This window comes from Helianthus annuus, chromosome 16, assembly GCF_002127325.2.
Source record: "Helianthus annuus cultivar XRQ/B chromosome 16, HanXRQr2.0-SUNRISE, whole genome shotgun sequence".
Lineage (NCBI taxonomy): Eukaryota > Viridiplantae > Streptophyta > Magnoliopsida > Asterales > Asteraceae > Helianthus > Helianthus annuus.
The window spans coordinates 65,283,507-65,355,595 of NC_035448.2; the positions used below are offsets into that span (position 1 = coordinate 65,283,507).

Genomic DNA, 72,089 nt, shown 5'->3' on the forward strand with positions numbered 1-72,089 from the left:
GACTCGCAACGACGGCATTACGACTCGAAACCACACGGTTGCGACTCGCAACCAAAGCATGACAAGTCGAAACCATGAGATTGCGACTCGAGACCACGCCGTTGCGACTCGCAACCAAAACGTGATAACTCGAGACCACGGTTGCGACTCGCAACCACAGCTTGACAAGCCGAGACCACCTGGTTGCGACTCGAGACCAGCTGGTTGCGAGTGGGCTGTCCATTTTAGTTATTGGGCCATTCTGTGTTAACTTGGGCTATCTGTTAAATGGTCTATGTGTTGCTGTGTTCTGTTTGACTGTGTTACTGTTAGGGCCGGCCCAATAACCCCATGACTATTACTTGTATGAATGTTACGTGCCTGTATATGTTCTTGCGTGTGATTACTTGTACACCGAACCTGACCTATACCGGTAACCATGTTAGGACGTGGTGACCAACGTGATTGACAAGTAACCTAAACCTACCGAGCAACCCAAGGTGAGTTCACAACTTAAAAGCATGCGTCCCGGTGGTTTGGGACACGAGACTAACAACCCTATCCCCTGGTAAAAGGGGATACCATTTACATACCTTCCCTAGTTATTGGGAACAAAACTTACTTTTCCTTCCCGGGTATTGGGAAACCTTTTGGTTAATTACTGTTTATACGGATTGCAACTAACAGCACTAAACGAAACTCTATCACTCAAGTCCCTACTACAAATACCGATTAGTCGCCGGGTTAGGCGAGCGGGTTATTAGTTGATAGCGCTATTTAGGTGTTTACCAGCCTCACACCGTGCCCTGGTTTGGGACGGTCGTGAACTAATGTACTCAGAAATCCGTCAATGATGATAGAACATTGACATCGGGGCATCCTGCGGATACGCAACGGTTACCTAGTGTTCGGTATTGGAAAAACAGTTTAGTCGCTAACTTTTGGGGTAGCTCCCCAGGGCATGTATAAACGGATAAGTTAACCGGTGAAACAAAGTTTTTGGAAATTAAAACTGGACAACTAGTGGACTCACTCAGCATTATTGTTGACCCCTTACTGCATGCTTTGCAGGTAACCAGTGACGAAGGAGCTTGCAGCTTGGGAACGTGTAGTGTCTGTTCACCCTTGTGTTGGGTGTTACCTTATTTTGAATCATGAACTTTGTTTTAAACTACCGTACTTATGCTTCCGCTACTTGTTGCTATTTTGGAACTTAAAACTTTAAACTCTGAACTTAATATTTACTAAGCTTATGAATAGTAAGTATTACTTTTGTTATCAACTTAAGTATTCGGTATAATTGGTGGCTGGATCCTGGTCGGTCACGCCCTCGAAGCGGGTGTTATCCGCAGGTGGATTTTGGGGGTGTGACACTTAAGCACTTTAACGGATTACTATCCAACCGAACAACCGGACTATACCCGGAACATAAAAATATTGCCAGAAATATTATTAGTCTTTTTCTGAGCCAGTTAGGGTCCCTGATTACCCTAACACCCGCTTTATAACGCATCATGCAACTAACGGGGTTAATCCCTAAAGTTAACCGACTTAACGTAACTAAATCCTAACTAAACCATTGAAATCGAACCAAGTGACCCCCCCCCCCTTTGGGCCGGTTTGGTCACCATGTAACTAGCTAGTACTCTTTTTTGATTATTTTAATTGATTTCGTGGATATCTAGAGAACTAGTAACCAAGGGTTATGGCACCATAATCTTTCTATAAATACCCCACTCACACACATTAGAGATTATCATCCATCACATTCACCAAACAACTCTCTCTCCCTCTTGTCCATTCTCGTCCGAACACCCACACTTGTCCACCACCATTTTCGAGTTCTTGTCTAGCCATTCCAAGCTTATACAAGGTGTTCGGGTCACGTATAAGGAAGCTTGAAGCAAGCGGAAGTTGAAGGACCTCACCCATTTGCTTTTATCCACGCCATTTTCGCCAAAGATCTTCCCTAGCCCCGAGCTAGAGGTATAACGTTTAAAACTCGCTCTTGATCGTATCTAAAGTGGTTAATATGATTTTTAACGGTTAAAAGTCGGAATCATGCGTTTTGAATCTTTAAAGGCTACTAAAACTCGAATATTGTTGGTTAAAAGCTTATAACGCGTGTAAAAATCGTAGTATTCGAATATGTTGGTTATTGAGGCCCGATCTACGATGTGGTGGCTCTTATCATCGTTTAACCCGACTTTGTTAAGATCACGAATCTTGACATACGCTTGTTTCTATCGGTACAAGGGTTAAAAGGTGAAACTCCACCACACGAGAAACATGAACTTGTGTAAAAGTATTTTGACTTGTAAAATAGTATTTAAAACGAGCCAATCTACGTATGTACAAGTGGTATATTCGTAGAACCAAGTGTCGAGAAAATCATGTTTTATAAAAGTTGGATGACATGTTAACAAATATGATTTTTACAAACTACAAGTGTATAAACACTTGTGAAACGAAAGATCCGACAAAATAACAATTTTTATAAAAGTTGTCGGGAAGTTGTAAAGGATAATTTGTTCCAAAAACGGGGTTTTTACAAGACTAAACTATTTTATACATAGATCCACTAAATATAAGGTGATCTACATTACGACTTTCGGAAAAATTACAAGTTCATGTAACAATGCAACTTTACATACTAGTCTACAAGATCGATGTGTTAAAACTGGTTTGAAGTATCGGAACTTGATTGGTTGATTAAAGAAATTGTTGAAGTGATTTTGTAAAAGAAAATGATACGCTTGAAAGCGTGGCCACCTCCAGTTACAGGGGAAACTCTGGCGAAATTTTTCTAAAATCTAGCACTTAGAATTATTTGCAAGTGTTAAACTATCTTGAGATGTTTTCAAAATACATCTCGCCATGACTTTATTTATTAAATAATCGGAGGTGGGATTTTCACAAAAACTAAACGTGATAAATATTTATTCGATAAATATATTTTTCACCACACTGTTTATGATTATTTTGTGAAAATATATAAATATTATTTTTAGAGTAAAAATAATATTTACAAACTGTAACGAACCCAAAATAATACCAACGCCTACACGACAAACATATAAGTTAAACGGTAAATATTATTACCACTAAATCGCCAAAACGTAACTTACACCTTATCCGGAAATATTCATAAATGCGGATATTGTCAACGTATTATTTTGGAAAGTATTATACGAAGAGAAAATATATTATTTTTGAGAAAAATAATTATATTTTGGAATGAGAAATAAAATATATTAAGTGAGACTTAATATCATAAACGCACATGTATTAATTCCCCCACCCTTGGGAAGGAGATTAACTACCAAATATATACAAGGAACGGTTGTCTAACTGTTTCCCGAAAATTAAACTATGAAGCTAAAGCACGGCCATCCGTCTAATGGAATTAGCACATGTAGGTCGTTGCACAGCTTTCGGACTTTTGGAGTGCTTGATCTAGCGACGCACTGACTGTGAGTTCATGTCCCCCTTTTCTCTTAACTGTTTTCAGTTTTCTAAACTGCGGGGGTGAAATACATGTTACAATGATTATGAATATGTTTATACATGGTATGATTAGCGTAAGGAGGTTTGTTACTTAGATCATGTGAGTGGGTAGGCGGAAACTTGAGGCCATTAATCCTCATAGTAGGACCGAGGGACAGGAGCGGTAGATCTATCTGGGTGTAGCGAGCCCAGCCCCAGGTCCAGCTGAACGGACCTCGGGGTGACTTAGTGCCCGACGCATAAATCCGCTAGGTTTGAGTCTTCCTACTTGCACTTCACACATATCAATGGCCTTGCAAACCATTGGTGATCTCTTTTTCCTTATTTGCTACATACCAGGTTTTTGACAAAGATAAAGGTTTATATACTCACTTTCGCATGAACTCGCTCAACATTATTATTGATTTTTCAACTTACATGTATTTCAGGAAACTAACGATCTGGCGCGGTATGGCTTGTTTTCCGCTGCATTAGGCCCGAGGTCATCCAGGGTTCGAGACTTGTGACTCTTTCCTGGACAAGTCACAGTCCCTGAACCATGTTTACTTTACGTTTGCATTTGTAATGTTTAGACAAAGTTATGGTTGTTGGGTGTTAACCCGTTAAGACAATGTTTAATATTTTTATTATCAATGGATGATCTTGCATATTTTTAATTCATATAGCTTGTTATGATTAAGCTATGGTATTAAGAAGTCACACCAAATTAACCACGCTTCCGCAAAGCCAGGGTGTGACAGCTTGGTATCAGAGCTCTGATCATAGCGAACTAGGATTCCTTCTCGAGTCTAGACTATGATCACTAGGGCTCTCACGAAAACATTTTTACTGCATACCACTTAAGTCCAGATCCAAAACGTTTTTATAAACAAATGTTGAGCATATTTTATTTATTATTTTTAGGCTCAGTCTGGGAGGCTGAGGCTCGGTCTGGGAGACTGAGGCTCGGTCTGGGAGGCCGAGGCTCGATCTAATGGATCGAGGTAGTTTGCTAGTGGGACTAGGGAGTCAGTCTGGGAGGCTGGGAAAGTTTGCTAGTGGGACTAGGGAGTCAGTCTGGGAGGCTGGGAAAGTTGGCTAGTGGGACTAGGAAGGACAGTCTGGGAGGCTGGGAGGCTAGTGGGACTAGGAGGATTATGTGATTATTACTTGGTAACTTGTGTGATTACCTGATTTACTGATTTTTGTGTATGATTGTGTTTATGTTACAGACCCATGGACTCACCAGCCACGGGTGATTCAGATACCACCGGACCTTTACCCATAGTATCGGACGACATTGTGTCTTCAGAGCAGGAGGTGCATACCTCCGACTTCACCAGCACCAATGATGATGACTCCTTGCCCTTCGCTCTACCCGAGGGTGCTTATGAGCCTATTGATGGCGATCCTGCTGAGTATCTTCCCTTGGTAGCGATTCCAGCTCCCATACCCCTTGCCTCTTATCCAGCATACGACTTGCTACCCGACGCCGAGGCTGAGGGCGACATTGATCTCTTGAGGACGAGCCTTACGAGGATGAGATTCCTGATGCAGCCCCTCTTCCCGCTGGCGATCTTTTGATGATTGCTGGTGCTCCTGTTGAGGACTCGCCCGCCCATTCGCCAGTCCCAGACTCCTTTGAGTCTGTGGCATCTGCACCGTCTCACGAGGTGAGCACGCAGCATTTTGTACATGACTCGGACCCCGATCAGGCATCTTCTGCCGCACCCATCCCGAGCTTTGTGTTCGAGCACGACGACATTGAGGATTCTGATCCCGTTTTTCCTCCAGGATTTGATCCTGACCGCGATATTGAGTATATTCCTATGGACCAGCATATGGAGGACCCTGTTGATCCCGTTGATCCTGTTGATCCCTTTGATCCAGAGTTTGATTTCGATATGGATTTTGATGACCCAGAGCCTGCCTTGGCCCCAGAGCAGGCAGTTGCTCTAGATCCTGTGCATGAGCATGACTTGGTACATGCTGACGTTCCTGTTGAGCCCGTTTTGGCTGACCCACCTGTTGGTGATGTTCCTTTGATAGCTGATGATCCTGTTGTTGATCCACCTTTTGTTGATCCCCCTTTTATTGCTGATATCCCTGTTGACCACCCAGTTGAGCATGTTGCACCCGTTGATCCTGTCATTGCTCCATTTGATCCTGTTCCCCTCGAGCCTGAGCACGCTCTATTTGCAGAGCATATGGATCCACCTGATGAGGAGGCTCAGCACGGTTGGATACCTGCTGACGAGGATGTTCCACCGTTTCCACCACATCACACTGATGCACATCATACTGATTTTTCATTTCAGATCCCACCGTTTGTACCTCCAGCGGGGCCTGGAGAGGGCTCTTCAGCCCACCCTTTTGGGCACATACCGATGCCTATGCCTTTCATGCCCCAGATGACATCTGTTCCATCTTCTGTTTCACCTGTTCATGTAGCACCATTCGATCCCACCAGCACGCCACTGCTTTGGTCATCTTCCTCTCCGATGCCACCCACTGATCCATATCATCCATTCCATATGGGGCATACCATAGAGGACGTCTTGATGTCCTTTGTCCATCAGCATGAGTCCCATACACAGCGACTCCAGGAGCTCGAGAGGGCTCAGCTATCACTAGGCCCATATCATGGTCAGACATCTTCACCTTTTCAGCCGTTTCGATCATTACCCCCGGACTTTGCTGCCCGACTTTCGACTTTGGAGCAGCAGATCGCTTCTGTTATTCACACTCAGCAGGCGATGGAGGAGGACTGGCTTCATCTACGCCGCTTACTCTACACTCACTTTCCCCCTCCTCCACCCCCATCCGCATAGAGCTCATCGGTGCTATAAGAGGTAGACGTTGGTGAGACGACAGCGATTGTGACTGCACAGCCTTTTGGAGACCATCTGATGATTTCTGACTTTTGTTGATACTTATTTGATGTACCGGATGTATGTGATACTGATATGATATAGTTTTGTACAGGGGTGATGTAGCCCCTATTTGATTGATGGTTGTATGACACACTTACTACACCTTATGGTCTCGATATATGTAGCAATCGCGGTATTCTCACCATATCTGATGCACTTGATTTCTTATTTATATTTTTGTGACATGGGATGTTGGGACATGGGATGTTGTATATATAATACTTGTGACATGGGATGTTGGGACATGGGATGTTGTGTGTATAATGATTATAACATGGGATGTTGTGTGTGATATATTGATAACATGAGATGTTATGTGCTATTTCTATTACTATAATCGTATGCTTACTATGGCCTGACCAACGTACACATCTTTAGAAGATGGCGCCAAGACGTCAGCCACAGCCGATGCCTACCACTCATGAAGAACTACAGCAAGTTATCGCTAATGCCATTGCTCAATATGCTACCTCTCAAGGAGGACCAAGCGGAAGTAGCTCAAACATTAACGGCAACCAAAATCCTCCTCATGGGTGCACCTACAAACAATTCTTGGACTGCAAGCCCATAAACTTCGATGGCACAGGTGGTGCTGTTGCTTTCGTCCGCTGGGCTGAGAAAACCGAGTCCGTACTTCGCATGAGCAAATGCGCGCTGGATCAACAAGTCACTTACATCTCAGGGCTATTTGTGGATGGAGCCCTATCCTGGTGGAATCTACAGGTCCAGACCCTTGGCGAAGCTGCGGCTTACGCACTGACGTGGACTTAGTTGAAAGAACTCATGCGCAAAAAGTACTGTTCTCGCGCTGAAATCCAGAGGTTAGAGACCGAATTCTGGCACCTGAAGATGGAAGGTCCCAAGATAGCTGAGTATGTTCAGAGGTTCCACGATTTGTCGCATGTGGTACCCTACATGGTTACACCGGAGTTCAAGAGAATTGAGCGCTTCATTTGGGGACTAGCTCCTCAAATAATCAGCATGGTGACCTCTTCCAAACCAGCGACAATCACTGAAGCCATTGATTTGAGTGTGGCTCTCACCGAAGAGGCAATTCGGTTGAACAAGTTTGATGAAGGCGAGCCGAAGAAGAAAGAGACTCACGTGGAGTCGTCAGGTGGAAACAAGCGAAAATTTTCGAATTTCAAGCAGGGCACCGGGATGGTGGTTAAGAAAGGAGAGCAGAACGCGCCAGCGCCAGATACAGCTGGTAGTAAAAAGAAAGGGAAGGGATACATGGGTGCACAACCCAAGTGCAACTCATGCCAACGACATCACTCTGGTCGTTGCAGCCTAAGAGTTTGTGAATCATGTGGGAAGACTGGTCATACGAAGGATTTTTGTTGGGCTAGTGCTGGCCGGGGAGGCCAGGGAGGATCTGGGAATAGGAATAACCTTGGTGGTAATGGGAACCGCCCACAAGGAAACCAGGGAGGTGATGGGAACCGTGCCAATAATGCTAACCAAGCGGGCGCCATGAATCGGAACCAGGGAAACCATCAAGCTGGAAACAATGGTGGAAACGGGCAGAGGCCCGGATGTTTCAACTGTGGAGATCAAGGGCATTACAAGAGGAATTGCCCAGAATTAAACCAGGCACGTGGAAGAGTTTTTAACATGGAAGCCAGGGAAGCGCGCCAGGATCCCAATGTTATCACTGGTACGTTCCCTGTAAACCAACGCTATGCATCCGTTTTGTTTGATACTGGTGCCGATTATAGCTTCGTATCGCTAGAATTTAGAAACATGCTTGGTTTAGCCGCTAGTAAGTTAGATATTCCATACTCGATCGAATTAGCGAATGGGAAGTTAGTAGAAGCTAACGAGGTGATTCGAGGTTGCGTAATCGAACTGGGAGAGCGTGAGTTTGCTCTCGATCTACTACCAGTCCAGTTGGGAAGCTTCGACGTGGTAGTAGGGATGGATTGGTTATCGAGTAACAAGGCAGAGATAGTTTGTCACGAGAAGGTTATTCGTATCCCGACCGATGATGGTAAGACCATTGTTGTTCATGGGGAGAAGCGTGAGACGCCGTTAAGGATGATTAGCTGCCTGAAAGCGAGAAAGTGTTTGCAGAAAGGATGTGTTGCTTTTCTGGCACACATTGTGGATAAAAAGGCTGCTGAGCCGAAGATCGAAGACATCCCTGTCATGAGGGAATACCCAGAAGTCTTTCCAGAAGACTTGCCTGGCTTGCCACCTCAAAGGCAAGTGGAGTTTCGCATCGACTTAGTTCCAGGCGCTACGCCTGTGGCTAAGGCACCTTACAAACTTGCTCCGTCAGAGATGCAAGAACTGTCGACACAACTTCAAGAGTTGTTAGACAAGGGTTTTATCCGACCAAGCTTCTCGCCTTGGGGAGCTCCAGTTTTGTTTGTGAAGAAGAAGGACGGTAGTTTCCGTATGTGCATTGACTACAGAGAGTTGAACAAGCTGACGATCAAGAATAGGTATCCCCTGCCAAGAATCGATGATCTGTTCGACCAGCTTCAAGGTTCAAGCTTCTATTCAAAGATCGATCTTCGATCTGGGTACCATCAACTACGGATACAGGAAGAGAGTATTCCGAAGACAGCTTTCAGAACTCGATATGGACACTACGAGTTCCTCGTTATGCCGTTTGGATTGACAAATGCACCTTCTGTATTCATGGATTTGATGAACCGAGTTTGTAAGCCATACCTGGATAAGTTCGTGATTGTATTCATCGACGACATCTTGATTTATTCGAAGACAAAGGCTGAGCACAAGCAGCATCTTAGAGCCATTCTGGAGCTGCTAAAGAAGAAACAGCTGTACGCCAAGTTCTCTAAGTGTGAGTTTTGGCTAAGAGAAGTGCAATTCCTTGGGCACGTGGTGAATGGAGATGGAATCCACGTGGATCCCACCAAGATCGAGGCAATCAAAGATTGGGAAACGCCAAAGACACCAACTGAGATTCAGCAATTCTTGGGTTTGGCTGGCTATTATCGAAGGTTCATCGAGAACTTTTCAAAGATCGCTCAACCGTTGACACTCCTCACGCAGAAGGATAAGAAGTTTGATTGGGGAATCAAACAGGATGAAGCGTTTCAGATATTGAAAGATAAGCTTTGCAACGCGCCAATCTTAGCTCTACCAGAAGGCACTGACGATTTCGTGGTATACTGCGACGCATCGCGTCAAGGATTGGGTTGTGTGTTGATGCAACGTCAAAAGGTTATCACCTACGCATCACGCCAACTGAAAGTGCACGAAAAGAACTATACCACTCATGATCTGGAGCTAGGCGCAGTGGTTTTTGCCTTGAAGATCTGGAGACACTACCTTTACGGTACAAAGTGCACAATCTTCACAGATCACAAGAGCCTCCAGCATATATTCAATCAGAAGGAGTTGAATATGAGGCAAAGGCGATGGGTCGAGTTGTTAAACAATTACGACTGCGAGATCAAGTATCATCCAGGGAAGGCGAATGTGGTCGCTGATGCCCTAAGTCGTAAAGAGAGAATCAAGCCCATAAGGGTTAGGGCTATGGAAATGATAATTCAAACCGACCTTTCCTCGCGCGTTCGTGCAGCACAGAAGGAAGCTCTCAAGGAGGGAAAACTTGAGGAAGAATATCTCCGTGGGATGGAGAAGATTTTGGTGCCAAACAGGGAAGGAACGTTGTGTTTTGAGAAAAGGGTTTGGGTTCCTCTGTTTGGTGGTTTAAGAGAGGTTATCTTTGATGAAGCTCACAAGTCGTGGTACTCTATCCACCCTGGAGCGGATAAGATGTACCAGGATCTTAAAGATTATTACTGGTGGCCTAGGATGAAAGGCGATGTTGCTATTTACGTGAGCAAATGTTTAACTTGCGCCAAAGTTAAGGAGGAATACCAGAAGCCTTCGGGACTTCTGCAGCAACCAAAAATTCCCCAGTGGAAGTGGGAAGAAATCTCCATGGATTTTATTACGAAGTTGCCAAGAACGCCAAAAGGCCATGACACTATCTGGGTGATAGTGGATCGCTTAACGAAGTCAGCACACTTCTTACCGATCCGCGAGAAGGATAATACAAGCAAATTGGCTGAAATCTACATGAGAGAGATTGTTGCACGCCATGGAGTACCTCTCTCGATTATCTCTGATAGAGACGGAAGGTTTGTGTCAAGAATATGGCAATCCTTCCAGGAAGCTTTTGGCTCAAAGCTGAATATGAGCACAGCTTTTCACCCGCAGACCGACGGTCAAAGCGAGCGGACGATTCAGACATTAGAGGACATGCTGAGAGCATGTGTTATGGATTTAGGCGGTAGCTGGGATAAGCATTTACCCCTGGTTGAATTTTCATACAACAACAGCTACCACACCAGTATTGGTGTCGCGCCATTCGAAGCTTTATATGGGCGCAAGTGCAGGTCGCCGCTCTGTTGGTCTGACGCAGGTGATAGACAATTGGTAGGTCCCGTTGTAGTTCAGGAAACTACAGATAAGATCGCGCAAATCCGAGATCGCATTAGTGCGGCTCGTGACCGTCAGAAGACCTACGCAGATCTGAAAAGGAAACCTCAAGAGTTTGAGGTTGGGGATATGGTTTTGTTGAAGGTATCACCCTGGAAGGGTGTGGCACGCTTTGGGAAGCGTGGGAAGTTGAATCCGCGCTACATTGGTCCTTTCAAGGTTTTGGAAAGAATTGGGACCGTAGCATACAAGTTGGATCTACCTGCCGAACTGAATAATGTTCACGATACATTTCATGTATCTAATCTGAAGAGAAGTCCAACTCAAGTTAACGTTGCCATTCCTACCGACGAAATTCATATTGATGACACACTCCATTTCGTTGAAGAACCTGTCGAGGTCACGGATTGGAAAGTGAACAAGACCCGCCGGAGCAGTGTCAAGCTCGTCAAGGTTCGCTGGAATGCTAGACATGGTCCTGAGTTCACCTGGGAGTGTGAAGACCGAATGAAGGAGAAATACCCCCACTTATTTCCTGAGAACCCTGCTTCTACAAGCAAAATTTAAAATTTCGGGACGAAATTTATTTAACGGGGGGAGAATGTGACAACCCTCACAAAACTAGGTATCCGTACGACTTAATTAACTATTAATTGTTGCCTAATTAATGTGCTTAACTGAGATTTCTGATAAACTGCTACCTGATTGTTGATACTTGTACATATCTGCATCATACTTTGATTTTTCCGTCACTACATTATTTACTTACTGAACTCTAGTGACAAACATGATGCACAAAAGCACAGTAGCATTTGGACGGATAACCTATTGAACATGCTGATATAGCCAGCATCAGGCAGACACTGCCTCTAAAGGCCTGAATGAGCCAGAAATATTTTACTACACCCATAGTGTGTGTAGGGATACAGGGGTTGTTAAACTGCGTCTCTAGGAATAAGATACAGAGATTGGATGTGCCTAAAACGTACTCTAAGCACAAAACACAGCATTTTTATCAACACACTAGCTTCTAGCTAATTAATAAAGTGCCAAAACATGGGGAAATATTCCTGACACTTTGCAGAATAAATTGTGTCGCTAAAAATATTATTTACGACGCTTGAAGGATTACTTAAGCACTTTAACGGATTACTATCCAACCGAACAACCGGACTATACCCGAAACATAAAAATATTGCCAGAAATATTATTAATCTTTTTCTGAGCCAGTTAGGGTCCCTGATTACCCTAACACCCGCTTTATAACGCATCATGCAACTAACGGGGTTAATCCCTAAAGTTAACCGACTTAACGTAACTAAATCCTAACTAAACCATTGAAATCGAACCAAGTGACCCCCCCCCCTTTGGGCCGGTTTGGTCACCATGTAACTAGCTAGTACTCTTTTTTTATTATTTTAATTGATTTCGTGGATATCTAGAGAACTAGTAACCAAGGGTTATGGCACCATAATCTTTCTATAAATACCCCACTCACACACATTAGAGATTATCATCCATCACATTCACCAAACAACTCTCTCTCCCTCTTGCTCCATTCTCGGCCGAACACCCACACTTGTCCACCACCATTTTCGAGTTCTTGTCTAGCCATTCCAAGCTTATACAAGGTGTTCGGGTCACGTATAAGGAAGCTTGAAGCAAGCGGAAGTTGAAGGACCTCACCCATTTGCTTTTATCCACACCATTTTCGCCAAAGATCTTCCCTAGCCCCGAGCTAGAGGTATAACGTTTAAAACTCGCTCTTGATCGTATCTAAAGTGGTTAATATGATTTTTAACGGTTAAAAGTCGGAATCATGCGTTTTGAATCTATAAAGGCTACTAAAACTCGAATATTGTTGGTTAAAAGCTTATAACGCGTGTAAAAGTCGTAGTATTCGAATATGTTGGTTATTGAGGCCCGATCTACGATGTGGTGGCTCTTATCATCGTTTAACCCGACTTTGTTAAGATCACGAATCTTGACATACGCTTGTTTCTATCGGTACAAGGGTTAAAAGGTGAAACTCCACCACACGAGAAACATGAACTTGTGTAAAAGTATTTTGACTTGTAAAATAGTATTTAAAACAAGCCGATCTACGTATGTACAAGTGGTATATTCGTAGAACCAAGTGTCGAGAAAATCATGTTTTATAAAAGTTGGATGACATGTTAACAAATATGATTTTTACAAACTACAAGTGTATAAACACTTGTGAAACGAAAGATCCGACAAAATAACAATTTTTATAAAAGTTGTCGGGAAGTTGTAAAGGATGATTTGTTCCAAAAACGGGGTTTTTACAAGACTAAACTATTTTATACATAGATCCACTAAATATAAGGTGATCTACATTACGACTTTCGGAAAAATTACAAGTTCATGTAACAACGCAACTTTACATACTAGTCTACAAGATCGATGTGTTAAAACTGGTTTGAAGTATCGGAACTTGATTGGTTGATTAAAGAAATTGTTGAAGTGATTTTGTAAAAGAAAATGATACGCTTGAAAGCGTGGCCAGCTCCAGTTACAGGGGAAACTCTGGCGAAATTTTTCTAAAATCTAGCACTTAGAATTATTTGCAAGTGTTAAACTATCTTGAGATGTTTTCAAAATACATTTCGCCATGACTTTATTTATTAAATAATTGGAGGTGGGATTTTCACAAAAACTAAACGTGATAAATATTTATTCGATAAATATATTTTTCACCACACTGTTTATGATTATTTTGTGAAAATATATAAATATTATTTTTAGAGTAAAAATAATATTTACAAACTGTAACGAACCCAAAATAATACCAACGCCTACACGACAAACATATAAGTTACAACGGTAAATATTATTACCACTAAATCGCCAAAACGTAACTTACACCTTATCCGGAAATTTTCATAAATGCGGATATTGTCAACGTATTATTTTGGAAAGTATTATACGAAGAGAAAATATATTATTTTTGAGAAAAATAATTATATTTTGGAATGAGAAATAAAATATATTAAGTGAGACTTAATATCATAAACGCACATGTATTAATTCCCCCACCCTTGGGAAGGAGATTAACTACCAAATATATACAAGGAACGGTTGTCTAACTGTTTCCCGAAAATTAAACTATGAAGCTAAAGCACGGCCATCCGTCTAATGGAATTAGCACATGTAGGTCGTTGCACAGCTTTCGGACTTTTGGAGTGCTTGATTTAGCGACGCACTGACTGTGAGTTCATGTCCCCCTTTTCTCTTAACTGTTTTCAGTTTTCTAAACTGCGGGGGTGAAATACATGTTACAATGATTATGAATATGTTTAGACATGGTATGATTAGCGTAAGGAGGTTTGTTACTTAGATCATGTGAGTGGGTAGGCGGAAACTTGAGGCCATTAATCCTCATAGTAGGACCGAGGGACAGGAGCGGTAGATCTATCTGGGTGTAGCGAGCCCAGCCCCAGGTCCAGCTGAACGGACCTCGGGGTGACTTAGTGCCTGACGCATAAATCCGCTAGGTTTGTGTCTTCCTACTTGCACTTCACACATATCAATGGCCTTGCAAACCATTGGTGATCTCTTTTTCCTTATTTGCTACATACCAGGTTTTTGACAAAGATAAAGGTTTATATACTCACTTTCGCATGAACTCGCTCAACATTATTGTTGATTTTTCAACTTACATGTATTTCAGGAAACTAACGATCTGGCGCGGTATGGCTTGTTTTCCGCTGCATTAGGCCCGAGGTCATCCAGGGTTCGAGACTTGTGACTCTTTCCTGGACAAGTCACAGTCCCTGAACCATGTTTACTTTACGTTTGCATTTGTAATGTTTAGACAAAGTTATGGTTGTTGGGTGTTAACCCGTTAAGACAATGTTTAATATTTTTATTATCAATGGATGATCTTGCATATTTTTAATTCATATAGCTTGTTATGATTAAGCTATGGTATTAAGAAGTCACACCAAATTAACCACGCTTCCGCAAAGCCAGGGTGTGACATTAACACTCATTTTAGCCTTAAACAAGTACTATAGCAGAGAAATACAGCCGTTGAATCATTATGCGACTCAGGACCCCCATTAATCATACTATAGCCTTAATTTAAAACCTAATCGTTATGATCAAAATACGCATAAGCCCTTTGTTTAATTTGTAACTTTATTTGTCTATATGCCATTATACCGGTTGAACATATTCGAAGAGACATACAAAATCAAACTGAGGAAATTTCATTAATCATAAAACATAAGCTAGTACAATATGCTAAAATCCCATATTCCGAACATGTTCTTCGTAAACCTTAGGAGGGAGACCTTTAGTCATCGGATCCGCAAGCATATCTTTAGTACTAATATACTCGATACAAAGATTATTTTCCTCAACTCGTTCATGTATGAACAGATATTTTGTATCGAGATATAAACCAGCTCCAGTCGAACTGTTACTGTTCGAGAAACTAACGGCAGCTGAATTATCACAATAAAGCTTCAATGGTCTAGAAATGGAATTAACGACTTTGAGTCCAGTGATCAGATTTCTAATCAACATTCCATGATAGTTTGCGTTATAAACAGCAATGTACTCTGCCATCATTGTGGAAGTTGTGGTCAACTATTGTTTATGACTCTTCCAAAAGATAGGGCCGCCTGCTAACATAAAGATGTAGCCCGAAGTGGATTTCTTGTCATCTTTGCATTTGGCAAAGTTAGAATCAGAATAGCCCACCACTTCTAAATGATCACTTCTTCTATAAGTCAGTTTATAGTCTTTCGTCCCTTGCAGATATCGGCGTACCTTCTTAGCTGCTTTCCAGTGATCTAGGCCAGGATTAGTCTAGTAACGGCCTAGCATTCCAGCAATATAAGCTATATCTGGGCGAGTACAGACTTGAGCATACATCAGGCTCCCGACTACTGACGCATAAGGTATCTGGCTCATTTGCTCTTTCTCAACTTCTGTTGTCGGACACTGGAATGAACCGAAAACATCTCCCTTAACTACTGGAGCGACGGAGGGTTTGCACTATTGCATGTTGTAACGTGTAAGGACACGATCTATGTAATCCTTTTGAGACAATCCTAAGATCCCTTTGTGTCTATCTCGGTGAATTTCGATGACAATGACGTAAGAAGCATCTCCGAGATCCTTCATGTCGAAGTTATGCGAGAGTAACCGCTTCGACTCATGCAACATGTCTAAACTATTACTTGCCAATAGAATATCATCTACGTAAAGGACAAGTATAGTAAAGTTGCTCCCACTCATCTTGAGGTAGGTGCATTGATCCACTTGATTCTTCATAAAACCTTGTTTCTTCATGACTTCATCAAACTTAAGGTACCACTAACGTGATGCTTGTTTTAACCCGTAAATGGATTTCTTTAACTTACAGACTAGATGCTTCTGACCTTCAGGTTTAAAGCCTTCAGGTTGTTTCATGTAAACATCTTCGTCCAAGTCTCCGTTAAGGAAAGCAGTTTTAACGTCCATCTAATGCAGCTCTAAATCAAAATGAGCTACTAGGGCCATAACGATCCTTAATGAATCTTTACGAGAGACAGGTGAAAACGTCTCTTGATAATCAATTCCCTCTTTCTGAGTGTAGCCCTTTGCAACCAATCTCGCTTTGTAGCGTTCAACGTTCCCATTCGGATCCAGTTTTGTTTTGAACACCCATTTATATCCTACTAGTTTAACACCGTTGGGTAATTCTACCAAATCCCAAACGTCATTTTTCTTCATGGATTCAAGCTCATCAATCATTGCTTTATTCCATTCAGGAGACTGCTCACTGCTAATGGCTTCATTATAAGAGATAGGATTATTGAGCTTTCCGAGATCCATTTCAGTCAGCTAGATAACATAATCATCCCAATTAGTGGGCCTTCTGGTCCTAGATGACCTCCTGAGTGGATTATCGGGTTTAGTGTTGTCTTGGTTTTGAGCGTTTGACGTGCCTTCATCATGAGGTATAATGGGTTTTGATTGTAGAGGTGAATTTGGAGTTTGTGCAGTAGCTTCGGGTGCAGTAGTTGCATTGGGTACAAGAAGAGTAATCGGAGTAATGGTAAGCGACGAGTCTCTCCCCCCCCCCCCACGTCTTGTACTTCTTGCAATTCTTCGTAAGGGTTGGTACTGCTCCCACTGACCTTGAAATCCTCCAGGAACGCAGCATGCTTGGTTTCAACAATACGGGTGACATGGGAAGGACAGTAGAAATGGTAACCCTTTGAGTTATCAGGATACCCGATAAAGAAACAGGTAACTGTCTTAGGGTCAAGTTTCCTTAGTAAAGGATTGTAAAGTTTTGCTTTAGCAATGCAGCCCCATACTTTCATATATTTAAGACTCGGCTTCCTTCCTGTCCAAAGTTCATAAGGAGTTTTAGGGACAGACTTAGAAGGAACTCTATTGAGTATATGAATAGCTGCTTTTAACGCTTCAGTCCAGAGGAATAATGGTAAATTAGTGTTGGCTAACATACTACGCACCATGTTCATAAGGGTACGGTTTCTTCGTTCAGCGACTCCGTTCTATTGAGGTGTACCAGGCATGGTGTATTGGTTCACAATTCCCTGGCCCTTACAAAACTCATAAAATGGACCAGGAGCTTGGTCCACATCAGTATGTCTTCCATAATATTCACCGCCTCTATCTGATCTCATAACTTTAATCTGACGATCTAATTCCTTTTCAACTTCAGCCTTATAATCTTTAAAAGTTGTAAGAGATTCAGACTTTTCCTTAATAAGATACAAGTACATGTAACGAAAATAATCATCAATAAAAGTGATAAATGAAGTATGTCCTGTTATGACAGCGATTTGGTAGGGACCACTAATGTTAGTGTGAATGAGTTCTAATAAATTAGAGCTCCTAGTGGCTCATTTCTTATTCGCTAATGTCATTTTACCTTTAAGACATTTGACACATGTTTCAAAATCAGAGAAATCGAGAGGAGGTAAGACTTCATCCTTTACGAGACGATTTAATCGTTCTCTTGAGATGTGGCCTAAACGTTGATGCCACAACATGGACGAAGTCTCTAAGTCTCGTTTCTCTTTCATCTTTGTGAGTGATTCATTAATGTTATATGACAACAAAGATTTGGAAAAATTATCATCTAGTTCTAATCTATAGAGACCACCATCCATAATACCAGTACCATAAAGAACAGAATCATAGAGGATAGAGAGTTTGCGATGACCATGGGAAACAATAAAACCGTCCATGTCTAACTTTGGTCCTGATACAAGGTTCCGAGTTACCTCATATCATAAAGTTTAATACATAAACCAGTTTTCATAAATAACTGTAATGTTCCAATGGTCTTCACTTCTAATTCTCGATCATCCCCAACCTTAAGCGTTCTTTGGTTTCTTTCCAGCTTCCGGATTGTAAGGAATCCCTGAGTTGAATTGGTAACATGAACCATAGAACTAGAATCAAACCACCAAGAATTAGCAGGAACATTTAAATTATAGGACTCAAGCATCATAAAATAATCGTTACCTTTCTTAGCCAGCCACTCCTTAAAATCAGGGCATTCCTTCTGCATGTGTCCTGTCTTTTTATAGAACTTGCAATGGATTCTGCCTAAGGAGTTCTTAGAGCTGGATGGTGCACTTGTATTAGGATTAGGCCTTTGGCCTTTAGAAGCATCCTTCCTCTGATGATTGTTCTTCCTTTTCTTAGTGTTGGAGGTGGTGAAGTTAGCAACTTGCGATCCATCCTCATACGCTCTTCCTCATGTACGCACATAGCGACCAGCTCACTCATCGTCCATTTGTCCTTCTGAGTGTTGTAATTGATCTTGAATGCTTCAAAGGACGAAGAAAGCAAAGTAATGATGAAATGAACGAGGAAACCATCACTGATTTCCATTTCCAGCCCCTTCAGCTTATTGGCCATGTCATTCATCATCATGATGTGCTCACGAATGTTGCTCCTCCCATCATACTTAGTTGTCACCAGCTTGAGGATAAAGGTACTAGCGTGTGCTTTAGACGTCCCCTTGAACTGCGCCTCCACAGAAGCCAAGTAGGTTTTAGCATCTTTAGAATCAGGAATAGCTCCTCTGATTGCATTGCTGATGGACTTCTTCATAAACATGAGAGACATGCGGTTACACCAAGTCCACTTTTCATGAGTCAACTGGTCAGCAGCAGTACTTTGTGGAGTAAGGTCAGCTGGCTTATTCTCTCTTAGAGTATAGTCAAAATCCAGCGGCCCAAGCGTAAGCATAAGAGCATCCTTCCATGCGGCAAAGTTATCACCAGTCAAAGGCGGAATCCCGCAATTGGGCGCTGATAGTGGAAATAAGATGAGCAAGTTATGATACTAAGGAAGAAGTTCTAATGTGATCTAAGGGCACGTTAAACTAAGGCAGGCATAAAAAATGACCATTTTACATTATGAAGCTGTGATATTGTCTATTACTAACATCAAAATAATAGACTTAGTTAAAATTCTACTTAATGGCCAGAAGTGTAATCATTTAAGCATGTGTGCAAAATGATTGTAACAAATCAGCTTTGGCCAGAAATTGAGACTATCACTTTAGTTTTGCACTTGTTAAGTATGCCATCTATGAAGGAATTAAATCAGCTTTGGCCAGATATTAAGACATTCATGTTTATGATGCACACTTAACATAGCTTTCGTAATACTTGAACGATAAGTAGATGTATCAAGTCAGCTTTGGGCAGAAATGATACATCAAAAGCTCATTCAAGTTAAGCCATTTTGGTTTTGTAAAACATTATCTGATTCTGATTAATTAACTAAATAATTACAAAACCAATTATTTAATAGCAAACCACGGGGTTCGGGGCGGAGCCCCGAGCCAAAATTTAGTTCACATTAACTGCTTAATAAAGTAATAGGATTTCGAATAAGTCTTGATTATGAACACTCATGATTTCGGATGAATCATGTCTCGGATTCATCCGAGTTGAATGATTTCGAATCATTTCGGATGTGTCCAAGACGCGTAAGTCGAGTCATTTCGGATGATTTCGGATGTGTCCAAGACAAAAGATTTTCGGATGAATTATGTCTTGGATTCATCCGAAATGGTGATGCTTAGTCCGTAATGATCAGCCAATTATTGATCCGTAATGGACGCTTAGTCCGAAATGATCCGTGATGGTCCGAAATGATCATGCAGATATTGATCCGTAATGGACGCTTAGTTCGAAAAGAGGTCCGAAATGATCATCCGAAATGTTTGCCTCAAGCTACAAAAATCCTTAATTTTGGCAGTTAATAATTGATAAGGTTTAAATCCGAAATTGCAGGGATTATGGGATTAAGTTTCCTGTTTAATTGCTAATTATATTTATCTGTTGATTTCGCAATTATATCCGTTAATAAAATAATAGATTTCGAAAATTATAATTAGATAAAAATAAATCAAACACGAACAAACACCCAATAATCCTAAATTCATTCCAAAACTAAGGGAATTTTCGAATTTAATCATGAACTTATGACGAACCCTAAATCAAAATATTCAAACATTCATTCGAAATCTGGAAATTATTACACATTTAAACATGTTTCTCAAACTGTTGATTTCGGAACAGTTATAATGAATGAATATATGATCCGAGATGATATTTCGGATGACAGAAAATGGATTTTATTATGGTTTTCAATTCTGTTTTCTAGATTTATGGATACAAAACAGAACTTACTAATCAACATATGCTCTGATACCACATGTTGAACGGTTCTGATTAAACATAAGGGAAAACACGAAAACATACCTGTCACCGCATACAGTGTAGTGGAGAATCTAGTGAGGGAAGAAGACATGGAGTTCGACATCTTTGTCAAGGTGATCTGGTTCCTCCTTAGGGTGCTAACTGATGATGGTGATGATTAAACCGAAAAGGGTAATAGGTTATTGGAGAGGAGGTCGATGATAATGATGTTATGATTATTAGGTTATGTCTAAGTGTGTAACCTTTTAACCACTACATAAGTATCCTTATATAAGCACCTAGGAGGAAACCTAATTAGTTAATAAGGATAATATGGTCCATCAACAATTACTAACTAATTATTTAATAGGTTATTATATATTTTGATCTATATTATGTAAATAATTATAATGGCTACTAAATTAAATATTAAACATAATATATTTAATTTTACACGTTTCACCTGCTTCTATCTTAGCCAGCATTTATATTAAAAAATATAATCCATTATTTAAATATGGAGTGTTAGAAATTTATCGCACATTATGAAAATTGGGATCCACAAAATTAAAATTGTGAGGGAAGGAAACTTGAAAAAAAGGCAAACTTTTCCATTTCATATAAACTAAATGTATATGATGTCTAATTGATAATTAATTTTTTGATGGCTAATTACATTTGGTAATATCCTATATATATATATATATATATATATATATATATATATATAGAGAGAGAGAGAGAGAGAGGATGGTTTTAAATGAAAACCACTTTTATTGTGAAAACTCGAAAACTAACTAAAAAAACCTAAAAAACAAACCAAATTTTTTTTTTCAATTTTTTTTAAAAATCGCAATTTTTTATATATACAAAAAAAAATTTCAAATTTTTTTTTTTGTAGTACACATGTGTAATAATACTTACACATGTGTATTATTACACATGTGCACTACAAATTTTTTTTTTTTTTTTGAAAATTTTTTTATATAAAAAAACCAAAAAATGGTATGCAAAAAAAAAATTGGTATGTTTTTTTGGCTTTTTTAATTAGTTTTCGAGTTTTCACAATAAGTAGTGGTTTTCATTTGAACCTCCCCCTATATATATATATATATATGTATATATAGTGAAAGTGTAAAATACAATATCCCTTAACGTACAATACATACAATATAGTGAAATCGCATGTTATAAAATAGCATGGATGAAATCGCATGTGATAATTTTGATGAAATCGCATGTTGGCTTTTTTAACAATTTCGCATGTGATAATTTTGATGAAATCGCATCTTGGTTTTTTGTAACAATTTCGCATGTGATAATTTTGATGAAATCGCATGTTAAAAAACCAACATGCGAAATTGTTACAAAAAACCAACATGCGAATTCAATGTGGGATGAAGATCTGACGGCTGAGATGATCGCGTACGTAATGTAGGATAAGGGCTCTTGTACGTTAACCTAACCCTATATATATATATATATGTGTGTATATAGATATATATATACTTAACGTTATAATGTTTTAATTTTCTTAATATATTTTAGAGAAAAAAATATTGATACTCGGATTGAAACACAAATACAACCATTATCCGAAGTTGGTTTGTTTTTTAGACAAACAACCTCTTCGCATGGTTAGTTGTACGTGGCTTTGTCCTTAGTTAAAAGTAAAGATGTACTCAAATTGTAATTGTTTATAATGATATTAATCTTACAATTTTAAATAAATTCTACATTCGTTGTTACATCATTTAAATGGTCCAAACCGTGGTGAAACGGGTAGTTTTAGATACAGGCTAAAAAGGTGAGTCAAGTTAGTTGACTCGTGAACAGTTTTTTTTATTGCATATATCTACGTCGATTGCTGTTAATGTTTCATACATTTGCATTGTTGTAATTAGATTACCGTTAATTATTTATATTCATACGATTGCGCTGATATACCGTTTTTTTTTATTTGGTACTAAAATAAGTAGTTAATATGTTAAATGTGAATAAACTTTACATTGTCTGCTATAAAAAACTACACTCTATTTTTAGTTTCTCTCAACTTTTAGCAAGTCCATGTAGATGTTCACATCCATGTTTCAAATGTGGGTTTTTGTCAAAGTCACCGAAACTTATGAAGAAGAGTGGTAGTTGTGATAAATTACTACTTTTGTAGAGGTGATTTTGTAAACTATAGGTTCATATCTAATCAACTAATTGATGAGATTGCATTTTAAGTAACACAACGTTTTTTTTTTCATTTCAAAGTTTATTTAAACACTATTAATAATATAATTTTCTTTCGGTAATCCGTCTAACACACGGGTACTTAAAGTATTAGTAAAACCTAAAAGACGAAAATAAAAGATCCCATTGTGAAAACTATACTTTTCATTTCTTTTATTTAGTATACTTCCACAATTGACGTCACCTAAATGACCACATAACCAGGTAAGCCTACGTTTCCAACATAAATATATCCTATGATTCTTTGCAAAATAAAGTGTTATAGTTTAGTGTATTATCTTAACTATCATCATGTAGCTCCATACACAAACGTTACATGAGTTAACTTGAGTATTGTAGATGTGTGAAACCAAAACAAAAACAAAAATGCCTTTGATTCAGCCCAACAACCTTTTCTAGAATTCCAGGTATGATGACATATTTACACCTATAGTTGTGAAATAATTGAATTACAATGTTTTTTGAAAGACATGGGGCAGATCTTTATAGCATCACTCATTCACTCGATATTTCAATTTGTTGCATTCAACTATAAGCCTGAATTGTTATGACATAGACACCATCTTTTTATGTGTAATCTGATATGTATTGCATACTTTAACTGATGTATATTGTAATTTTTCAAGGCTTTAATCTTTTTTCTTCTAATTTGATTATATAAGCAGCCAACCAACACTGACTTTTGCAATTACTATTGGTTTATGCTCACTCCCTTACTTTTATAGATGATTATGAATGGATATAATAATTTTTTTAAGAAATCGTTTTAATCTCAGCTCACTTTCGTCTTATTTTAGGTTGAAACACTTTAGCTGTTTATTGACTCGCAGGGAGGGAGGGAGGGTTGATTCAAGAAAAAAGGTTGAGGTTAAAAGATTGGAAGTTTTCTGCCATAGGTTTGTTTAGGTATGCAGTAACTTATTTATTTGTTAATTATTTCAGAAATTCTTTCTTTCAATTTGTATGGTATGGATTTGACATTATTCCTCCCTAAAATTATTGTTTTAGTTGAACATGACCACATAATTAGTTTTATTCACGTAAAAAGAAAAATTACAAGAACAATGCTTAATATGTTGGAACAAAAAGAAAGTTGGTGATACAATCTTGGCTAAACTGCCTCTTTTATTTTTTTTTTCTTAAGCTGTAGGTAGTAGGCTGAGCAATTGGAGTGCATTAAAGAGGAATTTGGTAATGGTTCAATTTGTGCATTTAGATACTAATCCAAATTTACCTATTTAATCATGTAAAAATTATATTTTTAATTTACAAGAGTTAAAAAAGAATTAGCTGAGAACACATGCAACGCTATTATTAGTAAGGTACATCATCGATTGATATCATATTCATGCTCCAGATTTTATTAAAGATTGTCCTTTAAACCTCCTAAGAACACCTTTTTGGTGCCGCTGGTGATCCAAATGTTTCTTGCTATCTCTTATATTCATGCCTATTTATTATGAATGTAAATGTAAATTTGATATGAAGTTTTTAATAAAAAAAAAAATTGATAAATACGATATGTATTTACTTTATATGACTTTTTCATTTAAATTATTTATTAACCCAAAGACGTGTATCACACGGGTTATGTTTGCTGACAAAGGATTGAGATGTATTAGCTTTTGGAAGGCATGTGAATTATAAGCTTGCTTTTGAAGTCATCTTGTATGGATCAATGAACTTTTTTGGTCAAAAGACCATCTAGACTTTTTCACCCTATTGTGTATAATACAATATTTTTTTTTATGAACATTATTTTGAGGAATTTTATCAAGATAGATGTTCTTAAATGGAGCATGATTTAGCAAAGATCACAATTGTTTTTTCTAACCTATTAAAGCTTTTAGTTGACTTCAAACTTGATTTTAGAAATCGATGCCCTATTAGTAAGGCGAGTGAAGCTATTGTGAAAACGCATTAAGTAGGTGGTGATGCATTATGTGAGATGCAACTTCTAGAATCAAGGACTCAGATATATGGAGATGATGAAAAAGGTTGGGAGACTGTTGATTTTTTAGAACAAAACTTTTAAAACTACTTTGTTCATGTAATGGTTATTGTAAAAGTTATTCCATTAGTAATTCTTTTTAAAGTGTTGCTTTGTAAGTTGGTACCTTATGGATGAATTATTATGCTTTCATAATATTTAGAGTTAGGCTTAACTAGAACTTTCTTTGTATTTATTTTGATATATTATTACTTATAGTGTTCAGAAATTAATATATTAAAACATATTTTTGATATATTATTACTTATAATTAATATAATGTAATATTCAACTTTCAATAATTAATATTTCATTAATTTCACATTTGTTTATTCAAAAATTTAAATATCAGAATCCGTGAGCATTCACACATTTTTTAACGTTTTGTTAATATACCTTATTCTTCACACAATTTTCATTTGTTAGTATATATGTACAATTAAGTTTAAAAAAATTTAAATTTTCTAACCCGTGGTATTCACGGGTGATAACTTAATATATACTTAAGATTTAATGTAGTACATATTAATTTTTTATTTTAACAATAATGTTAAAAGACAATATTATACTTTAAAATACACGAAAATACCTGAGGGTTAGATGGAGTTAAGGTGTTAAAGTTAAGACGCCAGACAACTAAAGTATTAATGTTGACAATTTGTTTTCCCATAACTTGTAAGTATTGTTTTTTAATTTGATGTGGTGGCGGGTATTGCATCATCATCATCATCCTGTATAGTTACGGATGATTTAAGCATTCTCTCTAGAATAGCAAAGGTCGCCGGGGTTTCCGACGTAGGGTGCCGATCGGAATAGAGTGTAGGAACATCGGCAGCCTTGCCTTGTATGTTCTTTATCTCTATTTCATATCCGCCTCTGTTTACAATCAGTTACGGGTTCTTTTTTGGTGTTTTATTTTCCTCGGTGGTCGGTTTATTGGATTTGAGCGCTTAGTAGGTCTGATATTGGTCGCGGCAATTTTTATTGTTTAGCTAGATCAGTTCGAATCCTATTAACAGTTTAAAATCCAGTTCATCGTCACTGAGATGGAGTCAGGGTCGGCCAGGGATGTTGGTATGGGTGAATATGATGATGGTGGACCATGGTCTGAAGTGCAATACAGGAAAAACAATAGAAGCAGAGGAGATGGGGTTGAATGGACTTTTCTGGTACAAAACATTTCGGATCGAGTGTCAAGGAACATCTTGTGGCGAGCATTTAAACCATATGGCTTTGTATCGGATGTTTACGTGGCCCGGAAAAGAGATGCTAGGGGCAAATGCTTTGGATTTGTACGGTACGTCGGTGTCGAGAATGTGAAGGAGACCTTAGTGAAGATGAATACAGTTAAAATGTTTGACATGAAGGTTTATGTCTCTTTGGCTAAGTATGATAAAGACCATAAAAGATTCAACTATGCTTCGGAATCGGTCGGCCGGAGTGAATGGCGACCGAAGGAGAGTAATCAGGCTAATGGGAGGCAGATGGGAGATCATAACAAGGATAGTCAGCCACCGCATGCTAATACGTCAAGTGGTATTGGACAGACGGGCCCCTCGTTTGTTCAAAATGGAAAGTCGTTTGCGGATCTGGTTAGAGGTAAGAAGGATACGGGTAATCAAGGAGCCAAATCTGTGACTGTGGAGGGTAAAGGAGCTCCATATCCTTTACACTTCATTGGTAGGTCAGTTATCGGTTTTGCTAAAGATGTCTGGGCCTTGCCGGACTTTAGAAGATCATTGGAAGCAGAAGGTTTGGTTGATTTTGGGTTGTCATATGTAGGTGGTGTTACATTCATAATTACTGTTAAAGATAATGCAGTAGTTAAGGAGGTAATTGCTAAGCATGGCCCATTCTTCGCATCGATTTTCAGTAAGTTTAAAATTTGGTATGGGGAAGACATCCCGTTTAGTCGTATTGTTAACCTGAAGTGCTCAGGCGTGCCATTTAGAATCAGAGATAATAATCTGTTTGATAAAATTGGTGGATTATTTGGTGATATTATTAAGCCATCGGAATTTTCATGGAATGAGGAAGATAATTCGATTAATACGGTCAAGGTCTTGACATCATACCCACATAGAATCGATGAAGCTGTGGTGATAAAGTGGAATGACAAGAGTATTATAACCTGGGTGTCGGAGGTACCAGAGAAGGGTTTTCTAAATTCCGTTAATGAATCTTTTTATAGTTCCGGGGATGAAGAATCGGATACGGAATCAGACTCTATCACAGAAACTGATGATATGGAAGAATACGAGGAAGGAGAAATCAGGTCTAAGGAGGATACAATACCAGAATCGGTGAAGATGGTGGACGATCCGATAGTCGGCAATGATGGCCTAAAGGATGACCGGCCGGCTGGAACTCCGGTGTTGGATGATCAAACGGTAGAAGATCAAAGGTCGGTGGAAGTTCAAGGGTCTATGGGAGTAAATGCACGTGGAGAGTCTCAAAACTTGCATGGGGAAAAGATGGGGGAGGTGCATGCATTGGAATTTGAAGAGCCTTGCCAGTTAAATGTGGAAAATTTAAATAATTTGGAGTGTGGTGGGCCTGGTGAGAAACAAGATAGTGGGCCAAATGAGGAGGTGGAAGAAATAAACTGCAATGGGCCTAATGCTGGGCCAAATGATCTGGGCCCTATGTCGACAGCCAACCGGGGTAAAAGAAATAGAGGGGATAGAAGTCCACCTTCAATAGGCTCTACACAAGGACCGGCACAGAGGTTATTCAATCATTCGAGCAGCATTATTGGTGAACCGTTGGACCTGAATACTCCTATCCGGGAGAATTCAGGTAATAGTGGTGCTTCCGTTCAGATCCCTAACGCTGGAGTTAGTACTCCAGTAGCCCCTGTATCAATTTTGGAGAGTTCGGCCGATGACCCAGGTGTCAGGGTGGAAGAAGAAACGGGCAGACCTAATCCGAGCCAGAATTCTGATGAAGAGGTAGCAGCTACAATCAGAATTGGGGCCTTAATAGGTGTTGATTTGAACAGGTTCGTGGCTGAGACAGAGAAGATAGTTGCAGATGAAGGTGCTCAAAATAGGTCTCGATGAACTGTCTTTCTATCAATCTTAGGGGGGTGAGAAATAGTCGGAAGTCGGATTGGATTCGAAGTCTTAAAACAAGTCATGGGATACATTTTATTGCTATTCAGGAAACAAAATTGCAGGTCTCTGAGTCATTCATGTTCAATCAATATTGGGGCAGAACTGAATTTAAACTAGCTGTGGTGGATTCACAAGGGAGATCGGGCGGCTTGGCGTGCTTATGGTCCCCAGCTGTTTTCAGGTGCGTGGATATAATCCGAAATAGACATTTTATTGTGGTTTCCGGTTTTATGGTGCCTTCGGGTTGCAAAATAAATTACATCAATGTGTACGCTCCAAATGAGGCTGTAAGTAGACGAAATGTATGGCGGGAAATTTTGGATGTAAAAAATTCACTGCAAGGATTATGGGTATTGATGGGGGATTTTAATGAGGTTCGGGATGCAAGCGAGCGAATGAATTCAGAATTTTCGGAGGTAAACGCTGAATTTTTTAATCAGTTTATACTATCGGCGGGCTTGGTTGAGTATAACATGGGCGGGGGTAATTTTACATACATATCAGATAATGGGCAGAAACTTAGTAAGTTAGACCGATTTCTGGTGTGTCTAGGGTTCAGGGAGCAGTGGCCTAATGCAACAGTGCTTGCTCTAGATAGGGTTGCGTCAGATCATCGACCAATTGTTCTATCAACGGTTCAATCGGATTTTGGTCACATCCCCTTCAGGTTCTTCAATTCTTGGTTTGAGTATCCTGGTTTTGCCAACTTCGTAATTCAGATTAGTAGCGAGTTCTCGTTCTCGGGTCCGGATGACCTAGCACTTGCAATTAAACTTAGGTGGCTAAAAAATAAAATTAAGACCTGGATAAAAGAGGAAAAGGAAGTCAGGGAAGGAATTTATGGTAGGAAAAAGAGGCGATTGGCAAGCATTGAGAGTTTGGCGGAAGAAAGAATGCTTCTGGAAGAAGAATTGGCGGAAAGGGCTGATTGTAGGAACTTTGTGGCAGAATTCGACCGTTTAAAGCAACTCGACCTAAGGCAAAAATCTAGAACCAAGTGGGCCATAGATGGTGATGAAAACTCTGCTTATTTTCACCACATCATTAACGCGAATATTTCTACGAATAGATTGAATGGCCTGTTAATTGGCGGAGTTTGGGTTACGAATCCTTTGGCGATTAAGGAAGCGTTGTATGAATTTTTTGATCATCAGTTCTTGGAACCAATGTCTGTCAGGCCAGAATTGGTGTGTCCGAATTTAACAACCATTTCGGATAATGAGGCCGCCATGTTGGAGTGTCCGTTTTCCGTGGAGGAAATTAAAACAGCAGTATGGGAATGCGAGGGGGATCGGGCGCCTGGGCCGGACGGATTTAACTTTAAGTTCATTAAAAGGTGTTGGTCGGGTTTTCGCGAGGACTTTGTCAAATTATTTAATAGTTTTTATGAATCAGGATCCTTAAATAAGAGCTGTACTTCTTCTTTTATAGCGCTGATACCAAAAGTTAAAGACCCCACGAAACCGGCGGATTTTAGACCAATTAGTTTAATTGGTGTGATCAATAAAGTTATCTCAAAGGTTCTGGTTAATCGTCTAAAAGGAGTTTTGGGGAGCTTGATCTCAGAGCAGCAATCGGCATTCATATCAGGTAGAAATATAATGGACGGTCCCCTTATTCTCAATGAGTTGATCAGTATGTTAAAGAAGTCAAAGCGAAGTGGGATGTTTTTCAAAGTTGACATAAATAAGGCGTATGACTCGGTAAGTTGGAGTTTCCTTAATTCGATTATGTTACAAATGAACTTTCCAAGTAGGTGGCGCTCATGGATTATGGCTACGTTGTATTCTGCTAGAGCCTCCGTTCTGGTAAATGGTTCTCCAACAAGGGAGTTTGATTGCTCACGGGGACTCCGTCAGGGGGACCCGCTCTCACCTTTCTTGTTTGTTATAGTTATGGAAGCCCTCACTGGGATTATGAAAAAAGCAGTATCTGTCGGTTTGTTCAATGGCATAAACATTAATTGTGAGGGGCCGGTCCTATCTCATTTGATGTACGCAGATGATGTGATGTTTGTTGGTGAATGGTCGAGGGTGAATGCTATAACTTTAAAGCGGATTCTGCGGGTTTTCTACCTAGTTTCGGGCTTGAAAGTAAACTTAGCTAAATGCAGTTTGTTTGGGGTGGGTGTGAGTGAGGAGGATGTACAAGACTTGGCAGTCCTACTGAGGTGCAAACATGGGTCATTCCCATTTAAACACCTCGGTTTATTGGTGGAAGCGAATATGAATCTAGCTCGGAACTGGAAACCAGTGATTGAAATTTTCAAGAGTAGATTATCAATATGGAAAGCAAAATCTCTTTCTTATGGTGGGAGAATAACACTAATTAAATCGGTGTTAAACTCTTTACCTACGTATTATTTCTCGCTGTTCAAAGCGCCGATGAAAGTTATAGATGCTTTAGACAGGATTAGAAGGGTCTTCTTTTGGGGAGGGTCGGAAGAAAAGGCAAGAATGAACTGGGTTGCGTGGGATAAAACAATCGCTCCGGTGGAATATGGGGGATTGGGGTTTGGATCGCTTAGGGACGCTAACTTAGCCATGTTGGCAAAGTGGTGGTGGCGGTTCAAGACAGAAAAAGAAGGGCTGTGGCGGCGGACTATATGGGCAATTCATCACAGGTCGAGAGCGTGGAATGATATACCAGCAAAGATTTCGGTGTCGGGTCCGTGGAAAAGTATATATAGTATACGGCAGTCATTATTGGATGCGAGCATTGATCTGGATCAAGACATTACGGCAAAGGTACGTAGCGGAGAGGGTGTACACTTTTGGTTGGACCGATGGGTAGACCAGGTACCACTCTATGTTAAATTCCCTGCACTTTTTAAGGAGGAAACGGTAAAAACATGCTCAGTTGCGGATCGATATGTGGTTGGTTTTCATGGTCCCTCTTTCTGCTGGGCCTGGTCTCGGCCTGTTCTCGGCATAGATGCGGCTAACCAGTTGCAGATTTTAATAGTTATGCTTCAAGGTTTTTGCGGTTCAGCCGGAAAAGATGTTTGGAAGTGGAAGCATGAGCCGGATGGTAACTTCTCTGTCTCGAGTATTAAAAGATTACTTAGTACCGTAAACCGAACAAATCCCGAACGGGTTTTTGAATGGAATAATTGGGTCCCAAAAAAGGTCGGAATCGTAGCTTGGAGAGCGGAAATGGAGAGACTGCCGACAAAATGTGCTTTGGCGAGGCGTAGCATTCCGGTTCATAACAATACGTGTGTTTTCTGTGGAGATTACGAAGAAACATGTGAACACATATTTGTCTCTTGCCAATTTGTGCAAACAATTTGGCAAAACTTGGCAGCTTGGGTTGGGATACCTCCGATCATTGCGTTTGGGATTAATGATATACTCACGATGCATGGTTCTGTTTCGGGTTCAAGAAAGAAAAGGAAAGTTATTCATGCTATAGTGTTGGTGACCTTTTGGAGCATATGGAAGTCAAGAAATGATGTTGTTTTCAGACAATCTAATCCAAACACGATAAGGAACCTGGACGAGATCAAATCGGTGGCGTACCTCTGGGTGAAAAGTAGAGCAAAAATGGCGGCACTAACTTGGGAGGATTGGAGTCGGTTTAATATAGGCGTTTGAATTAATGTAATAGTACTGCTTTAGTGTTGGTTTGGTGTATTATTGGCGTAAACATTGTATATTTGGTGGTAGCGTCTTGCTACAATGAATAAAATTTTGTCGGCCGTTCAAAAAAAAAAAAACTAAAGTATTAATGTTTTGCAAATTGAATGAAAGTTGATTTTTGAACCAGGGAAGAAGGGAAGAAAATTAAAGTTTACTCCAAAATCTCTATTAATCACATTTTACATTTTTAATATGTAATTTGCCCTGTGATTAGAATGAAATTGTATTGTTAAAAATACAACTTTTTAAATAACAGTTGTTTTGGATAAATCCAAAAAAAATTACATTTTAATCACTATCTCTTTTTTAACACGAATTTTGATTACACACAACAACAACAATAATACAACTTTTTATTTCTCGTCTACCTGCTATCCTTATGTAATTTGCCCTGATGATTGGAATGAAATTGTATTATTAAAAATACAACTTTTTAGATAACATCTATTTTTGATAAATCCAAAAAAAAAAAAAAACATTTTAATCACTATCTCTTTTATTATTATTATTATTATTATTATTATTATTATTATTATTATTATTATTATTATTATTATTATTATTATTATTATTATTATTATTATTATTATTATTATTATAACAAAAGAGATAGTGATTAAAATGTATTTTTTTTTTTGAATTTATCAAAAATAGATGTTATTTAAAAAGTTGTATTTTAACAACACAATTTCATTCATAATAATAACAATAACAGTAATAATAATAATAATTTATACAACGAATTAAAGGGAAAGTAATTCCAACTAAAGGCAAGCGAAGCAAAAGTACTCTTATACAATTTTTTTTTTTTTAAAAGAACTCTTATACAATTAAAAACCGGGTCCAGGTCAATGAGTGGTCTTTCGTTATGCAACATTATTACTCTGTACTTTATTCATAATTGATACGCAAGAAATTGAGTCCTTACTTGTATATTTGGATTTGAATATCTGTGTGTGTGCAGGGAAACCTGTCAGCTTCGAAGACAACGCAACAATGGCGATCTTCGTTAGGATTTCAGGTATTGGTTCACGACCTTCATTAGGATTTCAGGTATTGATTCAAGACGATGCTTCATTTTTTTGTTTGATTAACATGCTCTTCTGTCATGATGATGAAATACAACCTTTGATCATGATCACTTTGTATTTGCTTGTTGTTCTTACTTTGGTATCTCATGTTTGCGTTACATTGAAGCTGGGAGTTTTTCTTAGAAGTTTAAACGTAACTTTGTTGTAAATATTTGTATATTTTTATTTCTAGCTAAAAAGGTTGTGTTCATGATGACTCTTGAATACATTTTCATTTGTTTGACATGAGTTTTTGGTCCATGTTGTATTCAAGTTCATGTTCGGTTTGACCCACGGTGCCAACCTGCGAACACAACTCTTTAGCATCCCAGGTGTTTATAAACTGTTCAAATCAACCAAATCGAGGTTCACCTTGTTTGAGATTTTTGTAGTTTGATCCATGGTTTAAGATTGAAAAAAAAAAAAAAAAACGGTTTAAAGAATCGACGGACGATTTGGAACTTGAACAAACTATGTAAACTGAAATTGTACCCGTTCATTTTCCAAAACATTTCTGACCCGCTACCCTTTTCGACTCGCCCTGCCCATTTCGCCAGGTATGCAAATTAGTCTACAGTTCCAACCGAATTTCTTAAAAGGAGATATATGTTTTTTTTCTGTATTTCATAGACTAAGATAATATATAGTAGATGACTATTGACTAATTTTAAAATGTAATAATATATAACTAGCTATAAATTATAAGTTTTGTTTGGTAATACATATTGAAACTAAAATAAAAATGATAGGAAAATAAGATTTATATGTCGATCTTGCAGCACTGACATGGGCCGATCTGTTAGCTGCATTTGCAATGTATGTGATGATGAATTACTTAACAAATGTTTGGAATCTAAGCACTACACATGCTGCTGGTGTCATCACTATTTGAAATCGAATCACATCAGTTTTGGCCATCGTGTTTGCGTTCTTTGTTGACGCCTTCACTAGCGACTTCTTTATGCTTGTAGTCTCGAGCATTGCCTACAGCGTTGTAAGTAATTGTACTACACACTTTCTGTGTATATGACATAAATATAACATTAAGGGTATGTTTGGCAAAAGTAGCTGGTGGCTGGTAGCTGGTGGCTGGAGGCTGGTAGCTGGTGGCTGGTAGCTGTAGCTGTAGCTGGTAGCTACTAGCTGTAGCTTTTTAGATATATTTGGTGTTTGGTAGAGTAGCTGGACCTTTTAATAAATGTATAAAATGACCAAAATGGACATAACTAAAAATTTAGAAAGTTGGTGCATTAAAAAGTTCCTTATTTTTAGTGGTTAAAATAGTCATTTTTTCCCTAAAAGCTTGTAGCTCCTTCTAAACGCTACTAGAAGTAGGGTTCAACCAAAAGCTTCAAGCTCCTAACCTAAAAGCTTAAAGCTGCTTCAACCAAACAAGACTTTTTATTGAGTATGAGCTTTTTCTTAAAAGCTTAAGCTAGAAGCTCCTAAAAGCTTGTTACCAAACATACCCCAAATATAAATCTATACTACTATAATAAGCATATAGGAAGGATAGAATGGTAATTTGGCAATGTGTTGAAAACACTCTCAATGCACAATGTACAACACTTAAAGCATCAAGAAACACAAATAATTTACCCTTTTAACTGGTTCATCTTCACCGTCCATTTCTCTCACTTTTCACACGGATCGTGATCTTTAGCCGTCCACTTCAGTTCACACGGATCAACATTTCCTTCCCTTCTCTCTCACAACTCACCCCTCACAAAACTTCATCAGACCTTCTCTCTCTATCGGCGACTCAAGAATATCATGCCAGATCTCTCACCAGATGCCGTTTCATGACCAGATCTAGCTGATTTACCGGGTTGCTTTGGACTTTACCTCTGATGGCGTTGTGTTCAAGTACGGCTCTAAGCCTATTCAGGTATGGACCTGTAACGTATTTGATTAAACGTTATTACTCTTGATCCGTGTTAGTGTTAGGAATTGGAATTATGCCTGATATCATGTAATTTGAAATTTTAGTTATTAGGTATTTTGGAAATCTGGAAATTAGGTGATCGAGAGTAAATCTATATTTGATCTTCCTAGCCTCCATTGTTGAAATCTATTGGATCTTGAGCTTTAATGCCTTTTCATGGTTTTAAAAGATTAAGTATTGTTGCACGAGAATCAGCAATAGAATGCACCACCTGAACCATGGGCATTAAGAGAACGATGAATCTTGGCATATGGTGAGGCTCTCACTACTAACCTTGATTTTTATAGCATTTTGTTTAATGAGTTTGATACTCATTCTAATAGAAATCTATGTGTTTTTAATTAGTTGGGAAGCTTTATTTACAGAAGCTGGACCTGCACTTGAAGTCTTAAGTGATATTCTTAATGCCATTGATACCAGACTGGACGTTAGTTTCTGTACAAGAAACCCGTAAAACGCTACTAACTGATGTCGAATAACAGAAAACAAGGATAGCTGGTTGAACAGGGTGATGATCGGCTGAAAGGAGGTAGGGTAAATCTGGTTAGCTAGGCTGCACAAATCAGAACTTTCTATAGGGATTGATGATGGGTTGTCTTATATGAGTTGTTTGAAGAAGAACTGATCAGCCTGCAGCCCTACATCAACTTCAGAATGTGATTCAACATCAACAACAGATGGTATTTTGGCTCGCAATAAAAAGATGAACTTTATGTCTTCTAGGTATATACACACAAAACCCTAATCTTTTTTCATACTTTGCATACTGATCTGTATGTTTTTATAGCAAGTTTTGCATAAAGAATCATACACAGTTAGATTTTAAGTTCAGGGACTAAGTTCTTAATTCAAATAGTATGTGGCGAGACGATGGTGACTGATAGCGCCACGGTAAACCCATCTCCACTGCTCGCAGCTGATGTTATGTGAGTTGGACACTGGCGCTGCTTCGTGTTTGAAATCAATGTAGGATGTGTTGTTAAATCTGTTTTTGGGTCTGGTGTTTGAGTCGAACAGACTCGATCTAACTTTTCCTGAGCTTAAGATTGAGCTGCAAAGTTCTTGATAAATCATGAATGGTGAGGTAAATCTGCAAACCCTAATTGTTTCTGGTCATTTAGATGCTTGATAGTATGTTCATCAGTGCTTAGGTTTCCTTGATAATACCAGCAAGGACATGTGACCTTCGTTCATGGCGGATTTCAGGTGACGATGATGGCAAGTGTGCATAAAATGAAAGGATGGTGATTGTGAGAACCGATGGCGAAGGCAGGTATAAACCGGATTGGGACAAAAAAAAACTGGTTTTAACCTGTTTTTTTACAACCGATTCGTGTTATAAACTGGTTTCAAAGATCGAAAATACGAGCCGGTATCCAAACCGTCGGGTTGAAACTGGTTTTTATTTCCAATCGGATTGGGTTTTTTTTCCAAACCGTCGCATAGCAAAAATGGAGTTTGAGAAGATTAACAAAGGCGGGGTTATGGTAACTCAAGCAATAGATAAGGTACACAAAATATGTATTGGTTCATAAGGATATTTATGGTAATTTGACTTGCTGTGTGGTGGCTTTTTATTGAAGACCTATTCGTCACATCGTATTTTTAATGGACAGTTATTGGATTCCAAGGTATTTCACCATGTACCTTTTAGATACGTTATGCTAGAAACTAATGACAAGTATAAAAAAATTATATAAATATTAAATACATTGTACTTTTTGTACGAAAAGCGATGCACTTTGCATTCTGTTTGAAACTTTATTGGCTTGGCACGTGTTGTTTTATTTTAATCAATTGGAAGCTTGTGGTTGTACTTGATTTGGTTGCAATATGTTTTTTCTTTTCCGTTTTATTTCTATTTTTTGTGATATTTTTATTTAGAGGTTAGAATGATTGTAGCATATTGATGAGATTGTATGTTTTATTTCATCTACTTTTGATATTTTTATGTTTAAAGAATCTTTTTTTTGGTGATTATTAGCACCAAGGATGAGGGGCAGCAGCCGTTCACCTTCAAAATTGGCCAAGGCCAAGTTATTAAAGGTAATTTGTTTCTGTTGGTATTATTATTGGGTAAGTCACTTAAGCTATAGTCCTCAAATCTGAACGTGATTGGGCATCATGTTATTTCTAATTCAAATTTTTGTTTAGAACTGAGGAGTGTCTTGAACGAAGAAAGATTGATGATTTTGATGTGAAATAAAAAAAGATAAGGAGCTTTTTACAAACATTTTATGTTTGCAGTTGTAAGAAGTTGATGAATTTTCAGTCTGGTGATTGTTTTTTGATATTTTCTTCCACTTTTTGATGTGATTTTATATTGGATGAGTCTGTAGTCATGTTTTAGTTACGTGAACCAGTATATGGATTTTTGAGTTCATGTGCAGTCTTTGTTTAAAAAGGCGCGCCTGATGCACAAGGCGATCATGTACTTTTGGGCGGATTCCTACAGCTGATGCTTTGGCTATTAGGAATGTGAACGTTGGAAACGGAAGTTGCCCTCTATGCAGGACAATTCAGGAGACTGCGGCCCATCTGTTCGCTACCTATCTTGTTTTGTGGGCAGTGTGGTGGATCATTTGGGCTTGGGTTAAAATCCCGCATCCAGTTGCGGCTGAGACTCTAGACCAAGTCATCCAGTTTGGGGCGAATTTAGTCATGCCGACTTTGAGGAAAAAGGTAAAAAATGCGATCTTTTTCATGACTATCTGGAAGATTTGGATACATCGCAACGAGAAGATTTTCAAATGTAAAGCAGTGTCGGTAGATAATATCACAAAGGAGATCAAAGAAGAGAGCTTCTGGTGGATGGCGAAACGATCGAGAATGGTTGGCATCTCGATGGAGAACCGGGGAGATTTTGACGGAGGGTTGCAATTTTAATGTATCTGGTAGTTTAGTATATGTTTTCTTCTATGTTTGTTTTTCTTCTATTTGGTTGCGGCTTTCACAGCTGCTTGCTGTGTTAGCTTGTTCAACTTGTATTTGTAGTTTTGGTTTATAAAATTTTGAAAATGAGGTTTGCAGCATTTGAAATTGGTATCCTGTGTAGGTATCTTTACTGTTAAGTTCAAAACTACATGGTAACTTGGCCTTTCTACAAAGTCAGTATGTGTTGTGCCAGTTCCCTTTTAGGCTCTTTGATGAATTTTATTTGAGTACACTAACTGCTTTTATAGCAAAAAATTATTTCTAAATGAAAAGAAACTTTTCAGTGTACTTCATATTTCGTACCAAGTCAGAAGGTTTATACCCCTTCTGATTTAACATTGTATATATTTTAAGAATTGTTTATATTTACTCAAATTATTTTTGGTGATAATTACATTTGATCAACTATGACCACTAAAACATGAAATTCATAACTAAATAAAAATATATGTTTTCTTCGTGTAAATTTAAGATAGATACGTTTTCATATGTGTATAAAAATGTAGAGTGGGGATCCTACGGAAAGTTTGTTTTTCCTAGAAAGTCTAGGAAGCGATCTGGTCCATTCAATGGGTGTGTTTAAGGGTTGAGATTAAATCAATGGCAATCTTGTAATATTTGAGTTTAATTAATTGATTGTTTTAAATGAGTAGGGGCAATTTAAAACTGTCAGGCAATCACAACTCCTATTTTCACGCGAATTTCCCCCTCTCTCTCTCTCTCTAACCCACATTTGGAAACCCCCAAAATCATACCAAATATACCTAAAATCATGGATGAAGATAAGAGATTTTCCTTGTTCTATACACGTAAGATCAAGCTGTCATTGTACTACGTGTTTTACAAAGCGATTACGGGTGTTAACACACTGACTTCAGAGTGTTAAAACACACTGACTTCAACCTCTCTGACTGGTAAAACACATCACCAAGAACACGCTGACTTCGGAGTGTTAAAACACACTGACTTCAGAGTGTTAAAACAAACTGACTTCAACCTCTCTTACTGGTAAATCATAAAACACATCACCAAGAACCTGATTATATATTGACTTCTGAGTGTTAAAACACACTGACTTCAACCTCTCTGACTGGTAAAACACATCACCAAGAAGAACATGCTGATAGTTTTCCAGATAAACACATTGACTTCCAGATTTGAATTCGAAAACAACAAAAATTCCAAAAAATCATGGAATGTTAGTTAATGAAAAATAAATTCCAAAAATAAAATTAAAATGTGAAATTACATAGTTGCCCTTTTAGTTAAAATAACTTGCCACATGTCCAATTCTCATTGCTTCCTAGACATTCTAGGAAAAATACACTTTCTACCCAACTCCTACTCTAAAAATGTATGTCTTCATTGAAGTCATATTTTTATATTATAAAATCTAAAAAATAAACTTAAAATTTTAATTTTAATTTGGTCCGCCTAATGATTTAGACACATCATATAACCTCATCACACACGTTCATCTTACACAATAAGCTTTAAAAGTTTGTACATGAATAAAATTATGTAAAATGACCATTTTACTATTTACTATATAATATAGTATAGATATATGACAATTGGATGTTTAAGTTTTTAATTACGTGGTTGTTTTAATTCAAATCATATATTAGTTTAAATTACTATGTTTATGATTGATATGTTCTTATTCGCGTGTTTCTTATTATTTAATCGACCTCTGTAAGGCTTATCATTTAGATAGACCACACTGATGCTACAAATAATAAAACAAATAGAGATACAATACAATATATCACGAGAGAATTGATAAACGTATCTTTGTTATTATTTATTCAAGCCCTGTAAGGCTCATTACAAGTTTGGTTGAACGTTTCCCGCCGCATCGCACGGGTAAACGACTAGTATAAATATAAAGATAATGAATGCAGGGACTAGGATTACTATCCATGTCAACACCAGCTGTTTTTGGTCCATGTAAAGATGACAAGAAGGAATGTATTGGGCACACACAAAAAGTCTTGTTCTATATAGCCTTACTGTTGATCGCGGTCGGGATGGCCGGTCATATGGTCTCGTTAACGCCCTTTTTGGATCTACAAACGGAGGGTGATGAAGAAAACAAAGAGGAAAATGTAACGGAAAATGAAAATGGGAAGGAAAAGAAGTCTAGAGGGGAAACTAAAGAGGGATACAAAATATTTATGCAAATACCGGGTTTGATTATGGTTATGATTGTAATAATCGCGGGAGGCATTGGACTTCCATATGTAAAGCCGTGGAAACTCCGGTTTGGGATTCCGGCCATATGTTCAGTGGTGGCAACACTTTTATTCTTTACAGGATGGCCATATTACGATCGTGATCCACCCAAAGGGAGTCCATTAACAACTATGGTCAGAGTTTTCGTGGCAACTGCGCATAACATTTCACAGCATATCCCTAATCATAAAGACCTTTACTATGAAGACGATACCCGTCCCACCAGCAGCCTCAGGTTTCTCTTAACTGTAAGATTAAATATATTTATTTTATATTTAATCTGGTAGCCATTATAATCATTTACATTATATGGATCAAAATATATAACAATCCTATTAAATAATTAGTTGGTAATTGTTGATGGACCCAATTACCCTTATTAACTAATTAGGGTTTCCTCCTGGTGCTTATATAAGGAGAATTATGTGGAGGTTAAGGGGTTACTCAGTTACACAATCAGACACCCTATTAGCCATAACATCATAATGTTCGACCTCCCTCTCCTACAGCCGATACCCTTTTCGGTTTTCTTAGCCACCATCATTAGATTGCACCCTAAGGAGGAACCAGACCAAAACTGACAACTATGTCAAACACTATTGCTGCATCTACATCTGGATTCTCTGTTGGCCTGTACTGATGCAATCAAAGGTATGTTTTCATGTTTTCCTTCATGTATAAACAGAACTGAACCAACATGTGGTATCAGAGCATATGTTGATTAGTCAGTTCTGTTTTCGTATCCATAATTCTGGGATTGAAACTTGGAAAACGAATTTTTTGTAACTTTAAAACGGTGACAGCCGGTTTCGAGTCATGAAGATCGACTCGAGATCTGTGTTTTCGGGAAAAAGGATTAATTATATGTTCACTCGATTTCAACTGGGTTATGCTTTAACCGAAATCTGTTTAGAAAAACTATTAAAATTCAGGTTTCGGGTTCCAGAATTTATGTTTTATGTTTTTTTAGGGTTCATCATGTTCTTAGGAAAATTCGAAAATTCTATTATGTTTTGGAATGTTTTAGGATTAATGAGTGTTTTTTCCATGTTTGATCCAATTTTATCTTTTAAGTTTATTCGAAAACTGTTATTAGATAAACAGTTATCAATTTTGAAATATGCTGATAAAATTAGATAATCTTAAAACAGGAAATAATATCTCATAATCCCTTAGAATTCGAAATTTCAGTTATGCTTTCACATTCACAGCTGTTAACAGGAAGCTTCGAGATCATCAGATTATGACTCGAGACCATAAGGTCTCGACTCGAAATCATCAGGTCCTTAAACCTTCACAACTCGAGACCAACAGATCTCGACTCGAGACCATAAGGTCTCGACTAAAAATCATAAGGGCTCAAAAGTCTATAACTCGAGACATAAGGTCTCGACTCGAGACCATAACGTCATTACTCGACACAATAAGGTTGCGACTCGAGACCGTGGTTGCGACTCGAGACCTCATCATGACTAGAGATCTCATAATATATAGTAGTCGAGACCATGGTTCCGACTCGAGACAACAAGGTTGCGACTCGAGACCTCATAACTGACTCGAGATCTTATAACTCAGTCGAAACCTGACTCGAAACCTCATTATTTTAGGCTGTTTAATGTGAACTAAGATTTAGCTTGGGGCTACGCCCCAAACCCCAGTTCGATCCGCGCTAACGGGTGGTTTGCTATTAAACAATTGGTTTTTGTAATTATTTAGTTAATTAATGAGGATCAAATAATGTTTTACAAAACCAAAATGGCTTAACTTGAATGAGCTTCTGATGTATCACTTCTGGCCAAAGCTGATTTGATGCATCTACTTATCGTTCAAGTATTACGAAAGCTATGTTAAGTGTGCATCATAAGCATGAATGTTTTAATATCTGGCCAAAGCTGATTTAATTCCTTCATAGATGGCATACTTAACAAGTGCATAACTAAAGTGATTGTCTCAATTTCTGGCCAAAGCTGATTTGTTACAACCACTTTGCACACATGCTTAAATGATTACACTTCTGGCCAAAGCTGTTTTGTCTTCGTTTAAGTAGAACTTTAAGTAGTCTATTATTTTGATGTTAGTAATAGACATATCACAACCTCTTCACATAATGATCCTTATATTAATGATCCTCAATTAATTTTTGTGATCATTTTGTCTGCCTTATTCTTAGTACCCATAATTTTACTCACTATAATTTTCTTCTATAAATCTATATCTCATCCACTCTAATTCCTAAATCTAATATGTTTTGCTTAAAGTTTCTATAAGAATTAGCTCTTAAATTAAATCCTTGATTATCTTTTAAGACACGATAATCCTATTGCTCTCTTCTGATAAAGCACTACAGAAGAAAAGTAGAGCATTATGATTAGGATAAATCGAACATGATGTCTCTTATGATAATCAAGAACTCTGTAACATAAGTGCTGTCACTAAAAGGTTATTCCAGATTAAGTCTTTCCTAAGACTAATCTATTATTGTGGAATAATCACTAGAACTCCTAAGATGCATGCCTTGATTTAAAATTATATATTATAAAGCTAAGTGGTATATGTGAATACATAACAATGTACAATACCATGACCCATAAAGTTAAGGGCTTACGCATGGAAATAAGTACATTTTTCTAGTACATTACATACTAAGATTTTCACTTGTACAATTTGATGTCTTATATAAATCAACTATAACACTCAAAAATACCAAAGTATAATGAGTGTGTTGATAAGCAACATATGTACATAGAAATAAATGTTTGAAACTGGAAAATAAGATGTTATTCACCTTACAACCACTAAAACTTTAAGAGAGGATTGTTCTAAGGTCCATAGACAAATTACAAGTGCTAATCCCAACGTTAAGGTTCTTCAAGGGAAAAATCTCACTGCATAATTATGTCATTAGACTAGGCATAAGCAACGAGACTATCCATTATTCTAAAAGAACAGTTGGATAAATTAATTAGATAGTAACTTCCTAATGATATTTAAGTCTGATAATTTTTAATATTCCAATTAACACATGATTAGTTGACTCTAGTTCCATACGTTTCCTTACCAGAACTCGACAAATAACTAACACGAGAGTTAGTGACAAAATTAAATGTTAAGGCTATAAGAGCCATAATAAGCAGTCTTCAAACAACGCTTTTCGATACCTTATATATTCTGATTAATCAGAATATAGTATCATAATTAAGCAAAGATATGAAGATTGTGAGGTTTGCATAGTCAACATAAAGTCACACTTACCATAAACTCTCATTTTATTTGTTCTAAATATCTGGATAGAAACATTACTAAGATGAAACTAGATGATACCTTACTTTTCACAACTTTTGTCATCATGCAAATGAGAATTTGACAAAAGGAAAATGAGACTTATAAATTTCATCCATTAGAACCAAAATTCATGAGAAATCATAACATGGTTAATGAGGATGATTTTTTCATCTAATCTCATTTTAAGTGATTTTAAATCATGACGTTAAAGCCCTAAAATATGACTTGGCTTAAGGAATAAGCATGGGTTCATCATAAGTCATTCATTGACATTCGTGGAACTTATTCCAAATGGAATATTCAGACATAATTCATTTATCATTTGAAAGACTATCAACTTATATCTAAATTTTGTCGCATATGGCCCACGGTCTTAGAAGAACTCTATTCATATATGTAGTTAATCAGATTTCTATTAAATATGTCCCTAAAGTTTCTTCTGATATCTGGACATTAAAGAAATCAAATAAAGTCTAACGTATATGTGACAGGTTCCTACGTCACGTAGCTCATTGAAACTTCTCTTGTAGCATTCTAGAGATATTAAAGATCAGTGGGAGCATTAAGTGTCTTAATAATAACTTGCAATAGTTGCAAGAGGTGGGGGAGTGAAAATTTTACATTACCTAAATTTGCACCTCTTGTACAAGACACCGCTCCATCATGACACTGTTCCATCAATACTTGTCTCCTTAAAATCTAATGCTACTCTTACAAAAGTTTCATTGTTGCTTAATTGTGGGCACACTTAGATTTCTTACCTAAACTAACATAATCCTCAACAAGAGAAACTACAACGACTAAGGTCATTAATTTGTTTTCTCTATTAGAATTTGTTGGTTGTTAAATATTGACCCTAAGCATGCTGAGTTCCTAAAGATTTCTAAGGTCAGTAGGAGCAGTCAAAGTCCTTATCATGACTTGCAAGGAATACAAGAGGCGGGGGGAAGAGTGTCATTAAATTTCACTCCGAATTTAACTCTGATTACACCTCTTGTACACCATACTGCACCAAATCTTACAAACTTAGAATCCTGAAAATGATAGCAACCTAACCAAGAGCTAATCCATAAAACTGAAACTTCTAATGAACCCAATAATCAACTCAGGAGGTCATCTAGGTTTAAAAGCCTACTAACTTTGATGATTACATAACCTCCCTAATGAAGTTGAAATGGATTTTGGAAATGTTTAATGATCCTATCTCTTAAAATCAAGCCATTAGCGTAAATCAATCATCTGAATGGAATAAAATAGTTTTCTAGTAAAACTGATTTTATGTGTTCGTATAACGTTTGGGATTTGATTGAATTACCTAAGAGTGTTCATAAATAAATCAAATCCTAATATAAGCGTTAAGACACAAAGAGGCATGATTGGTTGTCAGTAGCTTATAATAGTTTTAAGCTACATTAGATGAACATTAAAAACAATTTTCCTTAACAAATGGCTGACACATTTACATGTTCATTAGATAACAACCTAAAGTTTCAAACCGAAGTTTAAAGAACACTTTATTTATAAGCCAATAATATCCATGTATGGGTTAATGCAAACATTATAATGTGACGAAATCTTAACGTAATTATTTTCATCAAGAATCAAGTGGATTAATGTACCTACCTCAAGATGAGTGGGAGCAACTAAGATAAACTTGTCTATATAGATGATATTCTCTTGACAAGTATATGTTACATAAGTCAAAGCATTGTTAACACAAACTTTGATATAATTAACCTCAGAGATGTCTCTTATGTAATAGATATCATAACGTACCGAGATAGACCCAATGGGACAATAGTTCCGTTCCATAAGTTTAACATTAAATGGGTCCCTACATATGTAACAATCAATACTGCTCTCCTTTAAGAGGAAAATAGGATAAATGATATTATTTATTTACGCTTCATTAATTGGAAGCCTTATGTAAGTTTAAGTCTATACTCGTTTAGACATTACTCACATTGCAACACACTAGATATGTCTAGATTAATGTGAAGCATCTAATGGAGTATTACAATATCTTTAAAAGAAACGAGAGACTACAATTTAAAGAAGAAGTGAGAATTAAAAACCGGTTTATTACTCTAACTTTGTGATATTCTAAGATTACAAAATGTAATTTCGGGTATATCTTTATGTCAGCAGACAAAACCTATTTCATGGAGGAGTCATAATGCAATAATATTAACAACCTAAGTTATAACGACATAATATAGTCACTAAATGTTGTTGGAAATTTATCAGTGGACTCATAAGTTTATTAACTCCATATAATTAATGTTTTGAAGAATTAGTATGATAAAGTCAGCTACCATAACTCCTTGAACAGTAACAGTTCAAGAGGTGCTGCATTAAGTTTCGATACGCAATTAATTATTCGTTTATGAACGAATTGAGGAAACTAAGTTTTGTATCGAATACATTCATGATATGCTTAAGGATCCTATAACTGAAGGGCTATTACCCATAAGTCTTATTAAGAGAGCTCATAAACGGGTATTAATTAATAGTTGTGCGCAATTGCATATCGTACTATGAATGACTAAGTATTAGTTAATTTTCCTCATCAGTTTGATTTTGTATGTCTCTAAGAATATGTCAAGCTAGCATAATGGCATATAGACAAATATAGTTACAAATCAAACAAAGGGCTTACGCGTATTTTGATCATAACAATTAGGTTTTAAATTAAGGCTATAGTATGATTAATAGGGGTCCTGAGTTGCATAATGATTCAACGGCTGTATTTTTCTGCTATAGTACTTGTTTAAGGCTAAAATGAGTGTTAACTCCTGATCAGGCTTATCTAACACTCATAGTAAATGATTACTCGGCTAAGTGGGAGAATGTAAGATTAAATATATTTATTTTATATTTAATCTGGTAGCCATTATAATCATTTACATTATACGGATCAAAATATATAACAATCCTATTAAATAATTAGTTGGTAATTGTTGATGGGCCCAATTACCCTTATTAACTAATTAGGGTTTCCTCCTGAGTGCTTATATAAGGAGAATTATGTGGAGGTTAAGGGGTTACTCAGTTACACAATCAGACACCCTATTAGCCATAACATCATAATGTTCGACCTCCCTCTCCTACAGCCGATACCCTTTTCGGTTTTCTTAGCCACCATCATTAGATTGCACCCTAAGGAGGAACCAGACCAAAACTGACAACTATGTCAAACACTATTGCTGCATCTACATCTGGATTCTCTGTTGGCCTGTACTGATGCAATCAAAGGTATGTTTTCATGTTTTCCTTCATGTATAAACAAAACTGAACCAACATTAACCCCTGCCACTCGAAACTGGATATCAAATTTAACACGGGCGTTGATCTTTTTTTTGCTTCTTATTATTGTTTTTAACTTAAAAATTAAAGTTTTCATTTAGAAAATTTTTATAAATTCTTCTGACAGAAGTTACTTTAAACCCAAAGTTGTTACAAAATCACAGTTACATATTTCGGAGATCAAGTTTTTAAATTTAGACGTCTAAGTGTGCTACTTTTGACATACTACATGAACCATTTGACCGTTTAAGGTAAATTAAAATTCACACAGGTGCTTGGACAAGGCTGCTATTAAGGTACCAGAAGGGCAACAACCGAACAAATGGAAGGTTTGCAATGTGCACGAAGTAGAAGACACCAAAATTGGTATTCGTATGCTCCCAATGTGGTCAACCTTCATTGTGGTCGGAATAGTGCTTTCTATCGGAAACACTTACTATTTGGAGCAAGCTAATCACATGGACAGAAAGCTTGGGAAAATAGAGGTGTCCATTCCAATCTTCCTTCTGTTCTATAAGGCCACAAGCTCCATTTCCGCAACCTCCTATTCATTCTTAATAAACTGAACGAAAAAATACGCCCCGCCAATTGGGATCGCTACCGGTATGGTTCTCTCAGTATTATGTTGCATTACTGCTGCGAAAGTGGAAACTCGAAGACTGCATCGGATTAGAGATCATGGTTTGCTAGACAAACCCGAAGACAAGATTCCTATGAGTATATTTGCACTGCTTCCACGGTTTATGTTGTTAGCAGCCGTTGATGGGATTGCTAATAACAGTATCAAGGGTTTCTTTAGGAACCAAACCCCTGAATCCATGCGCAGGTATTTAACTTATTTCACAAACGGCGTGTTGGGGTTAGGAAGCATGGCTAGTGTCTTGTCGGTCTATGTGGTAGGAAAGATCAGTGAGAAAAATGGAAAGCCGAATTGGTTCCAGTATACGTTAAACAAGAGCCGTTTGGATCGGTATTATTGGGTGTTGGCTGCACTAAGTGCGGTTAATCTTATCATCTACGTCATTGTTGCGTATTTCTACAAGTACAAGGAATCGCCAGATGGTGGTGCTGACAAGGATATACCTGAAGGTGGAGACATGAAGGATGATTTCCATGACAAGAACTGTTGTTGTTGAGGCAGGTTAGATGTCAAAATTTGTGTTAGTTGTTAAGGCTATCTCTGGTGTTTATTTATTCATATAAAGAGGTTAAATCAACATGACAACAACCTAGTTGATGTCAATTTCTACTCTTAATTCATTGGCTTAAGATATGACTGTTACGTGTTTTATTGATATTTGTTAGTAGTGTCATTTAGTTTTAGTTCTGAACTAGAAGCAGCTGATGTGATGAATATATGTTTCCTTCTAAAGCTAAAATGGAACATTTATTATCCAATGATTGTAGGTTAAGTTATTCTTTCCTGATATTTTTTAAATTAAAGGCTCTCGGTATCCACACATCCCCTCTTTTTATTTGCACATCCCTAACCCTACAGGAAGTGTATTGGGCTATAGGGTTCCTCTGGGTCAAAGCGTATTGATCTATACGCTTCCTGTACGTGTACTTAAAGTACAACTTTTCAGACACTTTTCATGCAATGATTATGGGACCAGAGGAACCGTATAGCCCTATACACTTCCTATAGATTTTTTTTCAAAAGCAGCATATGGCTCTTATCATCTTTTTTTTTTTGAACGGAAAGGAACGAGTGTCAACCACCGTGACACCGGGCGCTGTGGCCAAGGTCGACTACTCAACCGCCACCAGCCTCTTGGCTCTCCCAAATACGCAGAAACCCGACCTCTACCCGTCCGAAGGAATGGCAGTGGAATAATCGGTAAAACCTCGCCTCCCATCCAAGACCAACCATATTGCCCTATACGCTTCCTATACTTTACTTACTTTACTGACATGGGAAACGTATTGCCCTATACGCTTCATATACTTTACTGACAACGGAACCATATTGCCTTGTACACTTCCTGTTGGGGGCACTTTTAAGATCTTTTAAGTTATGAACTGCGTGTATGTCATAGCGAGGTGGTACATCGTACCAATAGGAATCGTGTTGCCTTATACGATTCCTATTGGTGTCGCATTTAGGGTGTGTTTGGTATGGGGTAATAGAATGGATGGGGTAATGGAATGAACGAGGGAATGCAATGGATCATTACCATTCCATTTCGTTGTGTATATCTCGTAGAATGCACACGCTCTGTAGGTTTTGTATATCTCGTATTGCCCCAAAAACTATTGTACATCCCTTGAGATATTTGTTGTGTTTTGATTCTGAAAATGTTTTGAATGTTGTTGAATCAATTGAATTACGGCTATATAGACCAATACGCTTCCTAGTTTTTGCGAGAATACACTCATCCCCGAAAGTTTGGATATATAACAGATTTCTGGTCCGATAGGAATTGTATTGCCCAATACACTTCGTATGGAATTAATTCGTCCACCAACGAAACCCTATGGGAAGTGTAATGCCCTATACACTTTCTGATGGGTCCCTATGGGAATCGTATTGCTCTATACGCTTCCTATTGAGGTCGCTTTTCAGACATTTTCAGTTCTGAACTACCTGCATGTTAGAGCATATTGGTTCATCATATCAATATGAAGTGTATTGCCCTATACGCTTCCCTATTGGGTCCCTATGGGAAGTGTATTGCCCAATACGCTTCCTATTGATTTAATTCATCCACCAACCAAAATCATATGGGAAGCGTATTGCCCAATACACTTCCCATTGATTTAATTCGTTCACCAACCAAAGCTTTATAGGAAGCGTATTGCTGAATACACTTCCTGGTAACTGTAAGGAATCGTATTGTCCAATACGCTTCCTATTGGCCTCACTTTTTAGTCCTTTTCACTTTTCAGTACTTTTCTGTGTCTGAAATGCCTGCATGACAGAGAGTGTCGGGTCAGTGTACGAATGGGAAGCGTATTGGCCTATACGGTTCCTATTGGTGTGGCATTTATTGCTTTTGAACCCTATAAGAAGCGTATTGGGCTATACACTTCATATTAAGGGATGTACACTAATTTTTAGGGGGTGTCTAGATACCATGACCCTTTTTAAAAGTACTTCATTACTTTTTACTTTTATTTTTATTTTTATTTTTTTATTATTAAAGATCATCCAAGGGTATAAAATGCCAAAAATCTCGCGTCAGAAATGGGGTATGGTGAAAAAACGGGAGGTGTGAGACGAGACATGGAAGAGGGGCGTTATTCGACATGTGACACCCTTTTATACTTAAAAATTGTACAAAATCTATTAAATTTAAATAAAAAACATTAATATTAATTGCATCTAATCACACGCGGTCACAACGTCTCCCACTATGCCCTTCACGCCGGTGGAATTCTTGCCTCCCCTTCAACAACGGCAGCCTACACACCGCATCCGGGATGGTGTGCCCAGTGTGTAATGGCTTCCACCCCACTTTTCCACACCCACATCATACTGTCTTATGAAAAGGCTCAAATTAACAATTCTATGTAACGAACAAGCTCAATAAAAGAGAATTAAGAGTAGTTTGAACATTTTTTTTCTTTCCGTAGTTTATTTTCATTTTTGGGGTGGTAGAAGACAGTGTTTCTCCAATAGAGGGTTTTCTTAGGATTATGAAGAAGAGTGATCCTCAAATAGGTTTGATATCCATCACACAAAAAAAAAAAAAAAAAAACTCCGCCCCGGATGAGAGTTCGCCAAAAAAAAACGACCTCATCTAGAGCCATTTGGCCCCAACTGACGTGGGGGAGTTCCGTAGAGGAGTGTACCGCTGAGCCGTTAAAAAAAATTAATAGAGGACACATGACATCTTCAATTCTCTCATGTGTTAAAAAATATTTTTTTAAATGTTTATGTTTATTAAAAAATTAATTATGGATACTTTTTATACATTAACCAACTTTAGTTCTGAACTTTTATATGTATTTATATAGTCATAATTACAATTACAATTTTAGTTATCTTAACTATGCTAAAAGCATATTTAAGAAAACTAAATACATTTTAAGGGGGGTAGTAGTGGTTATCACTCACCACCAATTTATTACTCACAACTTCCAATCAAGTTCCGCTACGTCATCGAACTTTATTCCATCACTCACAACCTTTTGTAGTGGAAATGCCCATCACTCACCACCACACCCAACAATTTCTCTCACACCCATTAAAACATAATGCATCAAAATGTTAATGGGATTTCAAGTCCACGCGTGAATCTTATGCTGTGGGGGGTGGTTTGTTCCCTTCTTCCACGCGTGAACATTTTTATAACATGCGAATATGCCACCGCCCCGGATGGCTTAATTGAATTAACATTTTTCAGTCACATAAAAATAATTAATACTCAGTTAAAAAAAAACATTGAAAATGAACTTAAAAGAGAATTTAATTATAACTATCATGTTGAAGTTATTTTTTAAAAACATATATATGTATTAACATAGTTCAACCCATACATGGATTTTTTTAGAGTTAATTTCATGGTTGGTCCTTAGGTTTGTGGAAAATAATAAGGTTGGATACTAAGAGTTTAAAGGGGTCGTGGTGCTCCCGTGATACACCACCATCACGGGTGTGATAACGTGGTACACCGCCGCAAGTGAGTGTATCACTCGTGATAGTGGTGTTTGTTTGATATACATCACGACGTTATGGAAAAGTGGAGACGAGGTTTGACCGTTTGACCGTTTGACCATCATTTCATAAATTAGAAAAATACAGTAAGTAATTATGTTGTGTGAATTTTGTGTCCCTTTTTTGAGATTCTCATTGAACCTCACACTATCTACATACACTATCTATATGCATCAAAGTCTTTGAGAAGTTTTTCAATGGATGTTCAGAACAACTAGCGAAATTGAAAACAAATTTATTCGTAAAGATAAAAATTAATTAAGTGACATTGACATAGTTTATGGTCACACTGAAACTAATAATCATAGAACATACATAGATGACTTTCTAGATGAGTAAGAACAACATAAGAATGATTTACTCTTTGCTAATTTCCGGTGGACTTAACTGTAAAGATGGTTTGAACCACAGCAAGAGCGAAAAGAACAATTCCTGCGAAGAGGGCAATAATATTCCATGGACTACTGAAATAAGTACGGCTTAATTTAACAATCTTTCTGGGCCAGTAACCATTGAAGTGGTTATCCAACTTCTTCCACTCTTTACCATAAAAGAACTTTTCCCACACAACTTCTTTGCATATTTTGTTTATCATATTTGCTGCCTCTTCGTTTGAACCTAAATGATTGACAATAACTTTTGATGTCACCAACTTGACAATGTCCTCATGAGTATCGATTAGCATATCCATGGCCCTGGCATATGATGTAACGTAGGGCTGAACCATAGATAACTGCTCGTATGCAATAAGATTCCTAAAAACCAACTCAGTGAAATGGTTGATACGCAGTGTCGGCATTCTGAAAGTAGGCTTAGATAAAAACCAGAAAATACATGAACACCTATAGATATTCACTTCCATGGCCAATGGCCATCCTACAACTTCGTTAGGCTTAAACTTCACCCCTGCCCTATCAAGTTCTACAGCCGAGTGGATTGTTGATCTTGGAAAATGTGATCGAATATCACTTTTAGGCTTGTAACATCTATGCAAGCAGCCAAGAATATGATCATAATTTGTATGTGAGCCTAGTTTTAGTTTTCCTTCGATGAGATTGGTATATTTCAAAAGTGGACGGATAAATTCAGTAAGAGATTGATCTTTTTCAAATTTCGAAATAGTGCACTCAAATACGTCATTAAGCACAAAAAAGGGGATCTGGTTCTCTAGCAGAACCAGATCATAAGGTACATAGCTGTCACGCAACTTGTTGGAACCTGAATCATCCAATCCGGAACAAATGAACTGAAGTATGAAACTAGCATCCATAACCATCATCGTTGCAAGTTCGATATCATTGTAACTCCTTTTGTCGGCATAACACGCTTTGATTTTTTCAATTGAACCAGCCACCTTCTGCACACATGTTGTTAACATTTGTGTAAATGTTTGTCCTTCTTGGTATAACTTTGAACGACGCCACAGACTTTGCACATAAACGGCTTTCCGACCTTCAAATAGCTGAAGGTTTTCATCTGCTCTGTGCAGTGGTCCAATAGAGACCACCCGAGGCTGGAAAGAAGTTGGGCTGAGATTTCGGAGGGTACTAGGAGCCATGTATATGGATGGTGAAATTGCGTTGGTGATATTAGATTCTTCACCCACACAATCAAGAAGACTTTGGACGATGATATTTACATCTCCGCTCTCCATATCCATGTTCCCCACAGTAATCTCTGAAAAACAAGAATTTTAAGGTGTGTATGTTGGAATTGAATTTAGATGTAATGTTGTTCGGCTTACAAAGGATTTATGATACCAAAGGACAATAAACCTTTTACAGTGCATAGTGACTATTATATGCTGGACTTTGTGACTCTGTGACCCAAGTGGCGGCAATAAAGTGGGCTCGATGGACCACAATTGAAAGGGTGAAGTTAACCTTTCATAAAAAAAACAGTCACTATTACATGTTAACTAATAAAACCATGGTAATATGTCAAACATAATTTCGACAATCGTTCGAAATATACTACATAGTCTGATAACGAAACACAATATCACCGGTTTCAAATTGCTCTAGACAAGTAAAGAACACAACTCAGTTTTAAACACACAACCATGCTCTAGTTAAAAAAACATAAAAAGTCACATAGTAGAACTGAAAAGACATATGTTAAATAATAGTTTACAACGACGTCCGTTACCATATTCGGATTATATGCCTGCAGGAGCGAAAGACATTGAGAAATTATCTGATGACGCTGCGGCTAATTTTGCTTTTATACATCTCAAAAAGATTATTCTTGATGCTTCTGTCCCTGTAATCTCTCTTTCCTGTTGCGTTATATTCTTATTATGTCATGAAGATCAATTTTCTTTAAGAGTTAGCTAGTGGTGGCCATGTCTGGCAAATTGGATAAAAGGGGTTTGGATTGGAACGGGCTTTTTCATACATGTCAAAGCTGGTATGGTTGCCACAAAATATAAAATAAAAAATAGAAAAGTTTCTTCCTTGTTCGTATTTCAATAGAACCTGTACTTTATGATGATTAAAATGTTTTAATAGATTTTTTTTTTACTTTTTTATTAACATTAAAATATGCTATAGATTAAAAATTTGTAATAATATATAGAGTTAATTATATTCTTTTAATAAATTTTGGGCTATTTCACTATTAGTACCTAAGATGGATAGCGGTATCGTTGCTATTGAAATCGTTACCGGCATTCGTTTTCATAATTTTAGATCAATGCAAAACATGTGTCGACGCCTTTTGGGTATATAATGGCCTTTTCTTTTGGATTGGATATTTGGATTTTCTGTTCCGCTTCTCAAAACGAAACGAACCGATACTGATCGAATTCCCGCCTTGTAACGCCGGATAATTTTAATAGGCTCTACCTACGAGTGGGATGTAACTGGGTATGTTTATTTATTTGATTATATTTATATATTATATATTAAAACTTGTCTGTTGGATGCAACCAAGGAAGCGGGAGCGGTTCGTGGTATTCAAACAACTCCTAATGATGGCCCAAATATCTCTCATTTATTGTATGTGGACGATGTCATTATCTTGTGGAGGTGGGATGAAGAGGACATTGCTAACGTTGTGAGAATTCTTCGAATCTTTCATTTGTGCTCGAGGCTGAAAATCAATCTTGCTAAATCTAATCTGTACGGAATTGGAGTGGAAGCTCCGGAGGTGAAATACACAGCTAGGATGGTGGGATGTAAGGAGGGGACCTCGCCGTTCAAATACCTTGGGTTGATGGTTGGGGCCAACATGAACCGGATAAATAATTGGAGCTGGTGTATGATGTCTTGGAAAGTAGAATGTTAGCTTGGAAGGAAAATGTTCTATCGATAGGAGGGAGGATAACATTGATAAAATCGGTGCTTGAAAGTTTGTCTATTTACTATTTTTCGATTTATAAGGCTCCTAAAAGTTATTAATGATTTGGAAAAGCTTATTAGAAGATTCTTGTGGAGGGGATCGGGAGACGCCAATATATTGCATTGGGTGGCGTGGGATAGGGATGAGATTTTTTACCGAAATACCGGTACCGGTACCATACCGGTACCGTACCGATGCCGTACCGTGCCGATCATAAACGGTACTGGTATCGGTAATAGATTTTTTGAAATTCGGTATCGGTAAAAAACGGTATCGGTACCGGTATTTTTCGGTAAATACCGGTATTAATACCGAATTTAATATTGATAAGTTTTTATGTTTTTCATTTTAGATTTGAATTCTTCTAAGTTATTTATGGCATTCTAGATATGAACAACTTCTTGTATGTAGGCTTTATTTGGATTCGGAGTTGATGAATCAAGATTGTTATCGAGAAACCTTCTTGCGAGTTTGTTAGATTCGAAAATTGTTGGGAATCGCCTCGATTGTAGACATGAATAAATGTAAAAAAAAAAAACCATGAAGCTTTTATTAAAATGGTAAAACTAAAAATAAAAAAAGTTTTATCTTTAATAAGGAATCAAATGTTAACCTCATAACAAGAAATGGGTGATTGCAATTCAATGGTATTTTTTTTTTAGGTAAAACAATGGATGACACCAAAGCGGTACCAATGTGGTAAAGTACCGAAATACCGGTACCGATACCGGTACCGTACCGAAACCGAATCTATAAATACAGTACGGTAATCGGTAACCACATTTCCTTAATTTCGGTAACGGTATTTACGGTACCGGTACCGGTACACCGGTATCGTACCGATCTCATCCCTAACTGGGAGAGGGTGACTAAAGCTAAAGAGGATGGAGGGCTTGGTTTAAGCAAATTAAATAACACTAATATAGCTCTCTTATCTAAATGGGGGTGAAGATATAAGACGGAGAAAAATCAATTATGGGTCAAGGTGGTGGATGCGATTCATTCGAGTAAATGGAGTTGAGATTTCATTCCAGTTAATAACAGTTTAAGTGGAGGTGTGGAATAATATTGTGTATAATATTGCTAGAACCGTTATTGATGATACGCCGCTTCGGAATTTTTTTAAAGGAGAAGTGGGGAAAGGGCGTAGTATATCTTTTTGGATCGATCCCTGAATTCATAATGAAGCTCTCAAAGACATTTAACCGAATTTATTTAAATTAGAAGCTGTGAAAAAATGCTCTGTGGTGGACCAGGTGGTTTCTAAAGCTGATGGTGGAGAATTATGTTGGAATTGGTCTCGGGGCCCGAGGCCATTCCTTTAAATTGTTGAGTTTAACTGGTTGCTTAGAGATTTACATTCTGTTATGATCTGTGAGCAGCGCGACATGTGGAAATGGTTAGGTCAGTCGAATGAAGAGTTTTCGGTTGGAGCTATAAAAAGATTATGGATAGAGGAGAGGGTGTAACCAATAATATATATATGTGTATATATATATATATATATATATATATATATATATATATATATATATATCATGAATTGGAACTGTAGATCCCAATATCAATCCGGATCACAGTGGTTGATTGTTTTAGTCCAAAACACCTATTGATTAGGTGTTTGAATATGTAAAAGTCAAGAAAAATCAAAAGATGAAGATGAAGATCTTGGTTTGATGATTAACAACAAGTGTTGTATGAATTCCCAACTGATATAAACGTTAACAAGCACCTGGAAATCGGATTAAGCACAAGAAATAGCAAGAAGATCACAACACTAGAGTTTTCACCAAAGAAACTAGCCAAAACCTTGGCTAGGGCAACATCTCATTAGCTTATATAGGTTCTGACTTGCCAGCATAATTATAATTATGCTGGAATATTAATTACACCAAGTCAGATTTGCAACTTACAAAACACTATAATTTTAGCCCCTAGACTTCCTAAAGCCTAATAAACTTAACCAAAACAATCTATAATCATCTAAAACAAGTACCAACGGTCTTAAATGGTCTAACAATATTCCCCCTAGACCGTAGCGTACTTGATCGTTCTTCATTCTTGTTTAGCGTTTTAGTCCCTAAGCGACTCAAGTACCGACGGTCTCAAAATGGTCTAACAATATTCCCCCTAGACCGTTGCGTACTTGAGCGTCTTCATTCTTTGACTCTTGTTTCAGGATTTACTGCGACTTTTCCACATTGTGCTGTGATTGAGTTTGCTAGTTATCAGCTTCACTTGCGTCCTCCATTGTGACATTGTATTTTGATGATGTCGGAGATTGAATCTCTCAAACTTCCGATTCAGATGAAAGATCCTTGACTTTTGGAGCAGGTGATTGGCGACCAGCTGGGTTTTCAGCTACTTTCTTCTTTCTAGCCTCGTCACGCTCCTTTTGTACTTCAATTTTGAATAAGATCTCCATTATCTCAGTTTTTCTTTCTCTCACCCTTTTCACAGCACACAAGTATCCCTACGCAGTTAAAGCTTGCATCTTACGATCTGTTTGTAATACCGAAATCACCCTGCCTTTTCTTTTGCTTGTCTCTGCGTTTTGCAACCTATGGAGGATCTTCTTTTCGGTGTGAGAGACTTCAGAGAGAACACATGCAGAATATATCTTCAATCTTCCGTTAGCCCGTTTCTCTTGATCTTGCTTCTATCGCATATTGTATTCTGAATCACACAAACGAGCTAGGTGAGATTGGATTGCGAAACGAGAAACTTAGATAATGCCATATTCACAAAGGATAAAAGAAGTACTGAAAGAGATAAGAATATTCACAAAGGCGTAGACAAATACGCAGTCAAATATGCAGGTACGAACGCTACATATTTCTGCCATTTAGATAATTACGCCGGTCAGATGCAAATTTCAAACTTTCTCGAAAAACGTGCCCATTTTGTCCGCTTAAACACTTAAAACTTGGGCAATTTGGACTTCGATATTCATTTCAAATATTGGGAGATTCCTTTTTTTATTAAAACTCCTCAACTTTCTTGCAAAAGCTCATATTGTCAACATCCGTAATAATTCTTTTTAGAAAATCAAGGCACAAGAAAAACGGCCAGTATGTTTGTCCGCTTAAATCCATGCATCCTTCTTTCAACATGCTTTCGGTGAGCTTGATTATCATGTTTTGGTAATATTGACAAGAATTCTATAGCCCCCACACAAGCTATCGGAAATAGAATCACTACGCCCGTGAGTCCCACATCAGGACATACCCCCGCGATCAAGGTATGGACAAAGGTTCCTCATAACAGGTGAGTATATTGGATTCATTCGTTTTGCTTTTCAGGTCAGTACTTTCGTACAGCAGAGATACGAAAAACTACCGAGGGCGGAGACAGATACCAGATTTGGTACGATTTGTGCATTTTTGCGCATTTGAATGACTTTCTATGAAAGCTTCTTCAATTTAGGGATTTGGCCATCTTTGGCTCTTTTCTTGAAAAGATATCATAGCGTCCAGGTCAGCATGTATCTGGATGCAGCAGAAGAGTGACTATGATATCCCCGAATGAAAAACCAATATAAAGACCTGAAATCTCGGACTTTGGCAATCTGTCAATGCAAGATTCAAGACCATTAAGCCATATGCCGCAACGTGTTACCCCCAATGATGCGTAATGCCTGAGGAAAGCCAGAATCCTTGTGTAGATGTTATGTTTTGCCACCTAATAGCAGTTTACTCGTTGGTATTGCTGAATCTACTGACACGTCGTTGCTTGGTACCCCGATTCCTTTTGTTTTCTGTTTCTCAAGAAATGACAAAGTGTTAGCAATTTTCCTATCATTTCTTCTAACAGGAGTCAGACACAAGCATCCAATTTGATTTTCTGCAATATCCCCCTAAATTTTTTTTTATTGTTTTTATTTTCGTAAGTCCATTGCCCGAAAATGAAATTTTAAAGACTAGAAAATCTTTTTGTTGGGCAACGTTTTAAGATACTTATTTTACTTATATCAAACGTTTTTTTTTCTTTTTTTTTACAAAAGATAGAGTATTTACAAACAATTAAAGATGACAAGATTTATTTCCACTCAAGGAAATTAACCATTTCCAACCAGGTTACCAACTGGTTGCAACGAGTTTTATCAAAGACTTCTGTGGGGATGACGGCCTTTTGTTGTGAGGAGCTGAGTAGTTAGGCTTGAAAAAGACATATTCTGCATCATTGATTAGAGCTGATATTCTTTTGTCATGAACTTGTGAACGTTTTCCAACGTAAGTGCTTCAGAAATAACATCTCCTACTCCAATGATCTTTCCTCCCTTCTTATCACCGGCGAAGGATACGAAGCCACCATCGATAAAACGAAAATTCTTCAGAAGTTCCTTTAAGTCAGTCATGTGCTGTGAGCATCCACTATCCACTTGGAAGATATATTCCATGAGCATCCGAAGCCATTTCTGCAGTTTATTCTGAAATACAAATATGTACACTGATCAGTTTGATTTGGGAACCCAGATTTGCTTCACATTGGATCTATCGTTGTTTTGTCCCACGATATCTTCTTTTTGTTTCCAAAAACAGGTCGTGGAATTAACCAGATTTTTAACAGATTTCTTAAAGTAATCAAACTGCTCTGTGAATTAACCAGGTGTAGCTTGAAATCTTTGCTTTCTTCAATTTCTTGTCAATACGGCTTTCATCTTCTGAGCAGTCTTCATCATTGTCGGGATCTGATGAAATTTCTGAGGTTTGATCTTCACTTGATTTGTCTGTAATTTCGTCACTTGAATCTTCGGAACTTTGATCTTCTGTTGTTTGATCTTCACCTGAATTTTCTGATTCTTGATCTTCATCAGAACTTGAAGTTTCTTCTTCCTTTTCTGAGGCAGAAAAGCTTGAATCTTCTTTGCTGCTTTCTTCAGTGACTTCCTTTTCTGAATCGGTCATACCTGTTCGAGATAGAATAAATTCTGGAATTTCCTCGGTGAGGAATTTTCCAAAACTATTCTTTTTCAATTCTGGCACAAATATAGGAGATTCACACACATTTTTATCATCACAAAATGCAGAATTTAAATCATGACATTCAAACATAGCACGTTCACGATTACGGGTCTTAAATGTAGGCACATGGCCCTTACAGTCATCCAAAGAGTTAAATTTAGGCACATGGCCATTACATTCATCCCTAATATTGTTTCTCTTATCACAGTTCCAGGCGAACCAGTTAACAGTGGAATAACTGTCGCCTGAATAGCCTATTCCTATTTTTGAACCGCCGCAGTCTTCATCCTTATCGCACACATCTTCTTTACACACAAATGAATCTGCATTACTTTTAGGAATATTAGCGGTTGTTTCATTCTTAAAAGAATCATTTTGAGCAATAAGAACCTTTTCATCAATCAAATCATTGTCGGGATGAGGAGTTGGCATAGGCACATAGTTTTTGCTATGTGGTGGAAAGAAAAGTTTTCTTTCATTTCCTTGCCTATCCTTATACCCGAACCCATCTTTTACATGTGTCGGTCGTTGGTAGTTTTTGATGTCAGTAAAGGCCTTTTGACTGACATTCCATTTGTCTATTATAATTTGTAATTTATTGTTTTCGTTCAAAGATTTTTCTAGTCTTTCTTTTAAATCATTGATGATAAAATCTTTTCTAAAAACAAATTCTTTTAGAGTTTGCATTTCAGCTAAAGTTGAATTCAACTTTCTTTGATATGCAGCCTCATTTTGTTTAAGTTCTTTATTGAATTTTAAAACTTTGTCTTTTTCCCTCATAAATTCAAGATTAAGATACTTATAGTGTGCCACGACGTCTACGCATGATTGTGTGCATAACTTTACTTTAAATTCGTGTGGAATGCTATTTACCAAATCCTTGTCTGCCTTTTCCTTTGGGGATTCAGTTTTCATGGCTGCAGCTGAGGCTTTTGCTTTCTCTTCCTTCATAATGGTTGTTTCTTTCTGGACCTTCTCCTTGGACTTCACAGCTTTCTTTTCATTAGGTTGTGGAGCCATTGATGCGCTTGCGGAAGCATTAAAGTAAGTCGTTGTCACACCCCGATTTCCACGTGTCTCACCGGTGGGCCCGGTGGGGGATTACCGTGACGTAGTTGGCAACATTATAGTCAAACCACACAATATATATGAATGCACAGCGGAAGCATAAAGATAAATATATTTCAACATTTAAGTGTAATATCAATGTATCACCATTGTTGAAATAATAATCCACAGGGGATCAATAATAATAATATCAAAGTATTGTTCAACAGACTTCAGGCATCTTAAGCTTGCGAGACTTCTAATGATGCTAAGGAGAAATCCCAGCCAATTACGCATAGTACCTGCATTTAGTCTTTTTGGGGAAAATACGTCAGTTTACACTGGTAAATACATTCAACTGACACTTTTGTAAAATGTTTGATAAAATTGGTTTAAATGCTCAAGGCACAAACTCTTTATAACTTGGGATAATTTATAATCAAATCTTGTAAAGAATTACATGTTACTATGCGTTCGGTCGCCCGAGTCGTGTCAGGTTAAAGTTTAATAGACACACCACATAGTATAAAACCGTGGCGAGTAACCAACGGCTACACTTTTATAGTTATGGACATAATGCCGGGTGTACGCCTACACCGGGATGTCAAGGTCGTGGCCATTCGTAAATGCTGCCAAGGATATCCGGGACATGGTCATTAAGCCCCCAAAGGCGTCAAGCCAACAAAACAAGTTTTTAAACGGGTCACATTGATAATACCCAACTACAAATGAGATGGGGTCAATTGCCCGACCAAGCGGTATTTTAGATACCGTAACCCAAGCCCGTATAACGGAAAATAAGTTAAAAGTCTTTACCTTTGCAAGTATAATTCCTTAAATTGAAATAAATTACAGATAGCTTTTACTGGTCCCCTAATCTGGAACGAAGGTTTAAATTAACCTATTAGAATCCTAACGGGTCTTTAATTTAGCCGTAGCCTAGACCGGTCAGTTACAAAGGATAGTTACGGTTTAATCGCGTGAAAGGCGAAAACCGTGAATGGAGTGTGATTTTGACCCAACAAGTTTGAAGACTTGTTTTATATGGGTAGAATAATCATACTCTGGATTTTGGGGTCCAAACAATATGGCTTGACCCGTTTCGGCTAACTTATGTAAACTAGTTACATAAGCCGAACCGTGCGCGCGTAAGGCGCAACGGGTGACCGTAAGAGTCCTACATTGTTTTCCTAAGTCAACATACTTTAAAGAGGTTGTGGTATCAGTAGGATACCTTCCATAATGCCCGTAACGAGTTTAAGTTCATATTATGCCCCGTAGGGGTATTTCGGTCTTTTTAAAGATTATAAAAGAGGTTTCTGAGTTCTACAGGAAATTTGAGTTTCCCGAACAGTTTATAAAGTCTAAAATACTTTATTTATTATTTAAAATCAGTAGCAACTGGAATTGGGTCAAAAGACCTTGTAGAACTCAAGTTATGGCCGAAAAGGGTATATTCGGTATTTACCGAACTCAAGTTAATGGATATCACACATCCATCTAACACAGTGGAGACGGTTTCTATGGTGCCATCTGCTAGCTCTACCTCGTAATTCACATTTAAGGTTTTGACAGGCATATTCAGCAATTTGCAAAATTTATGATCTACGAAAGACTTATCAGCGCCTGAATCAAAAAGTACTCTTGCAAAGATATCATTTACGAGAAAAGTACCTATGATCACGTTGTCATCCAGCACTGCTTCTTTTGCCTCCATCCTGAAGACTCTAGCATTCTTGGCCTCTTCAGGCTTCTTGGCATATTTAGGGCAGTTGCTTTTAATGTGCCCCTTCTCGTTGCAGTTATAGCAGGTTGCATCTTTTATCTTCTTGCAGTCCACGGTCTTGTGGTCCTTGGACTTGCACAACTCGCAAGCATACGACTTCGACTGAGTCTGCGAGTTTGATTCGAGCCTACACTTCCCAAAGTGATGTCTCTTGCAAGTCTTGCACTTGGGCTTCTCACCAGACTGTTGCCCATCCTTCCTTGACTCCGACCCCCTCTTGTTATCACCGTTTCCACGGTGTTTCTTGCTCGACCTCCGTGAAGTTTCATCTTCACGCTTTCTCTTTTCAGCTTCTTTGTTCCTTAGCGATCTTTGTCGGACCGCATCCAGAGTAAGGGACAAAGATATATCGGCTACAGATCGAAAGGTCGCTCGCCGAGAGGCCTTCACGCTTGCCTTTATTTCGGGGGCTAACCCACCGATGAAAAGAGTGATTCTCTTTGGCTCCGGGGTTACCAGATATGGAACCAACCGGGACATCATGTTGAAGCTCGTTAGGTAAGCTTGGCAGTCAAGGTTTGTCATCACCAATGATAGAAAATCGGATTCTATCTTTTCCACCTCATGTTGAGGGCAGTAATTCTCCTTGATGAGAGAAACGAATTCCTCCCATGTCATGCTGTATAGAACAGCCTTTCCCGAGGCCTGAACCAACGACCTCCACCAAGCCAAGGCCTCGCCCTTGAATGATTGAGACACAAACTTTACCACGTCTCTTTCTGCACAGCCACTGATGTCCACCACGGTGTCCATCTCGTCAAGCCACGTCATACAATCGACCGCTCCTTTCTACCCAGTGAAGTCTCGGGGTTTGCATGATACAAAGTACTTGTAGGTGCAGCCTCTGGCGCGAGATGCGTCAGTATATACTCTTTCTTGACGGACACTGTTTTCATTGGACGAGTGATTATCATCGTCCTTTTTAGGCTTGGACAGCGGTTTGCTGTGAGATTTGGTGTGGGTCTTCGGCTTGGAGTGTGGTTTGGATATGGTTCTGCTCCGAGATTCAGTATATTCCTCATATTGTCGATCCAGAGCTGCCTTGACAGCATTATCGACAAGAGCTTTCAACTCTGCGCCCGTCAGATGAACCTGGGCGTTATCATATTCGTCTTCTTTCGAGTGGCTATTTTCTCCACTAGGATCAGTCATGGTAACTTGAATTTGTTACAGAAGATAACGAAAATTTTATTTAGGAGTTTATTATGGAATTGTCTTTTATGGCAATTCATTAACCATGGTAAACAGAGACCATATCTGGTTAATTTGATACTCACTATTATTTAGGATTTGAATATACTTATCCTAATTACAAACAATATTGCTAGTGGCATAACAGCCTAGTCATGAGGACGGTTTATAATATTAGCCGAGATTACAGAGAATCAAGGTACGAAGGTTTGAACCGTAGTCCTTTTACCCTTTCTGACAGGGAGTCATAGACCACCACTGCCTTTTGTCTTATATAATAATAATTATGGCCCGTAGGCACGACATCACTAATGGATGTTTTATAATTTGGCCCGTAGGCACTACATCGCTAATGGATGCTTAACAAGTGACCATCTTTATTGATGATTTAACCCATGATTTATAAATCATTTATTGGGCTTTGAAATCCTCAGAAGGATTTTTATACAGAATGACGCGTGCGATTTTAACGAATCACATCTGCCATGAATGTTAACATGATTATAGAGGTTAACAGGGAATCTGAATCTTTTAATCAGGTCTTACCATCTTGGCCGGATCTTTATAAAGACACCTGGCTAGGTTTCACTCTTAAAATTCTTTATTTAGGCAGAATTAATTTTAAAAGGAATGATTTTGATTTATTCCATATATAGTAATAACAAAAATGAAATTTGTAACATAGCATTCCATAAACTTCAAATATGATTACACGCTGCCCTAAATGGGACTTTTAAATAAATAACTACCTACGCAGAGGTTTGTAGAAAGACAAGTCCACGTAGGGACCAATATAAGATAGATGTCCGCGCAGGGACTAAAAGATAAGTCCATGTAAGGACTGAAATACGATAAATGTCCACGCAGGGACTAAATTGCAAATACAATATTACATAAGGAGACTAATGGTCTCGTTTCTTCCTTCCCTTCAGTAGGTTTGCTAAGCCCTTGAGAAATCCGCGATTACTCTTGCGTTCTTGTTCGAAGTCTCGTTCCACACGGTTTAATCGGTGGAGTATTTCTTCTTGCTCCGGTGGAGAAAAACGTGGCTGCGGCGCCGGTTGCTGAACCGGAGGTCTAGAGGGTATTGGATACCCATGAGCTGAGTAATCTGCTCTCCAAGAGGTTCCATGGAGGGCATTATAATTAGCCGCTATCACATATGGATCGGCATCATAGTTATAGTTGTAGTGCGTGTGAGTCGGCTGCTCAAACGGATTGTACGCCCTGGAAGCGCCGTATGCTGGTATCGGATTGTCATATCTGAATGGTGGCGGAGGTGGTGCAACTGGTACAGAATTCACCTCTGCAGGGTGACCAGAAGGTTCCCCTAATTGTGGTTCTTCTTCAGGTACTGACGGAAAGTGACTCGCACTCGAGTGGCGAGGGGTGCTGAATTGGAATTCCCCTCCTCGGGTGGACATCCGTGCGCCTGATCTCCTACGCCTTGGCGGATCTGGAATTACTGGTTGAACCGGTGGCGGTGGTGGTGGCGTAACTGCCACAAACCGCGAATCCTCAGAAGGATCCTATTGCTGCTATTGATCGTGAGGCGAGAAATGATGTGAAGGTGTAAAGTACCAGTTACATTGGTCAAACCTCGCCTGGTAGCTATCGGGACCTTGATAGGGTGTCCCATGAAAGGATGACCCATCAGAAATCTCGATTGGATGATTGGGAGTACCCCGTGCAGGCTCGACAGGATCTGTATCCTCGTCCATATCCAATGCATTATCTTTAGAAAAGTGATCCTCTGGTCCTATGGGGTTATACCCTATTGGCTCTTGGACATAATCCGCCGGGTTAAACTGTCCTATGAAGAAAGGTGATGGATCGCCGTAAGAACGGTGCGAAGCGGATCGCTGGAGAGGTATAAAGGATGGTTGAGGGTTATTGGGATTATTTTCCGAATCTGGTCCAAACGAATGACGGTATGAGGGTGTTGAGCTATGCGAGGTAGAATGTCTCGCAGGTTCAAAAAGGTTTCTTCTTCGTCTCTGTGGTTCTTCACTCCTTGTACTGGAAGGAGCTCGCGTGTTCGAAGGTCCAGCTTCGTGATCATTGTGAGTAATGATCGTTCCTCTGCTTCTTCCTCCTCTTCCTCGTCTGATTGCAGGTGGCATATTTCCTGCTTTCAAAACTTTAAATAACAATAAACAATAAAAAGACAATCTTGGAATAACAATTCGAATTTGTCCTATGTTCTTGTCTAGACTCAAGTATGTGCAATTGTGTAACTGAGATTAAACACAAAGGCTAGTGTTTAATTCACTCAGTGTTGGCTTTGATACCAACCTGTCACACCCCGATTTCCACGTGTCTCACCGGTGGGCCCGGTGGGGGATTACCGTGACGTAGTTGGCAACATTATAGTCAAACCACACAATATGTGACAACCCTCACTAAACCAGGTATCAGTACGATTTAATTGATAATTAATTGCTGCCTAATTACTGTGCTTACTTGAAATTACTGATGAACTGCTACTTGACTGTTGATACTTGTACATATCTGCATCATACTTTATTTACTGTCACTACATTATTTACATACTGAACTCTAGTGACAAACATGATGCACAAAAGCACAGTAGCACTATGAACGGATAACCTATTGAACATGCTGATAAAGCCAGCATCAGGCAGATAATGCCTCTAAGGCCTGTATGAGCCAGAAATATTTTACTACACCCATAGTGAGTGTAGGGATACAAGGGTTGTAGAACAGCGTCTCTAGGAATAAGTTACGATGACTGGATGTGCCTAAAACGTACTCTAAGCACAAAACACAGCACTTTAATTACCATATCAGCTTCTGGCTAACTAATAAAGTGCCAAAACATGAGGAAAATATTCCTGACACTTTGGGGAATAAGATGTGTCACTAAAAATGGTATTAACGACACTTAAAAGCTTTGTTAAGCGCTTTAACGGATTACTATCCAACCGAACAACCGGACTATACCCGGAACATAAAAATATTGACAGTAACATTATTGGTCTTTTTCTGAGCCAGTTAGGATCCCTGAACATCCTAACACCCGCGTTAAAACATAACACGCAACTAACCGAGTTAAGTGCTTAACTAACCTACTTAACTTAACTATAACCTAACTAATCTAGTTGAGATCGAACTAGTACCCCCCCCCCCCATTACAAACCGTCCCCATGAGGGGGACACACATGTCCTATTTGTGATTATTATATTAAGTATGCTTAATATCTAGGAAGCATAGTAACCATTGGATAATTACCTTATGAATTGCATATAAGTTCCTAGCTTAAACCAACATAACCATCCATCACCACAACTCACCACTCACACTCCTCTCTCCCTCTCTTTGGTTCTCGGCCGAAGACACAAGCAACACCACCACCACCTTTCGATCTTGATCATTCCATTCCAATCATCTACAAATGTTAAGGGTCGCCTACGAGGAGCCTTGGAGCAAACGGAAGACGAAGGACCTCTCTATCTAGCTTTTATCCACCTCTTTTGTGCATAGATTCTTCCCTAGCCTCGAGCTAGAGGTATAATGCTTAAAACTCGTACTCGAACTAATCTAAGGTGGTTAATAAGATATATGATGATTAAAACTCGGAATCTTTCATTTTGAAGCATTAAAGTCTACTAAAATTACAAGTATTGTTGGTTAAAAGCATATAAGTTGTGTAAAAGTTGTAGTAATTAAAAGTTGTGATTATTTAGGCCCGATCTATGATGTGGTAGCTCGGATCATCATTTAACCCGGTTTGGTTAAGGCCATGGATCTTGACATAAGCTTGTTTTGAATAGAACAAGGGTTAAAAGGTGAAACTCTACCACACGCGAAGCATGAACTTGTGTAAAAGTATTTTTTCACTTGTAAAATAGTATCTAAAACTAGCAGATCTACGTATCTGCGGGTGGTATTTTCAAAGAACCACATATCACAGAAATCATGTTTTCTAAAGATAGATCTTACATTAACAAGCATGATTTTTATAAACCACAAGTGTGTAAACACTTGTGAAATGAAAAGTTTCGACAAAATAACAATCTTTGTGAAAGATGACGAGAAGTTGTAAAGATGGATTTACTCTAAAAACGAGGTTTTTACGAGATCAAATTACCTTATATGAAGATCTACTAAATTTAAGGAGATTTACACCACAGTTTTGGGAAAACTGCAAGTTCATGTAATTTTGGTGATTTACACATATGTTGATTAGTTGTTGTGATGAAAGATGTTTTGATCAAATAAAGAAAATTGTTGAGTTGATTTGTTAAAGAAAATGATACGCTTGAAAGCGTGGCCACCTCCAGTTACAGAGGAAACCCTGGCGAAATTTTTCTAAAAACCTAACACTTAGAATTATCTACGCTACAAGTGTTAGAATTATTTTTGACATGTTTTCAAAATATATTTCGCCACGACTTTATTTACAAATATTCGGAGGTGGGATTTTCACAAAAACTAAACGTGATAAATATATATATTTATATTTTCACCACACTGTTTATGATTATTTTGTGAAAAATACATGAATATTATTTTTAGAGTAAAAGTAATATTTACGAACGTTAACAGATCCAAAATAATACGAACGCCTCTACGATAACTATATAAGTTACACCGGTAATTACTATTACCACACGAATGATAAAACGTAACTTACGCATTAGACGGGAATATTTATGAACGCGTATCTTATCAACGTATTATTTTTGGGAGAAAATTATGAGGAAAGAAAATATAATATTTTTGAGAAAAATATTTATATTTTGGAATTAGAAATAATTATTTATTAAGTGAGACTTAATGATATAATTTGAACGCACATGTATTAAATCCCCCATCCTTGGGAAGGAGATTAACTACCAAGTATATACGAAAAGTAAACCCGAAATAGTTGTCTAACTATTTCCCAAAAACTTAAACTTAAAAGCTAAGGCACGGCCGTCCGTCTAATAGAATTAGCACATGTAGGTCGTTACACGGCTGCCTGATTTGGAGTACTTGGTAGAGACGCACCGACTGTGAGTTCATGTCCCCCTTTTCTCATAACTGTTTTCAGTTTTCTAAACTGCGAGGGTGAAATACATGTTACTATGATTACGAATATTTCTTACATGGTATGGTCAGCTAAGAAAGGAACTGTTAGGTTATGTGATTTGGGTAGGTGAAACCTTAAGAACATTAGTCCTCGTAGTACGATCGAGGGATACAAGTGATAGGCCTATTTGAGCATAACAAACCCCACCCATGCGCCCTAAGGTTGGACCATGTGGTGACCTTGTCTTAACCCCACCCATGCGCCCTAAGGTTGGACCATGTGGTGACCTTGTCTTAACACCACCCATGCGCCCGCAGGTTGGACCATGTGGTGACCTTGTCGTAACACCACCCATGCGCCCGCAGGTTGGACCATGTGGTGACCTTGTCCTATCCCCTCCCATGCGCCCACAGGTTGGACCATGTGGTTACACATTAACTGATATGTTTCCTTATTTGCTTTCATACCAGAGTTTACAAAATATTCACACTTACAATGGTTATAACGGTTTATTCGCGCGCACATACTAAACACATGAACTCGCTCAACATTATTGTTGATTTTTCAACTTACATGTATTTCAGGGAATTAAAGGATCTGGCACGGTATGTTACGTTTTCCCGCTGCACTAGTTTCCGAGGTCATCCGGGGTTTAGGGAATGTGACCCTTTCCTGGACAAGTCACAGTCCTTAAACTGTGTTTATGTTTTGTTTGTTTGTTGAACAAGATTATGGTTGTTAGGGTGTATTCCCGTTAAAACAATGGTATGGTATTTGGTTTTCAAAACTTAATGGATGATCTTGCATGTTTTTAATTCATATAGCTTTGTTATGATTAAGCTATGGTATTAAGAAGTCACACCAAATTAACCACGCTTCCGCAAAGCCAGGGTGTGACAGCTTGGTATCAGAGCTCTGATCATAGCGAACTAGGATTCCTTCTCGAGTCTAGACTATGATCACTAGGGCTCTCACGAAAACATTTTTACTGCATACCACTTAAGTCCAGATCCAAAACCTTTTTATAAACAAATGTTGAGCACATTTTATTTATTATTTTTAGGCTCGGTCTTGGAGGCCGAGGCTCGATCTTAGAGATCGAGGTAGGTGTTTATTGTTTTTAGGCTCAGTCTTGGAGGCTGAGGCTCGGTCTTGGAGGCCGAGGCTCGATCTTAGAGATCGAGGTAGATGGCTAGTGAGACTAGGAAGAGTAGGCTCAGTCATGGAGGTTGAGGCTCGATCTTGGGGGCCGAGGCTCGGTCTGAGAGGTCGAGGTAGATGATAGAGCAGCCTTGGAGGCTGGGAGGAATTTGGCTAGTGGGACTAGGAATATCAGTCTGGGAGGCTGGGAGGCTAGTGGGACTAGGAGAATTATTTGATTGCTTATTGCTGACTAACATGTTTATATGTGGATGTGATTGATTGTTATACGTATATGTGTTTATGTTACAAATGTCATGCTTTCATCATGTACAAGAAATATGGACACTACGAATCCCATGGCCATAGCATCAGACGACATAGTACATCGAAGCACGAGGTGCACATTTCCGATACTACCGGCACAGACAATGACGACATTCAGCCCTTTGCGCTGCCTAAAGTCGTAGCAGAGCCTACTGATGGCCATCTTGTTGGGAATTTGCCACTCGCGGTGATCCCTGCTCCTGTGCCCCCTTGCCGCTTATCCCATTGTTAATATGCCCCCGACGTGGCCTCTGACGGCGATAACGATCTACTAGAGGAGGACCCATTCGAGGGCGAGGCCCTATTGCTGCTAGTATTAGCCTACTGCTTGCGGACGCTCCTGCAAGGGAAACTCATGCCCATTCCCCTGTCCCAGACTCATTTGAGTTGCTGACATCCGCATTTTCGCATATACAGGGAGTGCAGCACCATTCACACAACGCCGACCCTGATACGGCATCATCGGCTGCACCGGTTCCCGCACATAGCTTTGAGTTTGATCACAGTATTGAGGGTGATCCTGTTCTTCCATCTGGTTTTGATCCAGACCATGACCTTGAGTTCATACGCTTAGGCCAGCCCTTGGAGGATCCTGTAACCCCCTGTGATGGTTGATCCAGCTGATTTTGAGATGGAGTTTGTTGATCCGGAGCCAGCCGTGGCCCTGAGCCAGGCGTTGCTCCTAACACCGCATTAGAGCATGACCCTGTTCATGCCGATGCACCTGCTGTTGCTCCTTGATTGATCATCTGCTTGGACGAGAGAAAATTTGGGGTAACTGTGCAAGACAATTTATTATTACGGGGGCCCACGTAATAACGACTTGTAGTGCACAGAAATCCTGGTGGACTCTGCGGGTCAAGCTAATAAAAACCCATGTGGCAGGAAATAACTCGAACACGAATGACCAAGGCGATGAAGCCTCGAGTTCATTCTATTTCAAGCAACAAGCCAAATTGGCAAGCCTATGTGAAGGCTCAGTAATTTATTTCCCCACCCATACATTGAGTATATTTACGTGTAAAATTAGGTGAGTACATGATGGCTTATGGTGCTATGTATCTCATAGACAATTGGGAAGTTGTCTAACCCACTTCATGCCATTTCGGCAGAAGAGAATGCCACCCAGGCGTGACACAAACACCAGTATGTTGCCAAGGATAGAAGCCGAGCTGCAAAAACGCACCTCACAGGCAAATGCATGACATAAAGCACTCCGCACTAAGCGTAGCGATGGCACTACTGGGAATAACCCCCCCCCCCAAAAACTGACCGCACCTATAAGCAGTTCCTGAACTGCAAGCCTTTGAACTTCGTCGAAACAGGAAGCGCCATTGCATTTGTCGTTGGTCCGAAAAGATTGACTCCATTCTAAGAATGACTAACTGTTCACCCCAACAGAGTGTTACCTTTACCTCGGGGTCATTTCTAGATGGCACACTTTCATGATAGGATCTTCAGATTCAGACCCTTGGTACAGATGCTGCTTATGCACTGAGCTGGGACGAGCCCAAGGAAATGATTAAGGAGAAATATGGTTCTAAGATTGGAATAACAGAAGTTTGAGATGGAGTCCTGGAATTTGAAAATGGACGAACCAGAGATTCCTGAACCTGTCCAGCGGTCGCACGACTTGCCTAGGGTCGTCACCTACTAAGTCATTGATGTTGTATGATACAGTTGGGTACCTGTAAACCTTACATTCTGGTCTCGATTCGTGGCAATGCAATCGCAGTAATCTATTGTTTATGTTCTATAACATGAGGTGTTATGTGATTGATTTGTTTATAACATGGGATGTTATGTGTTGATATTGTTGTATACTTACGTACACTTTACTTACTATGACCTGACCCATACAATCATCATTTAGAAGATGCCTCTAAGACGGGATGTACGCATACCCACCAACGAGGCGGAACTTCAGGGAATCATTGCTGCAGTCATCGCACAATACGAGGCCCATCACTCCGAGCGCAACGGAGGTACCTCAGGAAATAACCCACCCAACGGCTGCACCTACAAGCAGTTCTTAGGCTGCCAGCCCCTACATTTCGACGGCACTGGGGGTGCCGTAGCCTTCGTACGCTGGATTGAGAAGATGGACACTGTTTTGCGTGTGAGCAAATGCGCCCCAAGAGATCAGGTCACGTACATTTCCGGGCTGTTCCGAGATGGGGCTCTGTCATGGTGGAAACTTCAGGTTCAGACAATGGGCGAGGCTGCTGCGTACGCTCTCTCGTGGGACGAGCTGAAAGAGCTAATGCATAAAAAGTACTGTTCGAGAACAGAAAGCCAGAAGG

General features: G+C 38.5%; 2 protein-coding genes and 1 long non-coding RNA gene across 11 annotated transcripts; 2 read left to right on the forward strand and 1 right to left on the reverse strand.

The window, feature by feature from the left end:
• The first annotated feature begins 32,370 nt into the window (after positions 1–32,370).
• LOC110903702 (protein NRT1/ PTR FAMILY 5.5-like) lies at positions 32,371–47,580 on the forward strand. 2 transcript variants are annotated; one of them, XM_022149484.2, is made up of 4 exons: positions 32,371–32,542; positions 33,371–33,585; positions 39,375–39,940; positions 46,565–47,580. In XM_022149484.2, exons 2-4 carry the CDS (start codon positions 33,553–33,555, stop codon positions 46,857–46,859), a joined length of 894 nt encoding a protein of 297 aa, XP_022005176.1. In that variant the 5' UTR covers positions 32,371–32,542; positions 33,371–33,552; the 3' UTR covers positions 46,860–47,580. The 2 variants fall into 2 exon arrangements, with proteins under 2 accessions (XP_022005176.1, XP_035841692.1); XM_035985799.1 differs by lacking the exon at positions 32,371–32,542 and having other exon boundaries at positions 33,275–33,585.
• Positions 34,248–37,570, forward strand: LOC110903703. 8 transcript variants are annotated; one of them, XR_002572116.2, is made up of 6 exons: positions 34,263–34,479; positions 34,581–34,789; positions 34,882–35,620; positions 35,743–36,167; positions 36,521–36,582; positions 36,927–37,570. It is a non-coding gene; the product is annotated as an uncharacterized LOC110903703 (long non-coding RNA). The 8 variants fall into 8 exon arrangements; XR_002572113.2 differs by having other exon boundaries at positions 34,268–34,479; positions 35,743–36,044; positions 36,691–37,570; XR_002572117.2 differs by having other exon boundaries at positions 34,268–34,479; positions 35,743–36,044.
• Positions 47,581–51,320: 3,740 nt separating the features above from the next.
• LOC110907366 (putative UPF0481 protein At3g02645) lies at positions 51,321–52,613 on the reverse strand. The gene has a single exon (XM_022152360.1). It carries the CDS (start codon positions 52,611–52,613, stop codon positions 51,321–51,323), a length of 1,293 nt encoding a protein of 430 aa, XP_022008052.1.
• Between the last annotated feature and the right edge of the window lie 19,476 nt (positions 52,614–72,089).

Coding starts and splice junctions, on each gene's coding strand:
- LOC110903702 (XM_022149484.2), top strand. CDS start 33,553: ATGCTTGTAGTCTCGAGCATTGCCTACAGCGTT. Junction 33,586..39,374: donor CGAGCATTGCCTACAGCGTT/GTAAGTAATTGT, acceptor TAATGAATGCAG/GGACTAGGATTACTATCCAT. Junction 39,941..46,564: donor CGTCCCACCAGCAGCCTCAG/GTTTCTCTTAAC, acceptor AAATTCACACAG/GTGCTTGGACAAGGCTGCTA.
- LOC110907366 (XM_022152360.1), bottom strand. CDS start 52,613: ATGGATATGGAGAGCGGAGATGTAAATATCATCGTCCAAAGTCTTCTT.